The sequence below is a fragment of the Pipra filicauda genome, unplaced genomic scaffold (genome assembly GCF_003945595.2).
Source record: "Pipra filicauda isolate LSUMZ 115617 unplaced genomic scaffold, ASM394559v2 scaffold81_size6448238_pilon, whole genome shotgun sequence".
Classification (NCBI taxonomy): Eukaryota; Metazoa; Chordata; class Aves; order Passeriformes; family Pipridae; genus Pipra; species Pipra filicauda.
Window position 1 is genome coordinate 4,449,753 of NW_024104998.1, and position 71,700 is coordinate 4,521,452.

The 71,700-nt window shown below is 39.9% G+C and overlaps 2 protein-coding genes across 8 annotated transcripts; both read left to right on the forward strand.

Annotated features, from left to right (window-relative positions):
* Positions 1-7,844: 7,844 nt before the first annotated feature.
* On the forward strand, positions 7,845-25,059 carry LOC114002782 (transmembrane protein 68-like). 3 transcript variants are annotated; one of them, XM_039390446.1, is made up of 7 exons: positions 7,845-7,927; positions 13,875-14,205; positions 14,527-14,691; positions 17,410-17,603; positions 22,428-22,488; positions 22,889-23,028; positions 24,895-25,059. In XM_039390446.1, the coding sequence occupies exons 2-7, from the start codon at positions 13,878-13,880 to the stop codon at positions 24,997-24,999; spliced, it is 993 nt and encodes a 330-aa protein (XP_039246380.1). In that variant the 5' UTR covers positions 7,845-7,927; positions 13,875-13,877; the 3' UTR covers positions 25,000-25,059. The 3 variants fall into 3 exon arrangements, with proteins under 3 accessions (XP_039246380.1, XP_027604843.2, XP_039246379.1); XM_027749042.2 differs by lacking the exon at positions 7,845-7,927 and adding an exon at positions 8,509-8,590; XM_039390445.1 differs by lacking the exons at positions 7,845-7,927; positions 22,428-22,488 and adding an exon at positions 8,509-8,590.
* A 3,472-nt stretch (positions 25,060-28,531) lies between these two features.
* On the forward strand, positions 28,532-50,513 carry LOC114002775 (transmembrane protein 68-like). Of its 5 annotated transcripts, none has more exons than XM_039390418.1 (8): positions 28,535-28,669; positions 32,670-33,000; positions 35,356-35,520; positions 41,312-41,442; positions 41,809-41,871; positions 43,989-44,049; positions 45,842-45,981; positions 48,240-50,513. In XM_039390418.1, the coding sequence occupies exons 2-8, from the start codon at positions 32,673-32,675 to the stop codon at positions 48,342-48,344; spliced, it is 993 nt and encodes a 330-aa protein (XP_039246352.1). In that variant the 5' UTR covers positions 28,535-28,669; positions 32,670-32,672; the 3' UTR covers positions 48,345-50,513. The 5 variants fall into 5 exon arrangements, 3 of the variants coding, with proteins under 3 accessions (XP_039246352.1, XP_027604826.1, XP_039246353.1); XM_039390419.1 differs by lacking the exon at positions 28,535-28,669 and adding an exon at positions 28,917-29,021; XR_005566895.1 differs by lacking the exons at positions 45,842-45,981; positions 48,240-50,513 and adding an exon at positions 43,459-43,656 and having other exon boundaries at positions 28,532-28,669.
* The last annotated feature ends 21,187 nt before the right edge of the window (positions 50,514-71,700 follow it).

A 71,700-nucleotide genomic window follows, 5' to 3' on the forward strand; every position in this document is an offset into this window, starting at 1 on the left:
TATGAAAAGTAGTGAGGTTTTTCTCAAAAAACCCCCCTCAAACAGGCTCTAGGGTTTTCTGTCTGCTGTGTCTTAGTCAAGATTATAATTCATATAACTGTTTCTTAGTGATGAAGAAGAAAACATTTATAAAATTTTCATTTTAGGAAAAATACTTGAAGGTACATTTTCATAAATGTCCAAACCAAATAATGTCTTGTTAAGCACTTTTCTCTTAAATTCCTGAAGCATAAAGCATCCTAGGCAGATCCACTCAGCAAAACCCATGCTCCTGTAAGGTTTTATGACCTTTCAACCCTTCAGAAGGCTGCCCTCTTTGGTATGTACATCCTGCGTGGGCAAGCTGAAAGGGTGTATAAAGGGAGGCATGTCATCCACTCTTGACATTACACCTCATCTACTTCATTTTCATCTGTGCAAATTCTACCCACTCAGGCAATTGCTACATATACACCCACTCAATTGTTTGCAAGAGAAAGAATGTTATTACTACAGTATTTAACTGAAGTCATAACTAGAGCAAAGCTGCCTAACCTCTTGACAATCAGGACCTGAATTATATTCCAATATTTATTTTGGGATTTGATGGTGAATATGCCTTATAATGCTTAAAGTGGTGCACAATCAGTCAGGAGCAAAGGGACCATCAATTAGCCTGTTCTGAAGTGAAGACCTCAGTCCTGACTGTAGTCCAGCCACGGTATGAGCCTTACAACCCTAAGTAATGGAAAGTGTCTAATGAGATAAGGCCGTATTTTACTGTGTCTATAGGTAAGTGAGTTTAGAAAATAACCATATATTCAGGTGCACATAATAGTTAACAGCCACGTACTTTGCATACATATCTGTCAGTAACATCACTACAGGGCAAGTACACTAAACACACTTCAGTCCTGCTAAAAGATGTACACTTATGGCCATCACTAGTATTTTGACTACTCACACCACACTGGGCTTGGTTCACTCATCTTAGAATGATGCTGAGTTATCAGAGGAATTATGTATGCTTGCTTTTGCTGAGGTACCACGGGTGTTGCAACACAGGAAACAGTGTGCAACTACTGCAAACGTTTCTGAACCTCTGTTTGTATTTGGGATGAATTGTTTCTTCCTCCCTCTTCTCTGAACTTTATGACAGCAGGTTGTGACACGATTGTCATAGTCTAGAGGAAAATTTGAAGTATTTCTATCGAATGAACTATATATTGCTCTTGGTTACTTTACCAACTGCTTATTGAGCTTAAAGCCATTGACTTGAAGGCTAAAGAGTCCACTGCGACACTGGAGTGAATGGAGGGAAATCACCAGATATATTTCTGACCTGGATTTAGGCTGACCTTCTATGAAGCATAAAAAAATGTAGCGTGTCTGTGTTCAAAAAGAGTGCCACCAGTTAACATCTAAATGGCACAGGGGTTGAACCAGGTGATCGTTAAGGTCCCTTCCAACTCAAACAATTCTATGATTCTATGATCTGCAAAGACTGTCCTCTCTATACGCTGTATTTCTCTGAATATATAGGATTAATCAAACTACAGCTATAACTAAACAGAAAAACTCACCCTATTTCCCCTACCTCTAGGCACATAAAATAGCTCAAGGCTATCAGTGCAGTCAATGAAATTATATGGCAACTGCTGAATGCGAGGAGACTGGAGAAATGCAAGGGAGTAGTGAAGGTTTGTGGGAAGGAATGGGTGGGGGTTGTGAAACATCAGTAGAGTTTTACGGATGTGAAGAAACTGGGGAACAGGGTTTTTTTTCAAAGTAGCCATGGTATGTAAAAGAGCTGGGAATGGACAATGGCATTTCCAGAGAATGAGGCTGTGGAGATTCAATAGATTTTTGGGTCAACAAAGGGATGCTGGGAAGGGTGCATCTAACCAGAAAGGGAAGCTTTCTTTGGTGACACTATGATAAACTGGGCAAAGAAACTAGGAACCAAGGTGATGGAGACAAGGCAGAGTTTCTTCAAGTGAGATGGATTAATGTTGAGAATAGAAAAAGAGAGATGTGGAAAGGAGATAATCTCAGCCTAAGAACTAGTTTGGGAAAAATTGAGAGTAAGAATAATGCAGACTGAAATTAGATAAGAAAGAAAGGAAAAATTACATGAATGTCAGTAGAGTGGAGATATATTAGAAAAGAATGCAGAGGACACTTTCAAAATATTAAGGTACAGAGAAAAGAGAGATAACAATACCTGCTAGAGACAATGTTTCTTTATAAATTGGAAGAGACTCAAAAATTCCTGATGATTTGTTACATCTCTGCTATCAGGAAATGATCTGCTGAAAACCATCAATTAAGTATGCACGACAAAAAGGCAGGTTGAAAACTAGGCTGTAGCAAAGAGTTACCCTTCCATCAAGCGGCAAAATCCAGTTGCAGTGATTAGGAGTTTCCAGCGTTACGGGCTGACAACCACTGTCCCTGCCAGCAGTTAGATGCTGAATCTGGAGCCAGCTGGACTACATTGACACTGGCGGAAGAGAAAAATAAGATTGAGGATATGAAAAAGAAATGAGGAGACTTGACCAACAAAGTAGCCTCAGCTCTCATAATCTTGCATATGTCAGAGGGATGGCTTACGTAGAGGATTGGACCAAGGAGCTCTTCCTGGAGCTAGGAGTGCTGTTGCTCAGGTCAACATCTTCTGCTTCAGGGCAAATGAACTGAGTTTTTACGCCACTGGAAGTTAATGTCAAGTGACTTTTTGTCTTCCTCCAGGACAGCCACGATATTTGCAAGCACAGGCTAAGGTTGGACCCTCAGGCAGAGTCTGGCTTGACTTCTGATTTTACGTAGGCAAAAACAGAACAAGCTTTCATACTTAATGTCCAGATTGTCTTGCCTGAGCAATATAGCTCCTTACACCATCTACAGTCAGCAAATTCAATCCATCTAACAGCTTTCCCAGAATGTTATTCGGGAATGTTTCCTTCAGGATCTAAAGAAATAGCTCCTTTTCTTTATCTTCATCAGTGAAACATCTCTTCTAGAAAATAAAAAATAATTATTCTTTGTCTTGGATCCCACCTCTTCAGCTTCCAAGCCTGCCTGCAAACAATCCCACAGTTATGGTACTATCCTGATTCCCACATTGTAGCATCAATGATTGATATGTCTAGAATAACGATTTTGAAGAAGACAAAAAAAAAGATTTCAAGTTCAGCTTATTGAAATTTGAGACCTTCAACACAGTCATCTCTTCCCATCACTCTACAACATTACTGGCTAAAGTAGGATCCAGTCCTAAGGACCCACAAAGGCCAACATGCCACAAAGGCCATGCTCCAGGACAGGGTCAATTACTAATCCTGTTTAGGTCCTAGTATTCATGCCCAAGCAAGTATTAAAAAACAGGAAACAAGACTGAGGCACTTTTTTAAAAACAACACGAAGTAATCACTTTGTTTTAGTAAGAAACTTTACAGCCTCCAAACACAAATGGTCATTTTATGGTAAGCATAGAATCACAATCATTTAGGTTAGTAAAGATCTTTGTGATTGAGTCCAGTCATTAACCTAATGCTGCCAAATCCACCACTGAACCATGTCCTATGCACTGCATTTACATGTCTTTTAAATACCTCCGGGGATGGTGACTCCACCACTGCCCTGGGCAGCCTGTTCCAATGCTTGATAGGTTCCAAAACCTTTCAGTGAAGAAATTTTTCCTAATATTCAATCTAAATCTCCCCAGGCACAACTTGAGACATTTTCATCTCTCTCATTACTTGGGAGAAGAGGGATCACAAGATTCGAGGTGTGGCCTCATTGATGCTGAGTACAGGGGGACAATCCCTGCCCTAGGGCACACTGGCCACAATATTGCTGATACAGGTCAGGTGCCATTGGCCCTCTTGGCCACCTGGGCACACTGCTGGTTCCTGTTCAGCTGCTGTTGACCAGCACGCCCAGGTCCTTTTTCACCAGACAGCTTTCCAGCCACTCTGCCCCCAGCCTGTAGGGCTGTATGGGGTGGTTGTGACTCAGATACAGGACCAGACACTTGGCCTTATCGAACCTCATACTGTTTGTCTTGGACAATTGTTCAGACCCCTCTGTACAGCCTTCCTACCCTCCAGCATGTCAACACTCCCTCCCAGCTTAGTGTCATCTGCAAACTGACTGAGGGGGCACTTGATCCTTTCATCCAGGGTGTCGGTAAAGATATTAAAGAGGACTTGCCCCAATACCGAGCCCTGAGAACTGCCAAATTCTGTAACCCATTAATTTCAACTTCTATTTTTCTTGCTGGAAAATTTACTGTAATATAAAACATGCTAAAGTTATACTGCCATTAACTCATTTATTCTGTGCTTTGAATGACTTTTAACTGAGTTGGTTTTTTACTTTCTTGCTCCCAAAATTATTTAACAGCAACAGGTATATCTCATTTGAAATTTCATTTTGCTAGGTTAAAAAAGGCCACATGCCTCTGCCTTATTCTTTGGACTTTTTCTGTCTATGTTTCAATCTAAATTAAACTGTATAAACAAGGAGGAAATAGAATTAAATACAATATTTCAAAGAATATCTCAGTCATGCCTTCTCTGTTAGCTGTAACATGTCCCTAATCCTACCCAGAACTCCTGTAGAATAAACCCTAAGGTTATACTTACCCTTTCCAAACAGCTTCATGCTGTTGGCAGGACTGCCTGTCAGGACTAACAATTAGAAAAGGAAATGTGAGTTTACAATTTCTCCACTTCTTGAACTCCTATTTTCTTAACACATATTGGTCTGGAACACACATTGCAGTGCAGATTACAGTAGACTCCTAATTATTCTTGCTTTCTAAAATATAGGTGTTATATTTGCTGTTCTTCCATTACATGGCATTCTTAACTTCATGAAGCTACTAAAAATTCCTTACTCCTGGGCCTGGAATTACATCTGCTAGACATTGTTCTTGCATAGATTGAGAAAACTAACTGGTTCTATCCTTACCATGTCTGAACCTTGATTTTTTCATTCCTGTTTTGTAATTTCTCCTCCTTCATCTTTAGTATCAATCTGCCAGTTCTCCATCTAGTTACCTTAATTCAAAATTAGAGCAAAGTAGTTTTTCAGCCCTATTAATTTTTTATTTCTACTCACCTTGGTTGCTACTTTTATTTTTAAGTGAAGTTTAACATATGCTCCTGATTCACAAGATACAGTTTATTACACCAATCAGTTCTTTTTACTCCATTTCTCATAGAACCTTTATAGTCATGATAGTACACATTGTACACTAGGTATTGGTAGGTATTTTTGAATCTTCTTTCTAAAACTTTTGACCATTGTCTTGCCTAAAAATTCCAGACTGTTTGAAATTTTGCACCTCTGTAATATATTTTCCCACTCCCTGAGATTCAAATGCCTAAATTCTGATTTCATATAATGACGTGAATTTCTCAGAGTAGTTTTGTCTATCACTAGAAACCCCTCTTCATATCCAAATCTGCTGCTAGAGGCCCCTACTGGATTCCTAATGATACTCTGAAAAAGTCTAATACGGTTTTCTTCAAGATGACTTGCAAGAAAAAAAATTAGAAGTCAAAGCAAAGATAGCAAAGCAATTTTTTTATCATACCATGCTCTCAGTACTCTTTATTCCAATGCATTTTTTAATATCTGTATTATCATGGCTGTTATTTCATTCTAGTTCTGTTCTTCAGCAGCAGTTTTTGTTCTTGCATTTCTATCCAGACTCTTTGCACGACAGTACACCATCATGCAAATACAAGGAAATGTACACACATGCATATATACACATATATACACATACAATCCTAAACATCCACTGGTCAGATTATGTGACCAATACATCTGTTCTAGAATAAGCAGCAATCACAAGTATTGAGGCCATGTTGCTGAGAACACAGCTGCGCTGGGCAGGGCACGTCTCCAGGATGAAGGACCACCGCCTCCCTAAGATCCTGCTTTATGGTGAACTTGCCACCGGCTGCCGCAAGAGAGGAGCCCCGAAGAGAAGATACAAGGACTCCCTGAAACAACATGTCAGCCTTGGCCATATTGATCAACGTAACTGGTCTACTCTGGCCTCCAATTGGGAGGTCTGGAGACACGTTATCTTCAATGCTGCTGATGCTTTTGAGAAAGCACGCAGGATCACTCTTGAGGAGAAAAGACAACGCAGAAAGAATCGTGCCTTGCAGAATATACCACCTAAGGAGTCTTTCTGCTGTGCCTTTTGCAACCGGACACATCTATCTTGTATTGGCCTTTTTAGCCACCAACGTGCTTGCAACAAACGTGGGTAGAGCCCTCCCCAAATCTTCGTTCGCGAAGCCCAGCCATGATGACGATATATGCATGCAAACAAAAAAAAAATACTTTATTTCAGCTACATTTGGTGTTGCCCAAGTAAGTGTTATCTGCAACACTTTATCTGCACTGGTCATCTAAATGTACTTTTGCCACATAAAGACTTTATATCTGCATTCTACTGACCTCTCTACTAGCAAAACCGCTTCTCCAATGATTTGCTGCTTCATGCTAGACAGGAAACATCAAGTCTTTTCTTCCCTCACAAGAGAAGCTTTTATTGAACAAGTCTGTCTTGAGTCATAGTAGCCAGAAGCCAACAGGAAAGCATCTCTGGTGGATGGTTTTTTGCAGGCTTGTAACTACTTCCCTTGAACCACAGCTACAGCATAGTGCATGTGTGGGAAGAAATGTACCGCAGGCACGTGTTTTATTTCATGGGAGCCATGCAAGGGCTGCAACTGGGATGAATGTAGACGTTAAGAGGAGATGCTGAGACTAGAGCAGTGCTTGCTATCCTCTGAGTCTTCTGAAGAGCAGGTGGCAAGCTAATTGCTTGTGTCTGCTGAAGCAAGCCTCTCAAAAGTTCGGAGGAAGTCTTAATGCTGAAGAATCCTCTTTGGGAATAAATCCTAATGGACAGGCGTTGGAAATCTCCTTTACAGTATTACTGAATATTTTCAGTCAGTAGAACATTTTCAAGTTTGTGTGAATCTTTTGTAAAGCAGTGCCACACTGGAAACAGCAGCTGGTGGGCAGTTGTGCCTTTATTCAGGATTGTTTTCAGTCCTGAATCAATATGCTCCATCCTGGAAGAGACAATCACCACATTCTCTGCCAGAATACTTTTCATTCTTAGGGAGTTGACTCTAATCCTGTATACTTTCTTTCTCTGGGTGTTCACCTGGGAAACTACATTCTAGGTTCCATTCTTCTTCATTTGCAAGTCACCGTTATTCCTCAGTTTCTTGTTCTGTATCAAATCAAATCAATGAAATTCTATCAGTTGTCTTAAACAGGTTGGATTAATGATTTTCTGAACTTTAAAAGTGGTACCTATTGGTCTTATCAGTCTCAATAATACCTCTGTCACATAAGCCATAGGGTGAACAACAGTACAACATAAAGGTATTTTTTATGTTTCAGGTTTCCTCTGCTTAATTTAGCCACAATAGCATAGTCCATCTCTATATTACTTTAATTATACCTCAAGTCTGTGTGGCACACAGTTCTCCTAAACTTTCTGAAGAGATTCCTTCCTTTGCAAAACCATTCTCAAAACCATTATCTTTGCAAAAATATGTTCTCGACTCAGCAGTCAATGACACTCTGAAAGTTTTCTTAATCAACGTAGACATGAATTGGCTGGAAGCACGTCCCGGGGAGGCTTCTCTTTTCCAACCAGGGAACTGCACCGAAGGCTCCGCGTCTCCCCTGTCCTCCGGTGATGGGAAGCGGCGTCTCCACCCCGGTGCCCGCCCAAAGATTTTTACTGAAGAATTAAAAATGGAGATTTGAGCGCGCAGCCCACTGGTGCTGCCAGGCCCAGCCCCGCCTCCTCGTCCCTGACGCGGGGGTGGCAGCGCGTTTATCCCGGGACGGGGCCCCATCCGCGGGGTCTGGGGGACGGCGCGATCGCTCAGGGCAGGTGAGCGGGGCGGGGGGACGGGACGGGACGGGACGGGACGGAGGGCGGAGGGGGAGGTTTTGTCGCCCCGCGGGGAGCCGGCGACGGGGGAGGGTCCGGCAGCGTTGCAGCACCTCCGTGCTTCAGCCGCGATCCGCTTTCAGGGACCCTGAGCGCCTGAAATGGGAGAAACCGTCCGAGTCTTCCCAGTGTTGACGTTTGGAAACGTTAAATGACGTTTCCAGGTGGAGGAAAAGGCGCTTGCTGTATTTTACTTGTACCTGAGCAGTACGGGTACCAGCGCTGAACTCAGATCCTGCTCATACACCCGACCGTGTGCGCTCGCAGCTCGGAAAGCCAACCATATCCTGGCCTGCGTCACAAATGTGGCCAGCAGGCTAAGGGAGGTGATTCTGCCCCTGTAGTCCGCTCCAGGTGTGAGACATCACCTGGAGTACTGCATCCAGCTCTGGGGTCCTCAGCACAGTAAAGACATGGACCTGTTGGGTCTAGAGAAGGACCACAAAGATGATCAGAGGGCTGGAGCAGGTCTCCTGTGAAGACAGGCTGACAGAGTTAGGACTGTTCAGCCTGAGGAAGAGAAAAGTCCTGGGAGACCTCATGGCAGCGTTCCAGTATCTGAAGAGGGTCTACGAGAGAGCTGGAGATGGACTTTTTGTTTGGGTATGTAGTGACAAGGAGGAATGATTTAAACTGAAAGAGGGCAGGTTTAGGTTAGATATCTGGAAGAACTTTACTGTGAGAGTGCTGAGACACTGGACCAGGTTGCCCAGAGAAGTTGTGGATGCCCCATCCCTGGCAGTGTTTAAGGTCAGGCTGAATGGGGCGTTGAGCAACCTAGTGGAAGATGTCCCTGCCCATAGCTGGAACCAGCTGATCTTTAAGGTCCCTTGGAACCAGCTGATCTTTAAGGTCCCTTCCAACCCAAAACATTCTATGAGTCTATGATTTTATTATTCCAGCTTTTACCTGCCACATTTCTGGGAACTGAGCTGATCAAGTATGCTCGGTCAGGGTGGTGCCTAATTTCCACATGCTCAATCAAACCTGAGTGGGAATTCAGTTACCCGTATTTGCTGAGGCTGTAAATGGGAAACAATACTCCAGGTTAGGTATCCTCAGTGTGTGCAAAAGGTGGAATGACTGTGAAAAGCTGGGATACTGGGCACTGTAATTGCTTGTAGTTTCTTTCCTGAGGGGATAGACCCTTCATTTTTGGGGTAGGTGTACTGAAGATAGGGAAAGCTCTAGAAACATAGGAGTGTACAAGTAGGGTGGATTTATGGAGCCAAATAAAGTGGGTGCTGACAGGGTGAGATCAGCAAGAGAGTAATTTTCCGTGAAACTGCCACAAAACACCCAGGAAATGTAAAACTGGAATTTCATTTACATTGAAAGGTAAGATGCAGAACTGTAACTGTTCGATGACTGCCCTTGTGAAACAGAGCAGTTGAGTTCAATGAAAGAGTAGGAGCCTGCCACAAGAGAGCAGGTGTCAAAAATAATCTCTAGAAGAGTCTGCAGTTACTTTACACTGATCTTCCCACTATGCTTTGCTATACTATTGCCAGGAGCAAACTGGTGAGCATCAAGACCAAGATTATAATCCTTCAGTCATTGCTGAAAGCCAGATACAAGGTTTTAATTTTGTTGTAATAGGTCTCTTGTGACAGCTTTGTTCTTCCTTGGGATTATAGTGTTGGTAAGATTATCCTTATCAACAAATGATGCTTCATCAAGAGCTCAGGATCTGAACAACTTGTAGGAGACTTTGGTTGAAAGGGGAGCTGCCCTTTAAGTAGGGAGACAGTAGTTTAATTTCTCTCTGATATCATCTGTAATTTATGTTATAGATAAAGCTATTACTCTGGAATTCGATGTGCTTTATAGGTGGAGCCCAAACAAATACCTCATATGTCAACGCATGTGTTGTAGAGAACAATGAAATCACTCAGAACAGTAGCTCTAAGTCCATCACTAGATAAGATGAAAAAAATGTAGACAATTTAAAAAATGTTTGGGTTTTTTCCAATAAAAAAATACTATACCCACTTGTTAACCTTTTATAGGATATTCAGTATTGAAGAACATTGCAGCTGCTCCTGGCTCAGATTTGATAAAAGCATAAGAAAAATTTCTCTTTTAAATATTGACATTTGGGGCAATGAGTAACCAAACAAGTTATGAGTAAATATGTTGCAGTAACACTCTTGCATTGTCTCCTAGTGCACGATCAAGAAGGTTTTTAGTAGTAGCCTTGCAATAGGTACTCAAATGTAGTAAGTTCCTATATGGTGTTTGATAGAAAGAAAACTTCGAAACTGTGTTTGTGGTTTCAGCAAGGGACTGATGAGAGCCAGTAGAACATGGAAAAATAGAAGTCCTGTCCTGTTGTAGTCCTTTGATGTTACAGTGGCATTAAAGAGGAATGATGTGACTCACATCATATGGTCCAAAAACCAGGGTCCACGGTTCAGTGATCAAAGTTCATTCTTTCCTTATGAAACATTGGAGGTAGTGTACCACTGAACTGAGTGAGCAGGAACTGAACCATGGTTGAGCAAACAATTTCCAGAAAAAGCCATACCACTTCTAGTTTTTCCTCAATTTATCAATCATTTATTCTTTCTCCACTCTTGGATTCAACTGGAATGATGTTGAATTAGCTTGGATCCCACCCACCCAGACTAGCTGGCAGAAGATGAACTCACTCCATGTGTACCCAACTACTTGTGGGTGTCTTTGGTCCAATCTGTACTGTTAAAATCTGTTCTGTAGCTTTTTTAAAAGTATGATTTTGCACATTGAAGTATTTTATTTTCTTTCTAAAGCTTTTTTCAGTGTCTACATTGACCTTAAAATCAGAAATAAATAAGTTAAAGTCTTCATTTATACTGTAGTCTGTGAGCAAACAAGGTTAAAGGTAGTGATCTTCCAGCCAGCAAGTGATTTTCTGTTAGATAAAAATTGGGATGGAGGAAGAGGAATCAATGAGATGTTATATTGTTTACACTGATCAATGTAAACATCCTATTAATACTAGAAGAAAATTCAGAAAATGCTGAATAATGTAGGATGTAGACTCAGTTCTTATTTGGTGGAGATTCCGCCACTGATGGATACTTTTTCGTCATGTTAGTTGATGACATCATCCATTTCATATGTGCTCCATTTAAAAGAGCTGTTATTTTTTAATAAAAATTTCAAGCATCATCAGTAATATACTTGCATAATACCCGTAGGCCAACTTAAGTTTGGGCTGTTCCCATGACTGGTTTTGCTTGTGCCAGCATTTTCACAGGCATCCTGTTAGCAGGGAGCCAAGCTGATTTGTTGGAGACCAACCTGGGGGTGAGAACATACAGCAAGGGGCTGGTGGAAGGGGCTGGCAACTTTCAAGTAGCAGCTTATATGTGGCTTAAAGTGACTCTTTGAGAAGCCCCTGTAAAACTGTATGTGCATGACACCTGCACAAGCTATGAAACCTCTACTTCCTTCAAAGAATGGCGGTGAATTTGTTTACAAGGTCTGTTTCCCAAAAAATTGTAGGGTGGCATCAGTGCCCTTCATCACATACCAGCTTCTCAGTTATCTTGCCAGAAGTTTATCTGGCTGCTGAGTCTGCAATTACTTGTGTTTGAGGGTTTACGAATAATCTTAAATCTGTTCCAATCCTGTGGATTATCTCTAGTCTTTCAAGTTACTAGAAATGAATATCGGGGGCCAGAGGGAATTTCAGGTGGTTTTAAAATGAATGTTAGGTACAAGAAGGTACCTGGACTTGTTAATCTTTAAAGTGTTGGTAGATTGATTATATGATCTCTTGTTCACCAGTGATCCATATATCCAAATTAATCCCCATATCATATAGGGGTTATTACTGATGCACTTACTGTGGATATGGATATTTTATCTGTGATTTTAAGACAGTTTTGGTACTGGTTGTACTAATCTGTGTTCCAGATCTGAAGCCCCCATAATGATGCAAAATCTACTCACTTCCTTCACCCTCTGTTGCAGGCTGAATGAGTTATTCCAAGTACTGCTCAGTATTTTTGATTCAGTATCCTGAGATAGGCCATTAATGTGATCTTCTCCTGGGCTCTGTCAGCATAGCATGCTTTGCACGCATTGAGGATTTGTAGTCTGTGCTCTTATCAGCAACTTTAAGCAATTAAAAACTTACTATAGAGTAGCACCACACCACTAGCTTTATCCTTCTTGAACACTGTCTCAGCAGAGATTTTAATGTCTGAATTATGCAGACTGTTCATTTTTTAGTTTGATGTTATTGATAAAATCTCTTTTCAGTGACAGTTTCTAGATTTTCCTATATCTTAGTCAGGCATATAAAGGATATAAACACTCATCAGGATATAAACAATTCTGTATTAATTCTTGTGACTTTCTTTTGTTTACACCATGCTGAGCATCTTTTAATACAGCATGTACTTCCTTTGAGCTCCTAGTTTACTATCCTTCCAGCTTGTGCTCTACCTATGAAACTCTTTGTCTTACACCAAGAGATTCTCTTCTGATTCTCTCCCCCATCTCGCTGCAGGGGGAAGTGAACAAGCAGCTCTGTGGTGCTCAACTGCCTTCTGGGGTTAAACCACAATGGTCCTTTTTGGTGTCCAATATGGAGTTTGAAGGGTTTAAGATAAGGACAGATTCCATTGGAATGTGGAAGACCAAATTTATAGCTACTGCAGCTACTCAGTCCACAGGGCTTGTCATGGGGCTTGCTTGCCTTACTGAATGTTAGACTCTAGTGTTTGTTTGTGGCTGCCTTTTGCTTTTGCTATTTGCTGTACTCCTTCTCATCCGTAATTCTGAAGGGAGCTGTGCTTTACACCAGTCCACCCCTGTATTCTACCCAGGGCTTCAAAGAAGGAAAGCAAAAGTGGAGTGATTAGGTGCAGCAGGTTTGCTCATATAAGTGTGCAGCTGAAGACATAAAGTTAGAAAAGTCTAGGCTTGCTGTATTTTATGATCCTGGCACTGACTGTGGCAATTACGATTTGTTTCTTGTACGTACTTGTTCTGGTGTTGGAGCAGAAAACTTGTTAAACAAGTAGCGGCCTGATTGAGGCAAATAAAATCTGTATTCAGTTATGGATTACTGAACTGGATTGCAATGTTTAAGTCTCTGGCTAACGCTCAAAAATCTTAAAAGCAGCCAGGGGTGCTGAAGTGCTCTTGCATTCCAGGGTAACCACTACCTCTTGTTAGGCTGACAGGGTCCACTGTAGGAACAGACTAACTTGAGAGCTCCATGTGGCAAACATATCAGTAAGGCCATGGAGCCCTCTTGGCCCTTGCTAGGGCTGGAAGATTGGGAAAAAAGGGTGTATTGGAATTGTTGTATGGATGAGGGGTGAAGAGCTGCTTTTCCCAGTGCTCCCAGCAATACCAAATGGTGCCCCAGGCACTTACAGGCCTTGTGAAGGAGCCACGACTGCCCTGGTTTTGCTTGCTGGCCCTTCAGCTGCTCACTCTGCTGTTTGATCCCCTTACTGCCCAAAGGGGAGGGAGCAGAAGCCTAGGCTGGACCCTCTGCAGAGGATGGGCAGAGCCTACACCTCTGGCAGCAGTCCTGGCTAACACTGGTGAAAATACTTACCACTTACCCTCTTCTGAGATTCTAAAATGTAAGCTACACTTACACAGAGAAATAATCTGATCAGCCATGTTGTAGGGATCCTGAGGCTTCTTTGGACTCCAGCCCTTCTCCTTTTAGCCCCTATTATCTAGCTGTATAAAAAGGACCCATAAACACATATAGTAATCTCATAGCCAGCAGCTCTCTTAACGTGACAGAGACAAAATGTTTGAACCTGTGCTATGCCAAAATAGGCATCAGGTGTATCTACAGAAAGCTTTTTGCCTAAATTGAGAAACTTCCATGATTAGAAACTACAGCTGAGTTTTTTCCTTCTCCATGCAGGACATGATAGGTGGAAAAGAATCCTGCACTTCAGGACCAATACCAGTGACCGACCTCAGCTGCCTTGTCTACGGACTGGAAGAATGGACTGTTGTGGAGTTCCTGAAGCAATACCTTTTTCATTTGATCATTGCCTCACTCACAATTATTGCAATATTAGTTTTTTTTATAGTTCCTTTAACAATTGGCTTTTTCATTTACCTTTCTAATATTTCACTTTTAATATATCAGAGGAACAGTGAGTTAGAAGCAGATCCCTTGAGTGATGTTTGGGACAGAGCAAGGAAAACCATAGCAAGCTTTTGGGATATATATGCAAGAATATGGCATGGTAAGTATGACATGACTTGTCTGAAGCTTTGAATTACAGTAAGTAGTAAATACACAGTAGTTTTAATTTTAATTTTTTCTTCCAAATGGATGCAAATAAATTACATTTATTGTACTTTGTATGGCATCTAACCCAAAAGTTTCTGTCTCGAAGACTGATTGACCAAAAGTTCCATCCAGAACCTAATTATTTTAAATGCTACTGCAGAGACTTTCACAACTCTCTGGAAGTCATTTAACAAAGGACAGTAAATGGTTTTCTTTAAACTGCCAGATGATTTACAGATATCATTGTCAGTGTATTATTTTCCATTCCAAACAGGTTATGAGCTTCATGGTGTGGAAAACCTACCAGAAGGACCAGGCATTCTTGTGTATTACCATGGAGCTATTCCTGTAGACTACCTTTACTTTTTGTCAAGGTTGTTTCTCTGGAAGAAAAGACTTTGTCTGTCAGTAGCTGATCATTTTGTCTTTCGTTTACCAGGTAAAAACATGCTCCCTTATATTTAAGCATTCTGGATTCACCCAACCTGTTGCTAGTTTTGGTGAACTTGACATTTTAAACACTTTGCTACGCTTTAAAGAGAGCTTTCAAACTGAAAGACTGCTTTTAGACTTTTAAACAAGAAGTTGGTAGATGTAACAGGACAAACAGGTAGAATGTCCTGTCATTTCAGTGAAAACATTGGTAAACCCTCCAGAGCCAACAAATAGATTTAAATTCCTTTTGAGATGTAATGTCATGCCTCAGTAGAAAGTGCTGGATAAGACTCTATTATTGATCTAGTGCTGAGTGGTCAGCAGTGGGTTATGAGTGCAGAAGAGCTCAGGGAATGGTAGGATATCAGTTACCTACTTGCCCTCTACATTGCATAGGCATTGCAGTGGAGTATGACTTTGTTGAAGATTTTACTGTTGAAGAGAGCTCTGTAATACTGGCCACCACAATATATTCAACACACTGTACACTGAGAAAGAAAGAAAGAAAAATTCCATCATGAAAAGGAGAAGATACAGAGAAACAAAAAAATGTCAATTTTATAAAAACAAAGCATAAAGAAGAGCATCCCAAAGGAATATCAGGGAGATTATTTCAAGGAACCTTTATACTACTTATATTAAAAGCTATTATAATAATAAAGAGTAAAGGAAGCTATTTAGAAGTAGAAGGATACTCTTCAGAAAAGGAAGTTTTGTCCAAACACTGAAAACAAGTAGTATGAAGCAAGTTTGATGTGAAAACCATGTTAAGGTACCCCTAGAAAGATGACAAGAATTTTTTACAAGTGCATTTAGTAGGTACTAAGTGGTACTAAGCACATCAGAAGTATGAAGTTGTCAAGAGATGACTGGCTTTTTACAGTACCCACAAAAGAAGAGAAAGCTTAGCAAAATGTTGCAACAGAGACTCTTTTTAAGGGATAAATAAGAGGGCGCTGTTTCAAATTGAAGTGTCTGTAGCACAGATTTTTATTAAAAATGTATAGTACACCATTGTCAGGACTCAGTAATACACTTAGCTGTGCAATTTCTGGACTATTGGTGTCTGCATAACATATTGTTTGAATTATGTTCATGCTAGAGGAACAGAAGGTGCCAAATATGGTGTCAACCTATAAAAAGGCTACAAAAAGGCATTTGGTAAAAAAGACCACAAATAATTGAGATCAGACCTCTCCATTGCATTAATAGAAAATGTGGCTAAAAGTAATAGCCTGAGCATAATTTCTCCCTAACGTGCTCTACCATACTTACTTGCTTTTTGCAAAGAAATGTTACACTTAACGGATAGGTTCTTTAAGGAATGCTCATGAACATATGCTGAACCTCAGTTCAATTTATTTATAGGATTAATCACAGTTACAGGAGAATTCTTCTTGTGAATTAATAACATCTCAGAGTAGCTGCAAAGTAATAAAGTTACAAAAAAAGAACAATGATGATCAGAGGCCTGGCATGGCTTCCTTTGAAGAGACAGTACATAAGACAGAAGTCTTGAATGACTGAGGGATACAAAATTCTGTGTGATCTGGAAAAGGGGAATAAGAAGTGAAAAAATGTTTATATGATACATTATAATTCCTAAAAGTCAAAAAAGTTTTAAAGCCAAGCAAACGAAGTACCTCTTCACTTAATAAGGATACGGCGTTCCTGACTGTAGGATAAAACCAAAATATATATCTGAGTTCACAAAGGGCTTAAACAAAGTCAGCATCTGTCTTTGACAGAAAGATCTATCAAACGTGGTACCTTGAATGAGATTAAATAAAATTATAAGATTCAGCACTGTGTTTTCCATTGTCTTCCAAAGTTTCTGTTGCAGACCTTTGTCAAAGTTGTACTGCTAAGCACCAGTTCTGGCAGTCCATAGTTATTGCTTACGTTTATTTTAAAAAAATTTCTTTGCAAATTATGCTGTTCGAACAGTGAATTTGCAGATTGAGGAAATGCTTGTTTGTGGAAAGTTAGATGGGAATTCCAAACCAATATATTTAAAATGTGAATATAATATAAGAAAGCATAGAATGCTTCCATCTTTCTAAATCTGTCTTTTAGAGAAATCCCAATTACGGAAACAGAGGAAGGAGATTGACTGAAATGTTCATGTGGTGCTGAAATTGCCCCGCTGACTTCTGTCATTCATGCATCTTAAGTCTTACAGCAGTCCAAGTTGATCCACTTAGTTTGCAATTTAACCACAAAATACACAATTTAACAACTCGAAAACTAAATGTTTAAAATGTTAAACATCACATTTTCTTTTAAAATAAATAGATGCTTGTCAAGTATTTATTTTTGCAGTAAACTTTATTGTACTGATTTTTTCCCCTGTATTGAAGTATATAAAAAGAAGGAGAGAGGAATAGACACTTGTTTTCAGATTTCTAGCTATGATGCACAAGTTTTGCTTGCATAGCGGGTGTTTTGATAAGTATAGAAAATAGCATGTGGAAACATTAGTCTATTGAGATGCTCCTGATAAGATGGTTCATCTTCATAACATTTGAGCAAAAATATTTTCATGTCTTTGTCATTTTGCCAATATTTCCTCTGTAAGTGTCTTATGTCCTTCATAAAAATTTGTCTTAGTCTAAATATATATCTAATACATTTTCATTTAGCTGTAATCTGGTTCCTACATGCAAGCAGTGTTTGTGATATACTGTTATAATAATATGCATTTGCTACTTATTTATTGCAGGACTTAAATTATTATTGAGAGTGACAGGTGTTATACCAGGCACAAGGGAGAAGTGTCTCCTTGCACTCAAGAATGGATACTTGGTGTCCATCTCACCAGGTGGAGTTAGAGAAGCACTATTCAGTGATGAAAGTTACCAACTCATGTGGGGAAATAGAAAAGGTTTTGCTCAGGTTGCTCTAGATGCAAAAGTGGTGAGTATTATTATTATTATTATTACCACTAACAATCGCAGTTTATACCTTTTGCATAGGTGCTTCATTATAAAAGGCAGCTTAGGGGTATTTGTTGGAAAATCTTCCAGGCAAAAAACATGGTTCAGAAGTAAAGATTTCTTTACCTTTTCGCATCACTTTAGTCAAGCACATTAATCCATAAGGAGCAAGGATTTTGTGGAACCACTGAACTTTTTCTTGACTGTTGCAAAGCATCCATCTCTGCAGTTCCATGTCTACAGTTCCATCATGCAGGTATCCAGTGCCTCATCTTGGCTGTACTTCAGAAATCTTCATTGTGGTCCTTCTCCAGATTGTCCTAGGGTTTCATTCTTTTTTTCTCATCCTACTTACATCTTAATTGCTTCTATATACCCAGACATTTTCTTATGGCTCTTTAATGTATTATCTTTATCTTTCTTCTCATTTATTCTGGGAGGGTCTAGGATTTTGTCCTTTCCCTTACTTTTCTTCATGTTTGTGAAAGATAGCATCAACTAACCCAAGGTATGTCTACATCAATGTCTGAGTTTGACTCACGTGGGCACTTTTGAAGCAGTTTTTTCATCTCACTCACCATTCTGTCATTCACATTAAGGAACATTAAGGAACCTGAGCTGCATTTCATTTGGCTGAAAATAAACCAGGAGTGGGACCTAATACTCTCCAGTTGCAAATGAGCATTCAGTCAGTGGTACCAAAGAAGAATTAGTTCTACATAAAAACAGAACACTGAAATGTGTTCAGTGTTGATGTCAGGTCCTCAGCATCCTCTAGAGGTGTGCTTCTATTGGTTTGCACTCCACCAATATACACATGGCCAGTATTTCAGTTACAGTTTCCATATGGATGATAATCTTCAAATACAACCTTCTACCAGTAGCTCTGACTTCTTCCGTCTAAATCCACCTGTGAGCCTGTATCTCATAGGAAGTTATTTTATTTGGGTCGGCATACAGCTAAATGAGCAGCAACCCTGTCTTTTTCCTAACTGCCACTTCTCATCCCCATCACCACTAGATACAAGTTTTCTGCCTTAATTGAGACTTAACATACCTGGTGCTTTTTCTGTCTGACAATACTGGTGCAAATCCAGGTTTCATCTGTTCTGCCGTGAGCTTTCTGCTGCTTTCTCATGAATTGCACAACCATCAATTTTACTTCACATTCTTATGAATATCTCATCAATTTCAGTGCTCTTTGACCTTCCACTTAAACATTTCTGTCTATATAAGAGAAACTGTAAAGGGAGTTGAGTTCTTCCCATGAAATTTGAATTTCTTACCATTCCTTTCAGATTTTTGTGCAGTTATATCTCTTTCTCACCCCATCCGATCTGTTGCTTCTCAAGCTTTGTTTTGGTCTTTTGTGCTATAGCTCCTACTGCAAAGTACCTGGAGTTGCAAAATTCATGCTTCAGGTTAATATTTCTTCATAACTCTGAATTTTTGTGGGGATATAACTAAACACTAGAATTCACTTAGGGGCACTTACCCAGTGGATAAAGTAATTTTAGGCTGGGAGACCTATTTCTACATCAATGTATCGCTATGTGGCCTTTTAAAAAGTCATGTTTGATGTGATTCTGTTCCCTTTCCTGTCCTTTTTCTCAAAAGTGTGGGCTGGTAAATGTTCCATACTTTATATATTGTGCAGGCCCATACAGCACTGCTACTAGGTAAATACCAGAATGTGAATAGGATAAACTTAGTCCATTCATATGGACATTTTGAATTCCCTTATAGTATTCTTATGTATTAAGTGAATAATATACTCAAACAGTCAGAAAGAGGTGTCACTTTAACAACTTGAGTGATTTCTAGTGATTTTGCTTTCATATCTGATTTTCAAGCTACTTCAAATATTTGAACAATCTATTGCCAAATGTTTTCCCTTCACCTGCAACCTTTCAGTAATACAGTGTAATAGGTTGTTGGTTTTTTTAAATAAAAATTGAATTAAAAAACTCTGAGTGCCCTTACATAGACTGCCACCATGATCAAAACACATCACAAAAATCCTCGCTAGTAATCCTCTTAATTCTACCAGTTTTACATAACTTAGAAGCACATGGAAATAGCTGAACAGTAGCACCTAAAATTGTTAGCACCTTCTATTGACAAAATCTGTGGGTTTTTAAAAAAATTTTATTTAATGAATTGGGTATTCATTGAGGACAAGATTCTTTCAGTGTGAAATGATCCTGTGGTCATTTGCATAATGTTTGGTAATATATAGGACTGTTAGCAGGAGGGTAGAGAGAATTTTATCCTTCGACAACTACTATCCTGAGCTTACCTTTACAGTGCTGTGAACTCTTGTATTACTTATTATTGTACTCCTTCAGTCTGGGCTTTTTTTAATGATCAGAAGGTTTGAGTGGATCCCTGTGTGGTGGCCATCATTGTAATTAGCTTGCATCTTTGATATTTCTCTGGAAATCTGTGATTGGACACACCTTAGGTAACTAAACAGTTAAAAAAAAAAGTACTGTGCGTTTAACAGTAGAGGAGGCAATATTAAAGTAGCAACTGGATCCCATCTTTTGACAAATTTTAAAAAGGATTGTTTGTTTGTTCTTGCTGCATCCTTTTCAATACTGACCAGAATAGTCTTGTACGTTGACCAAAGACCAGGCATTGACTCATCTGACTATCAGAACTTGTTCTATAATGTAGCAATTCATATATATTTTGCTAATACTTGCTTGGATCCTGAATGAAGGCAAAATAGAATTATAAGGGCCTTTTCTGAATTTATTCTACATACAGTGTAGCCATCAACCAAAGAACCACACACACTTTATTCAAAATGACTACGTTGTGGTTAATAACCTGCCACAGATGACTTGAATGGGGATTTCAAAACCAACTTTATTATATGAATAGACATTCCCACTCTTCATACAATATTACGGAAGTTCAATAGTTCTTTCATTGAAAAAGTTGAAGAAAAGCAAACAATGAAGGTAGGTTCAGCCTCAGTCCTTGCCTAAAGGTTTCCACATTCAGTTTCCACTTCATCTTGTGCAATTACTCTGCTTAAGGAGTCAGAGAAGGAGAGTGTTACTATTTAATGTTATGACTCAAAGTGCCTCTGGGACATATATTTGTCTCCATCAAATTTATCTATGCCAGGGACCTGACCTTCAGAAATACCCTTACCTTCAGAAATACCTCTGCCTATGGCTTGGTTTGACAGGTTAATGGGGAGGGTTGATCGTTTCTGAAGATCCCTGAATTTTATCTGTGTCAAAAAATTGGTTCCATTCTATTTTGGTAAAAGATAAACAGAGACTATGGTTTATAAAATTCTCATGTATGTGCAAGGGGTTTGGACTGCTTGATCTCCAGAGGTCCATTCTAGCCCCAGCTATACTGTGATTCTGTGATTTTCAAGCTGACTGGTTGTGATCCAGCTCAATTCCAGCACGGCAAATATAAATCCGTGGGTTACTGCAGATCTGACTGTGCTGCTTTACAAATGTAAGATTTTATATGTGTACCTGTTTTTTCCAGCTTAGGGACTGAAGGTTGCTGCCTACTCTGTACCTCAATGGCTGATCATTGTATGAGAATAGCCTTTGTAGCTGCCAGATTTCTTTATAGCCTAAGATGTATTTCTAAAATTTAAAGTGTTTTGTCTGTATGACAGAGGGTTTCAAGCATTTTACGTGTTAGACATACAGTATTCAATCAATAGCTGAAGCCAACTGTGGTATTTTTAGTATCCAGTACTTACGTGTTTTTAAAAGATATTACTGGTTATTTTTAAGGGGTTATATCTAATAATTTGCCTTAATTTCTCATTCTGAAGGGTTTACCATAAAAACTTTATGTGTGTTTGATATTTTTGTTATCTGTCAGGGTTTTTTTTTTCCTTTTAGTGGTTTCCAACACTTTGAGTTACTTGTTAGGCTCTACTTAGGTGGTTTTCTTGCTCATTTTTCTCTTGTCCTATGGTTTTCTGTTCTCTGGTAATGATTCTTAACAGCATAAAAGTCTTCTTTCATTACCTTATGTACAAGTAATTCCAACAACAAGCTCAAAATATGTTTTAAAAAAAGGAAAGAGGACAATAGTGGCCAAAAAAATCATTGCATATATGGATACAATCACTGTCAGTTTGTCTACAAATTGTGAAATCTTACCTCAGGCTGTAAGACGTGACTGTTTCAAGTGCAGGTATCTCAAGTGTGTTTCTTTTTAGTCACAGTAAAGAAATGAACTTGTTCTGTAACTGCCTAAGTATCCACCTTCCAGCAGGTCCAGGTCAGTGAGGACATACAATTGCCTTATTTGTCTAAGGGATCTGCAGAAATATTTTCCAGTGAAATATTATCCAAACGTGACTGCTTCAGTGAGACCCTTCTTTGAGAAGCAGATGAGCCAACCATGAATGTCTAGTTGCTTTCTGCTAGACTTCACAAACTGAATACTCTCCTATTCACCACTTGTGATGAAACCTTTAGACAAGGAAACAGCAAAACTTCATTTATGTTCCAGTCATTGGTACTGCAATAAATATATAACATAAAAGTTATATAAACCCTAATACAATGTCAGTAATTTTCCTTACAGATAGTGGCTTTAAAACAGATATTTGTGGGAGCTAAGAAATAGAATTTTATTTCTATTCTTGAGTTTATTTTTTATATCAAGATTTATGGTTGCTACTTATCTGACTGATAATTATCTTCTGTATTCAAGTGATTTTCTTAGCTGCATTAACAGGCACTAAAACATAAATTCAAACCTGGTATAACATTTCCACTGTTTTGTTTTTTTTTTTGTGATCCCTTAGCCCATCATTCCAATGTATACTCAAAATGTCCGTGAAGGCTATAGGACATTTAAAGAAAGAAGTAAGAAGTTAAAAATATATTTTAAGTATTTGGAATGCTTTTTCCACTTTTCTCTCAGATTTCTCTCGCTTTTTTCTTAGATTTTGCTTTTCAGAGTTCTGCTTGCTTTGCATTTTCTAACACAGTTGCTATGGGTTAGAGGTATCTCAGATATGGAAATAGCTTGTGCATAACTGGTTTGTGCTGTGTGATTTGATCCTTTAATTCAGTCTTATTTCAGTGATCTATTAGGTCTATTGAGCTTTATTTTGGTGGACGGTTACCTCAATCCTGTAACAACTTCTTGACTGTCAGATAAAGTATGCATTTTTAATAAGTCTTCGACATTAATCAGATTTCAAGTTTGGATTGTGTTTTCTGTGGCTGTAATCTCACTTTTTCCTCCCTTAAACTATTTCAGGATTTTTTAGACAGTTATATGAAAGTACTCGATTGCCTTTTATTCCTCCATATGGAGGACTTCCAGTCAAATTTCGCACGTACATTGGGAAGCCAATCCCTTACGATCCAAATATAACTACAGAGGAATTAGTTGAAAAGGTAAGTTATTTCTCCTTGCAAAATTGAGCTATGTACTTTGCCTTCTCTCATATATGTACTTGAAGCTAGGTTTTTTCATGCTTCAATAAAGACAAATATACTTGTTAAAGCTATGGGCAGTTGAGGTCCGTGATTATTTAATGTAGGGATACCTACAAGTAAGTATTGACATAGTAATAGTTGATTGGGATGCCCTCATCCTTTCAGAATGTGTGAACTCTGTCTTCTTGGCATGTTAACTTTGTTTCTCCCATGCCTTTGGTAACTTTGATAACTCAAATTATGTAAACTATGTTTTAAGTGCAGTTTTCAGTAACCATGAAAATAAATTTCATAAATAACAAATAACTTTGAGCATCTTCTCTAAATAGCATAGGGCTCTAGAAACAAAGTTCCACAAGAGCTTCAGTCTCATTGTCAAAAGAAAAATGTTAAAAAAATGAATTGCATCCAAAATATAAAAATATTTTGAGTACCTATAGCTTGGTGAAATCAGTGGTTCCCAGGAGCATAAAGGCGTTTGTAGATCCAGAGTTTAGGCATTTTTCAAAATATTAAGCTAAACAGAAAACACAGTTTTTAAAATTTGCCATGGAAGGTGAAGAGAGGGCTTTATGCAAAAACATAAACAAATCTATGAGCTAGGAGCACATGGGTCAAAACACTTGTTATGAATCACTGATGAAAAAACACCTTGCTGCTCCCAAAAAGGTGCAAGAATGCCAGCTTTCCTTTCTTTTTTTTTCCATTTTTTTTTCTTTTCTTTTTCTTTTTTCCTTTTTTCAAGGGTCTGCTGCAGATTCTGGGCTTCACAAAAGTGAAACCAGAAAGACGGGTTCGGTCTGTTACAAGGGAACTGCCCCAGTAAGCTGTGGAGTTTGGTCTTAGCATATTTAGGAGGCTGGAAGCAATATGACTGCCCTTACTGTTATTTATATTCTGGTATTTTGGGGGAACAGTATTTTGTGTACCTGCAAAACTGAAATTGAAATTTCCCATGATGCTGATTTACTTCGTTAAAGTCAAGGTTTTGGCCACCCACTTTGACCACCACCCACTTCAGTAGGAGTACAGTTAGGTCTTCTGTGGCTTGTATTACTTAAAGAAAAAAGCAGGTTAATGGGCGTTTGAGGTGAGCAGTGCCTGGCTGACCTCTGTCGGATCCTGCCCTGGAAAGGAATTAGGACATGAACCTGTCAGGAAAGGTTCAGCTACTCTTTTCTTATATTCACAGTGATATTCTACCATGACTCTGGGGTAGATCAGTGGAGTAGATCAGTACCCTTATTTCAAGCTTAAATCTATAAAGAAAACCAAAAGGAGATAATTTCCTATTTCTTTTAGAAATACAGAATATTGTATGCATTCTCTTCCTGAACTTGCATTTGAATCTCATGTAGAGAATATTATGAATTCTCTTATTATATGCGTGCTGTATATGATCCAGTTACGGAGGAATTCATGTTGGGAAGGACAGACAGGGGTTCCCACTCCAAATTCCTAGTACCAGTAAGGTCAGCTATGGGATCAGATGAGGTTAGTCAGGCTTTGTCCAGCATTTTTGATGAAAACCTTCAGGGACGGAGATTGCACAAACCTAATGTTTGTATATGTTAAAGGCAACTTTGACTTAGTAATGCCCAGCTTTACTAAATCTCAATAATTTGAGCCTATCCAAACTGTTCCTTTCCTTTCCAAGAAAAGTGTCAGTAGGACAACTAGCTAATATAAAAGACATTTTTTTTCTTAGACTGGATCTTATGAGTGAATTTCCCAGTGCCTCTTGAACTTCTGAGAAGTCAGGGGTTATACTATTCTTCCATGCATAAGCAGGTCTGTAAAGGCAAATTTCTCTTCTCTTTTCAGACAAGGACTGCTGTCCAGGCTCTCATAAGAAAGCACCAAACACTTCCAGGCAACATATGGAAGGCTTTACTGGAGCGATTTGATAAACGTCGTAAAAGCGATTAGAATGCTTATGTTTATTTTGTTGTTTTTACAGCATACAGTAAAAAAAAATGTCCTACAGCACTGGTGACTAATAGTTGGTGTTCAACCAGTTTAATTTACAAGTTTCTACAGATTTGGCAGAAGAAAACAGTTAACCTCTCGAGAATATCCTGAACTCAGAAAGACTAAAGAAGATGACTTATGTCATCAGCTAAATTCCCCAAAAGGAAATCATGTAGCCAGGATTTTCCTGGTTCCTAAAACAAGTACATACTTACTCGGAGAGCCTTAGCAGTTTTGTCTAGATCTGTGGTTTTGTGTTTTGAGCAGATCACAGTCCAGTCTCAGAGAAGAACCTCAGAGTCAGTGTTGTCCCACCAGAGACCACTCCACAGTGGGCACCTTCCCTGTTGGACCCCATGCAAGACAGCATCAGAAGAGAAACTGTCTCACTTTAGCTGATGATCTGCTGCTTAGGCATTTTTCTAGAGACTACACAAAGAGACATAATCCCATTAGAACAGATAATAGACTCCTACAAACACATCAGAATAGTGATTCGCACCCTGGAAAGCAGGACTGCTACATCCAAGACTTTGCCCCCACAAAAGAAAGGTCTCTTTAAGAGAGGAAAAAAAAAGCTTTAGTTCAGTGTAGTGCTATGCAAGTACATGCAGAAAGTAGTTTCAAGTTTGATCTGGTACATGCATGCACTATTGCACAATACCATAGTTGTTTAGTGGATGAGGCTGCCCCCAGTCTGAAAATCCCTGGATGTAGCGAGTGCAGTATGGATGTGCTGTATTTTTCTCCCGGTGAACAGGGAATAGACTGTAGGGGTAGCTTACTTAGGCAATGCAGCCCTGAGGCTTATCATCGCTGGTGGTTTGCCTAAAAATGCAGTACTGCAACACTGCTGTTTCCATACGGATTTAACTGAAATATCTGTTTGGAAAGGTAGACGTAGGCAGTGTTGTCATCCTAATGCAATTTGTGGAAAACTGAAACTTGCTACAAAGCAGAATGTGTTTTTACAGGCTGTGGGATGTTGTTACTGGTGGGAGTGGGAGAACTTTGTGTAATCTATCCAATATGCCATTAAATGCAATCACGTCTGTTAACTTCAAACACCAAGAGAGGTAATTTTTGTGCCTCATTTTTCATTCTTGTGCTTTTAATACCTACATAATCTTTCCCCTCAACATCCTAAAAAGTTACATAGTATCTAAGGAACTGTATACACCATTTGCCCATTTTTCACTAGAAAACTAAATCTACTCTTTGGATTAGAATAAATTCTTCCCATGCTGCTTCTCCACAAATATTTTTTGCACATCTGGAGAAGGGAGCAGGATAGACAGGTGAGTTATTTCCCTGGAGCAAAAAGACAAGAATCCTGTCCTGAAAAAAATCTCAAATCTCTCCTAAGGTGTAGGTATTTTTATTTGAACACCTTAACTATAATTGCTGTATACAGGCAGAAGGATTTTTCTCCCAGCAGAGACTCGACATGCACAGGAAATGATAAACTGAAGCAAACCAAGATGCAGACTGATACACCTGGACAGGAACAGGAATTCAAACCATGAAGTTGTATTACACAACTAATTTCTGTTAGTTGTCTTCTGTCACAGTTGTCTGAAGGGTATTTTCTGGGATCTCAATACGATAGACAAAGTTATTATTGAGAAAGAGGAGTGATGTATATGTGATTTTTCTAATAAAAAATTTTAATCAATTTTTTCCAGAAACACTGTAATACTGCTCTAATAATAAGCAGCTACTATACTATTTTAGTGGATCCCTCTAAATTTTTACTATTTTTAGCACAACATTATAGAAATTAGAACTAGAAACTGATATTATAGAAACTAGGGCTTGCCATACAAATAGAATTGTAATTGCAAATCAAACCACTCCCCTGCTACCCTTATTTTTAGCCTCTCCATCAAACAACAAAAAAGAAATTAAAAACAGCAAATGCAAATGACCTGTGCCTGCCTCAAAATGAAATTAACATTTACGACTCTTTTTGGGTATAGTTTGCCCAGTGAACAATGCAGGGAAATCCTGTTTTCATAACTTTTTGCATATAAGGTCTATCCAGCTCAAACTACATGCTTTTCCATTGAGGAAAAATATCCTACTGGTAACACTGGAAAAATAATAAGATCATAGAATCATAGACTATCCTGAGTTGGAAGTGAACCACAGGCATCATCAAACCCCAACTCCTGGCCCTGCATGACAGCCCCAGGAGTCAGACCATGTGCCTGAGAGTGTTGTCCAAACACTTCTTGAACTCTGGCAGGCTTGGTGCTGTGACCAATTAATTGAGTGACAGTGCAAACAGACTTATACAAATGCACAGCTGAGCAGCCGCAGACGTTGAACAGGCAGATGATGTGAATGTAGAAGACAGCCAGTCGGAAAAGAACGGGAAGCACAGATCTGAAAGAGCTCACAACCAGTTCTGGCCAGTTCACCTCTGCTAAAGTTGAGGAAGCAGCCATGGTGGAGTTACATGTCGTCCCAGAAGGTAGGGAAGCTACATCAACCTCTGTGTTTGGAGCTGCACCTGGCGCCACTGGAACACTGCTTATTTCTTTGACTGATTTTTAGTTTTTCTTTATATATAAATCCAGGGATCACATCCAAGTCTGCTGGCCAGTCAGGAATACCTTAACAGCTCCGTGAATGCCACGTTCGAAGTGCAAGCTGTCCAGAACGCCGACTGCCTGCAGTGGGAAGGAGTGGGTAGTCCTCCAGCGGTGGGTATGAGTGGGTACTCCTGCAGCAGTGGTACCAGGTACGGCTGCTGTTGCTGCTGCTCTGGCAACACCGGTGGGGCTGGAGAAGCGGGCTTACACTCACCCCAGGCTGGCAGGTACTGGGAAGGGGTGGCTGGGAAGTGAGTGGTGCTGAAGGCAGCATGGTGAACGGGTGGGACCCAGTATTTTCCAGCGAGCACCACAGCCGAGCGGCTGAGGGAGCTGGGGTTGTTCAGCCTGGAGGAGTCTCAGGGCGGACCTTATGGCTCTACAGCTGCCTGAAAGGAGGTTGTAGCCGTGTAGGGGTCGGTCTCTTCTACCAGACAACCAGTGACAGGACGAGAGGACATAGTCATAAATGTGCCAGGAGATTACACATTGGAATGTGCTGTCCGGGGAGGTGGTGGAGTCACCATCCCTGGAGCTGTTTAAGGAAGGGCTGGACGTGGCACTTAGTGCCATGTTCTAGTTGACACGGTGGTGTTCAGTCGTGGGTTGACCTCGAAGATCTCGGAGTTGTTTTCCCGCCTAATGGATTCTGAGATCCCGGGATCCCGGGCGCCCCGCCCATGCCGCCCGCTCCGCCAGAGGGCGCCTCCCGCCCCGCCCGCTCGCGGAGAGCGCGCGCCCCCTGGCGGCGCCCGCGCCGCTTCCGCCGCGGCGGAAGCGTCGGGCGGTGCGCGCGGGACGCGGGTCCGGGCGGGTCCCGCGCCCCCGGCGGCGCGGAGTTCCCCGCTGCCCACGCTGCCCCCGCGCCCCCGCTCGCTGGGCGCCCTCCCGCCCTCGCCCCGCCGCCGGAGCCGCCCCGGTCCCGCCGCCCCGCGGGCACCCGGCCCCCGCGGGGGCGGCGGGCGGAGAAGTAAAACCGGGCTCCGGCAGGGACGCGGGGCCGGAGCCGGAGCCGCCTCCGCCAGGGGAAGGTGAGCGGGTGCTGCCGGGCGCGATGCGGGGGCCCAGCCCGGCTCGGCTCGGCTCGGCTCGGGCCTGGCCCCGCCGCCACCCCGCGGGTGTCTCCCGGAGGTCTTGGTCACCCCCAGGCTCAGGGCCTGGCTTTGATTCCCGTCGGGACGGGGGCTGCGGGAGCGGGGCGGCCGCGGGCGCTGCGCGGGGGCAGCCGGGCCGGGATCGCGTCCTTCGTGCCAGGAAAGGGGACTCGAGTCCCCCCACACGCCTGCAGAACCAACGTAGTCCCGCCGGCTCAGGAGCCAGGCCAGTTCTTGTGCCAAAACAAGGGCTAAACCACGCTGACTTCTAGGATCTCTCCAGTCGCAGGTGCCATTACCAGGATTATCAGGGTCTTCTTTTTTTTTTTTTTTTTTTTTTTTTGGTTGTTTTTTGTTTGTTTGTTTGTTGGGTTGGTTTGTTTGGGGTTTTTTGTGTATGTTTGTGGTGGCATTGCTGATTCTGGTGGCAATGCTCTCCGGAGCCGTGTATTTCTGTCGGCAGAGGCACGTCGTAGCTCCTGCTTTGCAGTGCCTTTCTTGTTTGGAGATACTGGAATGTCCTCCAGAGGCTTCCCTTAGACGTTTCGTGTACATGCTGGAATCGTGCTGTGCTCGGTTTACAGCAGTGTGCGTTGCTGTCCGTAATTGCTCCTTCTAGCGTGATCAGTAGGGTCTCAGTTAACCGGGATGTGCGGACTGCAGCTGAAGACCACTGTTGTAGTTTAGTTAAGGACTTTTCTGGGTTATTTGCCAGAAGTCAGTGGAAGGAATTGTTGTGTGTTAGCCTTGTTTCCACTTCACTATCAGCGTAAAGCCTTAAGAGTAAGCGTAAGTCAGTGTGTACTGTCATTAGTCAAATGAGAGACTGCATCCTTTTGAATGAGTAGAAATGTGTGAAGCTGCTGTATTAGGAAGTTAGAACTTTTAATATGTAGTTTGAACTGCACAACAGCAAGTGTGTCAGTGCTGTCAGTTAAAATATGAATGTGCTCATATTACAGGGAGATTCTGCCTGTAGCTTGGCTAAAGGTGGGACTTAGTAGTACTACACTTAGTTATACTGAACCCCGTTGTAGTTTTTAGTTTTAGTTTTAGTTTTTAGATTTTGATGGCAGATGTCAGAGAACCTCTGACAGGGAAGGCAGGGTGGTCTCTGGTTGGATGAGGTCCTTATCAGAGTGACATTGCTGGTGTGTCTAGAAGGCAGTGTGCTTTATCTTGTAGTTTTAACTGCTCTGTGCAGTCATAGGGCAGGTAGCTGTACAGTTGGAACAGACCAACGTGTTGTTACCAGTTAGTAGCATATAAGAACCATGTTGAACCTTTGTTCAGTGTGGAGCTCCTGTGCTTTTTTTGGTCATGATCTGCCTTCCCTTCTTCATTGCCATTGCAGCCACATTGCAAGGACCTTACTCCTGCTCTTAAGGAGTGGTTGTAGAGAGGGGGAAGTAGAATCTTTGCAGCAAAGGGACAGGAGGCAACAGGCACAGAGTGTAGTAAGGGAAATTCTAACTAGAATAAAGAGAAACATTTTCACCATGAAGGTATTCAAGCACTGGATTAGGGGCCCAGCTTCCAAAGAAGCTGTGGAATCTCTATCCATGGAGATAATACAAACTGGACTGGATATGGCACTGAGCAACATAATCAAACTCCTTAGAAGAGATTGGACAAGTGCTGTTCAATGAGCCTTTCCAGTGTGAATTATTCTATGATTCCCTTTAAGATGAGTAAACAACACTGTTCAGAGTAGAGCTGACTGTCCCTAAGAGAAGGCAGTACTTTAGATCTTGCCTCTGGCTGGTAGCACACAAGATGTCAGATTTTAATTTCTGTTCCAGGTTAGCACATAAATATGCAAGTAAACTTTTAAAACTGTGATGATTGCATTTGAGGTATTACATGGAATAGGCAAGAGGACACGTAATATTTTTGCAAGCCTGACATGTGTAGACAGGACTTTAAATTTACTTGATGGGGATTTTGGGTTTGGAGAAAGCCGTAAACAACTAAAAATATGACCAGTAGGAGAGTACAGTTTAAGTAATCTTTTAAGCTACATAATCACCTCTCAGTTTTGAAAAAATGTTTCTGTGCCATAACCCATGCTCCATATTGTTCTCTAGGTGGTAGGCGGAGCCACTGTAGAAGTCCAGGCATAACAATCTGATAAATATTGTGGTGTTGAATGCTACTCCTAAATCCTACTTGGTCTCACAAGTTGTGTTTCTTATACTTGCTGTGGGTGTTTGCTGCCTGACAGGTTCTGGAGTTCAGCTCTGGCAACAGGAATGAGAAGGAGCTTTCTCTTGCTCTCCCACATGCTCACTCTCTCCCTTCCTTTCCCGCTAATGCACACCCCCAAACACAAGTGCATGAAATCTGTGAAGTGCATGTCACTAATGCTATGTGCTTATACACTGCTGAAGATAAATCAGCTGCTGGTCACATTGTCATGCTGAGTAGCAAAGAACATGATGAGGAGCAAAATATTATAAGCCTGAATTAGTGGAACAGGCATGGATCGCTGAAGCAAAATCCTTGTAATGAGATCACCTTTCTTCTCATTAATAGGAGTTATCTTGAGCAATGTGGGTGGAGGCCGATTTCAAATCCAAAGGAAAAGGTACATCCTTGGTCTGTGAGAGAGTGAGGGAAAACTGAGATGGGGAAATAAGTGAGATGAGTTCTGGTATAGTCCGTGTTTCAATGTCTCGTAGCAAATGTCGAGTAAAACTGATCTGCTTCATAACTTTTGTTGTCATTGGGGTTCTGATAGTATTAACAAACTTTCTGAATTTCAGTCATTTGTTGCATGCAAAAACAGAGCGAGAGTAAAGGCATGATTGACATATGTCAGTCTAATATCAGAGCTCTGCAGTCATACATGTTGTAAGTCACATTCTAATAAAAAACCAAACCACAACAACCTTGAGCTTAGATTCTTTCAGAAATATTGTTCTTAATGTGTTTCTCCCTACAATCCTGTGTTATAGTTGCAACGTGTTTTTCTTCTTGAAAAACTTCTACTAGTCCTGACTAGCAGAATGTCAAGTCTTATCCTAGTCTAGAATAAAGTGGTGGTTAACTTTTGTTTCTCAAGATATTAAGCACTGTAGCTAAAATAGCCAAGCATTCAGGTTGTCTTGTATTTGTAAGGTGAAATGAATAGCAATTTTCCCCCTAAATCATACAAAGCTAAGAAAAGTCTTTCTCCAGAGTTATAGAAAGCCTGAAATACCAACCCAGAGAGGTCTAGTCCAGGAACTTCTTAGGAACTGGCACTGGAGAAGAGAAATTCTTATACATAGAGTAAAGCCAGAGCAGTTAAATCTTTTAGAGGACTTTTTTTTCCCCCCATGTCTTTCCTGCTGCCTCTCTGTTGTGCTCTGGGTCTTCCAGATACAGTTAAAAGTCTCTCCAAGCCTGAGAGTTTCTTATTTGAGACCATCTTCTTACTAAGTCATCGTATGGTTGTGGAAGTGTTCACTGGGGTTTCTTTTTTACAGCACTGGATTTGAGATTGTTCTGTTTCTTGTTGTAGTTAATGCTTGGGAGAAGGTTTCGTTTTACTATAACAATAAATTAGACTAATCAATACAGCTTTCTGAAAATCGAAAATACAGTATTAATTGGTGTTGGTAACAATATAAATGTTCTGAATCTGTGTAAGTTGAACAGTTTTCAATGAGATAAAATCTTAGCCTGAGATTAAGCTGTTGCACTGTCTTTCTAAATTAGAATTGTCAACATTTCAAGTACACAAAAGAAAAGGACTATAAAGTTCAAGTATATGTTTCTAGTAGGTGCTGCTGGGGTGTGGGGGGTAAGTGGTATGTGAATAAAATGCATATATGCATATATGAAATACATATATAAATAAATATGAAATACATATATAAATAAATAAAGACAGGTCTATCTTTTTAGAAGATTTATTCATCTACTTTTTTTTTTTTTTTTTAAACTTGAACAGGAAATGACAGGTGGAAATGAATCCTGTATTGCAGGACCGATACCTATGTCCTACTTAACTTGCCTGACTTACATTCTGCAAGAATGGACTGGCGTGGAGCATATTGGAGATTATCTGAGTTATGCATTCTACCTTGTATGGGTGCTTTTTCCACTTGCAGTAGTTTTTATACTTCCAGGAGTTATTGTTGCCCTCTTCTACATTTCCATTCTCCTTCTTCATATTTATAAAAGGAAGAATGAAATAAAGGAAGCTTATTCTCATGATGTTTGGATTGGTGGAAAAGAAATGTTGGCTACCCTATGGGACGGACACGGAAGAATATGGCATGGTAAGCAAGATCTGACTTTCATTAAAACCTGCTGAAGCTCTTATTCCTCATTTACCTTTCAAGATTATCATTATATACCTGATTGTTGCTGCTATTGCATGCTAGTTTTCTTTCTGTTTTATCAATGACTGCCAGTGGTGCTTGAGAGAAAAAAAAAAAGCCATTGAGTCTTTTTTTGTATTGTAAAATTTTTGCCTTATGCATTTATTCCTTTGCTGCTACAAATGAGATCTTTCTTCTGGTTAAATATATAGGCTATTTTTAATTGCCTTTTTTTTTTTCTATGTTTTATAACAACCCCTGGATTTTCTCATTTGAAGAAGACCTGAAATGTCCGTTATGTTAAAAATTAGATCAATTATCTGTATTATTTCATAATCAATATATGAAGACTGGAAGTTAAATGCCAGTTCCTTGATAGCTAGTATGTCAGCACATATTAGCATAATTTAATTGCGCTTAAACATTTTTTTACATAAAGTGCCAAGTGAGGGCTAAGAGGAATGCCAAGTGTCAATTCACTCACTAGTTGCTTCTTGAAATTAACTTTAGAGCCTGTTACAGGACTCTACTTTTTTATTTTCTTTCTGTCTTTATTTTGGACAGCTACTTTCTCTACTAGAATGTCAAAACTAAGGGCCCTGTTCCTTGTCCTTCTACTACTATTTCTTTATAAAGACAGACTTAATAAATGATTTGGCTTTTCTTTCTGAGGAAATCATAAGCCTCTTTCGGAGCTATTCAGTCTAGATGCAGCTGAAGGAGAAAGAGATGCTTAAGAGCAATTTACATAAAGAACAAATCCTTCTTGAAAATCATCTCTATTTGTTCTCTAGTCAAAGGGAAGCAGGTTTTCAAGGCATTGATAACCAGATGGTGCAGCAGCTGTATCAGATAGGCTTTGTAAGCCAAAGATGTAACTTTCAAATCTAGGAAAGTACACTACATCAAAATCAACAGCTACATCAAAGAGCTTAAAATGCTCACTTCACAATAAAAAGCTATTTACTTTTTTTCATAAGAAAATGATTTTTTTAAGGCCTTGGCTCTTTTAAACCTAGTAACTTTTTCTTTTTGTAAGGTTCAACTTTTTATTTGCACGGAAAAGATTCTTATCCAGTCCCTCAATGGCAGCTGTGACTTTTTTCTGCCCTGCCAGCTGTGTCCTTGTTATCTATACACTTCTCTTCCTAAAGAATGAAATGTTTTGCAATTATTTTTTCCCCACTTGATTAATCAATATATCACAGGAAGAGCTTTTAATCCTCAAATCTCACAGCATTATTAAAAAAAACAAATGAAAAAACAACCCCACAACCTAAAAGCCCAAAACCAATGCCCCAAATGGGTGCATGGTACCTGTAACTTTACGTTTATTATGGCAGTGCTGTATGTATGATTGGCTGGCATGGAGCACAGTTAGTGGTCACTTGGGGTGGTACAGATGATACACTTGCAATATGCTGCAGCTCCACATGTATACAAAGTAAAACAGAGGGAGAAGAGTCAAGAGTACCTTCAGAATTAAAAATAAATTAATGAATAGGAATTGCAAACCTAGTTAACTTTGTAAGTGACAGGGTTTGGTTGGTTTTTTTGTTGTTGTTTTTGGTTTTTTTTTGTTTATTTATTTTACAAAAACCATGAACAAGATACTGTAACAATACTACTGGATATTAACTGAATATGTTCTATACTGATGCATTTTGATATTTTGTATTAACATATTCTGCACTGTTAAGTAGAAATGTAAGTTCAGTAAGAAACTTATTGTGTTTATGTGTTTTTCAGCTAAGCATATAATGCCCCAACTAGCTTTTAGTGCTTAGTGATGGAAAACTGGAGCAGGTATAACTTGGATACAAATAGCAAAGATAAGCTTCATACCCTGGAGTAAAAGGAGACATGTAAATGGATGCTGTCATGTCAAATCTTCTTAAACAGTCACTGGTGGCAATGAACTTCAAAAGGTTAATAATAGCTTGAAATAGTTGTTTTACCACTTCAGCCCTTGTTGTGATTTCTCTTGAATGATTGATTCAGAGGACTTTGCAGCCTTGAAGACAGTGAACTGAAAAAATAAGGGAAAATGGTATAGTTCAAGACAGTGAGACTGGATGTTTTAATTTATTTTTTAGTTCTTTTTTTAAGTGTGGCACTTCTACCTTAAATTAAACTTTTAATTTCTATGGAGTAACTTGTATTTCCTGTATATGGTGCGAGTTGCCTCTTGACTAGTGCAAAGGTCACTTTGCTTGTACCACTTCTCAATACCTATAGGTTTCAGCTTGCTATGAGTTAGTTTCTTTAGGATAGATTTATATCAAACTTTGACATCTGTTACACTTTTAACAGGTTATGAGCTTCATGGTGTCAAAAATATTCCTGAAGGACCAGGGCTTGTTGTGTTTTATCATGGAGCTACTCCTGTTGATTATATCTATTTCATGGCTAGACTTCACGTGACAATGAAGAGACACTGCTGTGTAGTAGCTGATCATTTCGTCTTTAGATTACCAGGTAACATACTTTATTATAAACAAGCAGTTTTGGAACTCTTACTTTAATTTTTTAATGGTGTAAGTAATAAAAATTGTATCACAAGAACACAGCTTTTAGAACAGACATTCAGACAAATTTAGTGAAAGTGTTGAAGTAGAGCTGCCTCTCACATGTTCTTTACAACCAAGAATGAGTTTCCAAGACTAGCCCATGCAAGGATGGGTCATACTCCTCTCTGGGTAACATCTTCCAATGACTCTAGGGTGTTTAGAAATAAATAGGAGATCATAGGAGAAACAGTTGTCTCTCTATTAATCATTAGCAAAGACTTCAATAAGATGTTTCTTTTTTATTAATATAGTCAGAATCAGTGGTGTAACCTGATTAACAATTAAACTGTTTGGAATCAATGCCCTTAAAGTTAAAAATACTAGTCTGAAGAGACAATGTATTTTCTTATCCCACCCAGTTGAGTATGGTGAGCAGGGGAACCTGTCTCCAGGAAGACTGTTTTGAGTAGAATTTCAAAAAGAGGAAAGCTGTAGAAGTGTCCAACATGTTCACGGTGACACACGAGGTGAAGCATCAGGAAAATGAGAAATATCTTTAGGGCAATATTTTGACTGGACTACTGAAATACACTGCTGATGGGTGAAATTAATTATGTGAGGGGTTTGGTTTTTGTGTGTGTGAAATACAGTAGTACCCAGTTCTTTTCCCAAGTTCAGTTTGTGACTAAAAACTTGTCAATTCACAAAATTAATTACAAGGAGTGTTCTGTAGTGTATTCATGCTTTTAGTGGAAACGACTCAGAAAACTATTGTTTTGTCAATAGTTTTATTTCCTAGTCCACAAGATACTAGTATCTTCCTTCAGCCTTAGTCCCTGAAAACAACACTTTCATCCTGATCGCAGCGTGGCTTTGCCTCTACAACTCCTTTTGCCAACAGATTCAGATTTGTGAGTTAGTTATCCAGTCTTTTGTATACAGCTGACCAGTACAGCCTATTTCATAATGCAGACTTGGCTCCATGTTGTATCTATTAATACTTATGCACAGTTGTTTATCAGATGGTAGATTATGTTGATTTTCTCCATTTCTGCCTTGAAATAAGGTTCTAAGTGTGAGTCCCCCAAATATCATTTAGTAGCATTGCAAGACATCTGACTGAATGGCTGATCTCGAAGAACTGAGTTCAGCAGTACAACATCTACCTAACAGCTGGTTTCTACAGGCGTTCCTGAGGGATTGATGCTGGGATCACTGTTGCTTAGTGTTTTTATTGTACCCCTGGATGAAGGGTTGGAGGATGCACAGCAAATTCACCGATGATACCAAACTAGAGGAGCCGTCGATATACTGGGGGTTAGAGCTTGTGTTCAGAGAGACTTCACAGAAATGAACGGGCAGAAACCTCATGAAAGTCAGCAAAAGCAAATGTAAAGTTGTGCATTTGGGATAGAACAATTCCATGCAACAGTACCCTGGGTAAAAGGTGGCTCTGCAGGAAAGGACTTTGCCCTTTAGTGGACCACAAGTTGGGTGTGAGTCAGCAGCGTGTGTTTGCAGCAAAGAAGATGAACTGCACGCTGAGCTTTTTTTAGCATGACTGTAGCCACCAGGTTGAGCGAAGGTTTTTTCCCTTGGCTTGACACCTGTGCAAGCACATCTCCCAGTATGGTATCCAGTTTTGGACTCCCCAGTACAGGACACACTGACACACTGGAGTGTGTTCAGTGGATGATGGAGGGCTGGAGCACACAGTGTATGCAGAGAGGCTGAGAGAACTGGATTTGTTTGATCTGTACCAGATCAGGGTGGGGGAAGATATTGTTGCTGTCTTCAACAACCTAACGGGAGGGTGCAGAGAAGAGGGAGTCAGACTCTTCTGACAGGTGCACAGTGGTAGAATGAGAAGCAAGACAGACCAGTTGCAACACAGGAAATTTTGATTAGACATGTGGAAAGGTACTTTACCATTAGAGTGATCAGACACCTGAACAGATTGCTAAGACAAGTTGGGGAATCTGCATCCCTGGAGACTTTCAAAACTCTACTGGGTGAGGCCCTGAGCAGCCTGATCTAGTTGAACCCGCTTTGTGTGGGAGGTTGTACAAGATGACCTCCAGAGCTTCCTTCCAATCTACATAATTCTCTGTTTCTGTGAAGGAATTAAGGCTATTCAAGGAAGACAAACCCAAAGAGCCCAGAAAATGTCCTGAATTGTTTAAAAATCTGCACAGTAATCTATGACTGGCAAGGTAGATGCTGCTTCTCTTGTGAATCAAAGCAAAGAGATTGCATAATTTTGTCCTAGTATTAAGGCTGTCTAATCTTGATTAAATCTTCAAATTAAAGTGGACACCTTTTCAGAAGATCTTTTAACCAAAAGTTATTATGCTCAATGCAGGGGAAATGGGGGAGTGATTTGGGGGTTCTGTTAGACACACTTGGATTAGATAATTTAATGATTCTTCTTGTTTTATGATTATTAAATCTACTATGAATAGCTGTCAGGACTGGCTTGTCCCATGACTCTGAATCTCCGGTCCATACCAGTATACAGTTGCCAGGGCGCAGTCTCATGGCATCCTCTGCACGAGGCACTGCTGTCCTGAATTAACTGGAGTGCGTTTGTAAAATGTTGCTGTGCCTCTTAAGGGATTCATGAGCCTGCAGTGTGTCAAACATGCCTTTCCCTACTACTTAGTCTTGAAAGATATGGCTTGATAACTTATGAAAGGGTTTCTAACCTAATAGAAGACCTCCTATCTGGAGATTCCTGCTGAACATTACCTTCTGTGATTCTGTAATGTGTCTTTCTTTCACGTCGTTTCAAAAGGAAATTATTTGATTGTCTCAGTTTATTCTGTGTCGGCATTAAGTATGCTTTTGTTACTTGTATTTTGTGGGAGAAGGATATGAAATATGGTCATGTGGCTTCTTTTTTTACTTTTTCCTTTAATAACTTGAGGTTAGCCACAGGGAAAAAACCCAAAACAATATTCCAGGTTTCTGGTTCTTTTGGATTCTTAGCCATGTAATGCTCAGGAATACATTAATTTTTCTAAGGTTGAGCTAAGGGAAAGTCTTTTCCCCAAGAATACAGTGAGGGCTAAGATTTCACTTGTGTTCTTTTCCATCACCCTCCCCTAAAGTATGGGCTGTATTTGATTCCTAGAGTCATCTAGGAACCCCTGTTTAAAAGGTTGCCTTCTATTTTGGGGCAGCCCCTCTCCTGTAATGTCCCAGAGGAAAGGGGCTGTGGCTCCTCATCTGTTACTTTGCAACACCTTGTATATGTGTCTTGTGGACTAGATGCTCTGCAGACATAAACATGTGGTTACCTACAATTGTGGAAGGTTGGATTCAATGATCTAAATGATTCCTCTCTGTCTGTGATCCTAAAGGTCAACAACCATGGAAAAAAGATGACATACTTGCCATCTTGCTAAGAGGGGACTGAGAAGCCCTGATGTTACAGTCATTTGGGCTAAGTTAGAGAAAAGTGTATGGTGCACATATTGATAGCAGTGTTAAGGCATTACTGGGTACTCTCCTAAGGGTTTTCAAACATTGATGCAGACACAATATTGTGGAAAATAAAGGAAGAGTCTGTTGGGGCAAAGGGCAGAGTCCAAGTTAGACTGTGGAATAAAATTTCTGGCTATCCCAAAGAATTAGCATCCCTTCATGCTCTGGAAGGCTGAAAAATTGTGTTTAGATAATTTTGAGAGTTGTTTTGTTGTTTAAAATGGAAAAATAGATTCTTGGTCACTTACATGCAACAGCCAGGTACTACCCCAGTGTTTTTTCGGACTTCATGATGACCTTTGCCTTGGGCACAGGTAGCCTGGCTGTCCCTTCAGGGCCACTGCACTAATTTCTGTCTCTCTGCTGCTCTGAGGGAGACAGGTTCTTCTTCCTTGCTACTGGAGCAGAGACATTGATAGTGATGTATGTTCTGCTGCCTAGGTTATGAAGTACAGCTCAGAATATAAAGTTTATACTGAAAGCCAAGGGGGGAAATACATCTGAGAAATTTTGTGGAGACTTGAAACCTCCCCCCACAACTTTTCTGTAGTACAAATTTTTGCCTGTATTCTGTCTATATTCTGTTCTTTTTTTTTATTGATCCATGAACTAAACAGACTCGTGATATTCTTCTGTCACATGCACCTTTCCGCCCACCCCTTTCTCAGCATATCCAATGAAGAAAAGAAGGTTGGAGTCTCTTTTCCTGCTCAGCCAACCCTTCAACGGTTTTGTCTATCTCTTGAGCTCACTGATAGGAAGGACTTAGAGACAGGCAGCTTCTTACCACCAAGTACTTTCCAGAGAGCTTTAATTAGTTTGGGAATACAAAACATTGTAAAAACCAGCTGTTGAAGATCCCACAAACAAAACACCTGAAAGAAATGAATTTACTTTAGGATAACTGTATTTCAGGTGTCCTCTGTGCAAACGCTATACTAGATGAAGATTGCGAATGTCACCAGCAGTGTGCGAGACGGGCACAGCAAAATATGTGACAGGTGTAGTGCAGCTTGTGTTTGTTCTGTTGTCATGTTTGTGGACAGATCATGACTGTGTATAGAGATGAATCAGGGGTAATTATACTCACACCAACAACAAAGACTAGTTAGAGATCAGATTTTAGTTAAGAATAAACTAATGATATGTTGCCTCATGCTTTTCTTCTCAAGCCCTTAGTTTATGCGAGCTGTAAGGGAAGACAGATCTGTCTTCCTAACTGTATTTCTAACACTTCTTCAGCATGTGAGTGTATGTAACAAACGTGTGTTCGTAGTAACATCTTTTAATTTGTTATTGAGAGGCAAACTGGACTAGATCAGTTCTGTTTCCTTGTCTGTGACTGATAAGGTTGTTTGCCTCAGTGGGAAACTTCCAGAAAAAGAAATAATGTTTCCCATGCTGCTCAGACGTCCAAAGTTCCCATTTTGGTATGTAGTACTCAAAAATACTGTATGAATTTGAAATTTATTGAACCAGTTAACAGGACTGATTTCCTGCAAACAGAGTTTAATGCTAGTTATGTCCTTTAATCTTAGTCTAAATTCATCAGGTATGCTCCCATTTGATGCTTGTAAGCAAATTTTTGATGTTCTGCTGTTTCTTGGAGAGTGGGGTCAGTATGACGTTTCAAATTCAAGATGATAGGAGGAGTTTATGTAACCTTAGGTTAAAAAAATCAGTTATAATATTAACAGAAGATGAATATACCCAATTCAGGCTTGCCAGATCTTTGTATGAAAGGTACTCACAGGTACTCACAGACTAAGCCAGGGAGTCAAGTGCTGCAGTGATCTGTAATGCAGAGAATGACAAAGAAAATGAATCATTCTCCTTTTGCACAACTGGGCTTTGCCAAAGTTCACAAAACAAAAAAACCACAACGATTTGCTGGTATTGCTTCTCGTTGTATTTTATTTGGACTGTGCTACATTTGAACAGTAGAGCTTGGGCAAGGAGCCAGTGCCCTGGAGCCAACTTAACTCCTTTGAAGGAACACCTGAAAGATGTTGCAGTGCCAATTTTTTTCCGTTTAGTCCTGACAGTGAGGTATCACCTCACTGTACTATGACAAAAAGCCGCCGAAACCCTAAATCATCAACTTTGCAGACTAAAATCTATAAGCACAACTTAATGCTTCAGTCCCTCTTGGGGACTTGGGGCTACAGCTTGTTAGACAAATAAGTTTTAGCCATACTGTTCTGTGTTGGGAATCTGTACTCAATAGCAGTATGAATGAACATTTTCTGAATTAATATTGTCTTACCCTACAGGTTTTAAGATATTACTTGATGTACATGGAGTTATACCTGGACCAAGAGAAGCTTGTGTCAGTACTCTGAAGGAGGGCCACTTGTTAGCCATTGCCCCAGGTGGAGTTCGGGAAGCACTCTTTAGTGATGAGATGTACACTATTTTGTGGAGTGATCGGAAAGGCTTTGCTCAGGTGGCCATTGATGCAAAAGTGGTAAGTATGACAGGTCATGGAAGAGAAGCAGAGAATGCTAACTTACTGGTACTTTGTTCCAGGGAAAGCTGTTTTGATTATTGTATATTTGCTGTTACATTGACTGTCATGAGTATGGTCTACTTGCTCTCATAACTGCACTTCAGTACTCTGAATTAATATTGTCTTACCCTACAGGTTTTAAGATATTACTTGATGTACATGGAGTTATACCTGGACCAAGAGAAGCTTGTGTCAGTACTCTGAAGGAACTTGTTAGCCATTGCCCCAGGTGGAGTTCGGGAAGCACTCTTTAGTGATGAGATGTACACTATTTTGTGGAGTGATCGGAAAGGCTTTGCTCAGGTGGCCATTGATGCAAAAGTGGTAAGTATGACAGGTCATGGAAGAGAAGCAGAGAATGCTAACTTACTGGTACTTTGTTCCAGGGAAAGCTGTTTTGATTATGTATATTTGCTGTTACATTGACTGTCATGAGTATGGTCTACTTGCTCTCATAACTGCACTTCAGTACTCTTTTTGTTGCCTTTGATAGATAAGAAGGCTTTAGAGTCAGCTAAAAATAGTGTGTTGAGGAAATACAGAGTTTAAAAGAATGAGAGATGAAATACAGGATGATTTCTGTTACAAGGGTCTGCTGTTTTACACATAACTGGTCAGGATTGTGATGGCTTAACCCCTGACCAGAATGGTTGGGAAGCAACCCTACATCAACATTTCTGTTGCTCCTTTCACTGAAGTATGCTGTGACCCAGTAGAGTATAGACTTACTGGCACTATGCACTGTATTGGCATTTTATAGTAGTAAAATCCAGGGCATACAGCGGGAGCAGCAGGAGTTCACTGGTGCGAACTGTCCCTTCAGTCGTAATGTATAGCACTGTGCTTGGTCAACAGGCAGATACTTATTCATAGGGGACCAGCCGTGAAAGGCAGAACAGTGTGTGATATATTTGAATTGTAAGTATTTTAATAATAATTTCAGAGTCCCTCTCATTCTATATTTGTACTTGAAAGGTACATGCATATGTCTGTAGCTCTGCATATACCCAATTTAAAAGTAAGTCTCACACCAAAAGTTTTATGTTTAGGTACTGTCAAAGAGAGACTAGTTAAATTTGTGGATTTTATGCAGAAATAGAATACTTTTAAGACTCAAGTGTATGTCGCTTTTCTCACAAGGAAAATAACACTGCTTAAACAGGGTGTTTTCAAGAGGTTTAGATTTTACTAATGTATTGTAATAGCATGTGAAAGGTCATACCTGAGATTCAACTATGGCTGTACTCATTACATTTATTTTATTGAATGTGTTCGGTTCCTCTTATGCACTCAAAAGGGTGTTGTAGCTTCATCACCCCCCCCAAAAAAAAAACAACTGAGAGATGCAGTGAAAAAGGAATAGTGTCAGAGGCAGGCTGAAAGTGGAAAAAATATTTTTATTTAGATTAAAAATGAACTTTAAGTCACCTTGAATTGTAAGCAGAACTCCTCATGGAAAGAAAAATGTGTCTGAAACATCAGAAAAATGTGTCTAAAATCAGAACCTTCAACTCCTTGAAATTGTCTCATTTCAGCAGTTTGTTTACCAGAATTTTTGTCATATAAGCTAACTCGGTGCATACAAAAATCTCTACTTCTATGTCAAAAGTAAAATGTTCCAGGTTATGCAACTGCACTTCCTTTTATTCTCTGTAACTGCATCGTATTATTTACAGACTTTTTTTTTTCGCCCAAAAAACCCCCAATGTGATACCTTTCTGAAAAGTTTCATGTACTAGCTCATCTCCATGCTTGTTTTTAAAAAGTTTTTAAGAATCTGAGTGCATGAAGATCCCATGAAGAGTTCTGTATTTCTGATGATGCTATGTACAGTGGGTACATGCCATAAAATGATAGTGAAAAACTTCATATAGTAGTTGCCCCCCTCACGGTTCTTGTAAATCTTGACAGCTGTTTGCAGTAAACAAAAACAGCAATAAAAACTTGAAATATTCAACACCATTCCAAGTATTCATCAGCAGAAATAAATCATGGACATGTATGACACATCATGTGTGAAGCAATACCATCAGCGTAGCAGAGACGAATCAGACAAGTTTAGTGTCCTAATCCTGTGAATTCTTCCCTTTGAGCATAACTACAAATTAGGTAAGAGGTTTAAACACTTAAGTCACAACTGTGCAAACACTGCTAGATGGGGGAGGGACTCCTAAATGCTCCATAGGTTCTGAAATTCTGGACTGCTTTGAGAAAATGGACTTGGTGAAACAGTGACTCCTTGAAATCTTGTAGTATTCTCCAGTTTGAAACCTCATGGCAGAAAGTCACAGAAGAAATTAAGAATACTTGTTTTGCTCTCTATATGTCCTTGTCTGAGACAGTCTTCTTGGATTAATTTGCTTGTTGTGTTTAAGTGAGGTAGAAGATTTTCAGTTAGAGCTATCTTCATTAAATTCTTAATTATTTTTTTTCCCTCCTAGCCCATCATTCCTATGTTTACACAAAACGTTCGAGAAGGCTTTAGGACATTAGGAGGAATAAGTAAGATATTTTCTATTTTTTTTGTAGTTTCTTTTTGCGTGTGTTTAGCCTATCTCTGTAGAAATAATTCCCATATAAATTTCAGATTTAATGCAGCCTTGTTTCTTGAGGTTTGCTCTCTGTTAGAGTTCAGAGATGTTATTAGGATTTAATATCAGCAGTAGACGTGGTATTGGCTCATCTAAATTACTTTCCATGTAAGTGTTCCTTTACAGAAGCAGTAGAAGAAAGGAAAAAGGAGCCAGAAAAAGTCAGAAAGATTTACAGCGCTTTTTTCTCTGCTTATATCTGCTAGGCCAACCCTAGGTTTTCTCCTATCTGTTAAGAAGCAAAGCAAACAGGTTTGCAGCTGACACATAATTCCTTTAAATGTTCTCCTAAAGCTCTGTACTTACACCTTTACCTGTGGTTAAATTTTGAGTGATTTGGACTATTATTTAATCTGTAATTGCTTTACTATTCTGCACTAGACCTGTAGTTCCTTACAAAAACTTGCATTTGCCAGCTCTTTTTCCTCATCTCTGTGGGACTTCCGGACAGAAAGGAATAGATGGGTCTGTGTCTGAAGCATCCAGCTCTGGGATGATTAGATGTCCACATCTCTGCTCATTTTCTAGTGTTCAACTCCCTTTTTTTTTAAGCTCTTCAACTTAATATCTAGCAGAAGGGGCCTGAACTGTCTCTTCCACACCACGTGTTCTGCCTCAAGTATGGTATCATCACTTTCATTAGAGGATTACAGGAGCAACACAGTTCTGTTTCTCTCCCCTTCTGATTAAGAACTAAATATTGCATGGAGAAAGCCAAGGCATCACATGCAGATGCTCAGAATAATTCACACATTTGTCACGTACAAAAATAAACAGCAATTAATTGTTGCTGTGTTCAGGAGAATCATCCCAAAGAGAAGAAATTTAAGCCAAAATCATTCATGCTCCTTGCATACTACAGCAGAATTGTTAGAGGAATTAAACTCTCTTTATCACTGGAGGTGTTACTCCAGTTTTAGTAGTTTTTGAATAGTTGTTTTTATAGGTTGTGTACAGATAATTCCACGTCTTGATTGATAAGGATTTTCTTATGCCAACACATCAGTTAATGGAATGTCTTGTCTGCAATTGAGAAAGATAATATTAGCAAGCATTATTCAAAGAATGTCTTCTGGGTACATTTGGGATAAATGCTTAAAAGGTGGCATGTGGCAAAGATCATGTGTCCTCTTAGAGCTGATTGAAATACCTGTTTTTTCTCTCTTTTTATATTGTTTAACTGCAACCAGTGTGTGATCTGAAAGAGCAATTCAGTGTGTTAGTATGGCTGACCTTTAGGCAGATAAGGCTATTTCTGATTCTCTAGACCACTGTGGGACTGACCAGTGCAGTCTTCCAATACTAAAGCACTTAACTAACCTGTAAAATGAGCTGAACCTGTAACCTGGTTTGCATAGCATTCCTGTCCTCTCCAGACAGGCAGCTGTTGAATTTTTCTCTTCTTCCTTCTTGTTTCAGCTACTCTTTGGAGGAAAGATTCCACACCAAGTTAGGGTAGAAAACAAGTCTGATGTTAGCATTAATGCAGCTTTTGGAAAATGAAAGTCAAAGGTAGAACACCAATTGAGATGACACATTGTTTTAAAGAGTCTGGTTTGGGGGCTAGAGTACAATTTCAATGTTGAGACATATGGGGAAAAAAACTTTACAGAATAATCTCTCTCTCTCTCTCTCTCTCTAATCCATTCTCCCCGCTCCTACCTTTCTTTCTCCTGCTTTCCCCTAAAATTTTTTCACATTAGAAATATTTAGGTCACTATATGAACGTATTAGATTGCCATTAGTTCCCCTGTATGGTGGGTTTCCAGTCAAGCTACGTACATTTATCGGAGAACCCATTCCATATGAACCAAATATGACTGCTGAGGAACTAGCTGCAAAGGTAAGATATGATATAGATTTTTATTTTGTTTTAAATATTGAATGTTCTGATAGAAAAAACTGCAATAGATTTTTCAAGTGATTTCTGCCTAGGAGCCAGTTATAAAAATTGATGGAATCATTAGTTAGTTTTGGACTTGTTTAAGTCTGAATGGCCTTAAATACTATCTTTTTATTACTACAACTTGCAGCTGTTCTAGGTCTTCTAAAGCACCCTCTAGCTTTGAGCCCTTGCTTAAAGACTTTCAGTGGATAAGATCTGATAAACCAACTTCATCCCATTGGAATATCTTCATTGAGCCCTTGGAGACACTCCCTCCCAATTTGGTGTCATCAGCAAATTTGCTGATGATGGACTCAATAATGTTCTGATAGAAAAAACTGCAATAGATTTTTCAAGTGATTTCTGCCTAGGAGCCAGTTATAAAAATTGATGGAATCATTAGTTAGTTTTGGACTTGTTTAAGTCTGAATGGCCTTAAATACTATCTTTTTATTACTACAACTTGCAGCTGTTCTAGGTCTTCTAAAGTTTATTACACCCTCTATTTGCTTTGAGAAACAACTTGCTTTAAAGACTGAAGAAGTTCAGTCAGATAAGACAGCTCTGGGTTGATAAACAGAGAAGCACTTCATCCAGGAGGAAGTGTTCTGCATCTTAGTCTTTTCAGAAAGATACGGATGAAGCCTTTCAAACAGAGCAAATCTGTGTTCACAAGCTGTTGGAATTTCATACAGTAAAAAAAATAAGTGAAATAATTTCACTGCTTTGTTTAGTGTGTTTCTATTTCCTCTAGTTTCTCACCCAACAAATTAACTTTTAAATGTTCAGATTTAGGTGCTTTGTAGAAAGGATTGTCAGGTCCTCATGTTCATTCAGTTTATTAATAGATTTCACAGTGCAAGACATAAACCAGTTAAATGGTGGAGCAGTGAGATGGAGGGGACTGAAATAACCATTTTTGAAAGCTCCACAGATTGTCACTCAGAACATTCTGAAAACTTCACTTGAGAGAAGGAGACTTCTTGACTATGCAGGTGTCAGTTTAGTTGTCTCTCCTCGTCTGTTTACCCTCTGATTAGATCTCTGCAAAATGGCTTAAATGTTTATCTTAAATTGTTTATCTGCGTTATCTTAAGCCCTGGTTATGGAAAATTGGTTGTTTCTTTTGGGGATTCAGTCTGACAGGATGTCAGAATTGTTGGCTTTCAGGAGAGAATGTGTATTTCAATGGCTTTCAAACATGCATTGGCATCTTAATTTGTGCCAACCCTCACTTGCTTCTGACTTAAATGCAAATTCTTCTGGAAAAGGCCCCTAGAATGTGACTTCCCTAGAATCCTAATTAGAGTGATTTTAAAGTTGTATCTCATGTATCATGCTATGGCACAGTATGCATTTTTCAATTTTATATAGAAAAAAATTAAGCTCACTTTTTTTACCTAATACAAATTTTAGATCTTTGGAAACACTTAGGACCAGATCTATAAAGTCCTTCTCCAGGACTTAACAGCTGATCACGTACTTCATATGAACAGTGGGAGCTTCTACCAACAATCATCTGCCCTTGCTCACCATTGGTTTACAAAGTCAAATAATTCTCTGTTCTGCCTCTGGCCTTAAGAATTCTCTAGTCTGTGCTTCTTGAGGCAGAATAGGAAGGCTACAGTGTGTCCTCACCACAACTTCTGGATAGTGCCCTGCTTTGAATGTTCCCTATAGAGCTTTTATATAATAAGAATGGCTGCTGTGAACTCCTTGGCCCGGTTGGGTTTTGAGTGAAAGTGAAGGCTGCTGTCACATGCAGCTAAGTGACCTAAGCGTCATTTACAGGACTGGTTCCTTTTGGGGACTTGGATGCAGGGATCATTGCTTCGTACAAGTCAAATGTGCTAAGACACAATGGTGTTTCCAGTGCTGCTTCTGAGTGTGTGTAGAAGGAAAGTTCATGGACACTGGAAGAGTGTTACTGATGCAAACCTGGGTGTTTTACTCTGTTTGTCATTTTATTTTTGCGTATCACTAATAGAGTTTGTGAACTCAGCTACCAGAAAAAAAAAGCACTAGTTTGTTGGTCTGTTCCATGGCAGTGTAGCTGCAATCACATCTTGTGGGCTTAAATATGGAAAAATAGTATTTTGTACTTGCAGTAGTTCTGTGGCATTTGAAAGGATGAAGAAGAGCCTAGAAATTGTGCTAATGTGTGAGCTACATAAAGATGATGTAATCTGACCAAAACCTTTTCTCTTTCCCTACAGACAAAAGCAGCAATCCAAGCTCTAATAGAAAAACATCAGAAAATACCAGGAAATATATTTAGGGCTTTAATGGAACGATTTCAAACACATGAGAAAGATGATTAAGGTCTCCTGAACTTAAACTACTATAAACTACTCTTTAGATATAATATTCTTAAAGTCACATTTGCAAATTATTAATTCTTCTAATAATAGGTTTTAAATACTGTCCTAAAGATACTGCTGTATAATTTAAGGTAGAAATCACTTGCCCTTGCCCTTTCCCCTGTCAAGTATCAAGCTCAGGAACCCAAACTTCAAATCATTCATAACGGAGCAAAGTTTAATTTTTGATAAATGCATTCCTACCTTGAAAGTGTCTGGGTCATTGTTTTTTGGTTTGTTTTTTTGGAAAGCCTTTGTGTTCATGATCTGTCCTTTTTTTTTGGTGCATTGACATCTCTCCCACCCCCCTCACCCAGAGATGGAGTCTTACTGTTTTTTATCCTCATTACTGTAAGTAGGTTTTTCAGGCCAGATTAATGCTGTGCAACACGTAGGAAAACTCTCCGTAGGTTGTTACTCTAACACTAGTGAAATACAGTCAACCTTTGGCCTGCAGAACCTCTAGCAATGACTGCAAAACCTGTGCTGGAAAGTGTTTGGTTTTACTGGGTGAGCTCAGAAAGAATTTGGAGAAGTCAAAATTGATTAGAGAACTGCAGTGATCCAAGGAAGTCTGTTACAGAAACCACTCCGATGCAGTGAATGAGAACCCTGCAACACAGCTCCTGTTTCAAGCCAAGCCATATTGGGTATCTGCTGTTCACTAGAGACTTGTCCTGTATATTTCTCATTTAATCTACAAATTCTCTTCTGAAAGAATGAGCCAAGCATTTAAATGTCAAGAAGTGGAAATGGGAGTACTGTTTTGTAAGATGAGCTCACAAAGGTTTATTTTGAAGGGAAGAAAAAATGATTACAACACTCTTTAAAAATAGAAGTTCTTTTGAAAAACAGGATAGACATTCCCAAATAGCCTTTAGATCTAGTATGTGGGTAAAGTGTTAAACATACATATTCTTCAAACAGGTATTTACATAAGTTATTAAATCAGGGTTGAGGTGGAAGTTCTATATACTTTCCTTAAGTGAAAACAATTGAATCAACAGGAAGGAGTTGCAGGATTGGGCTATTGTGCATTTACAGCAAATTGTATTGTTATATTTTTTCTGAACTAAAACCTGTGCTTTTATTTCCAATTAGGAAATATCTGAAATATTTCTTCTGATTTCCAGCAAGTTTAATCTACAGTTCTTAAATTAACATTTGGGACAGTTTTGGTTTTGGGATGAGGACAAATTCCTTAAGGAAAGACAAAAGAGGTTTTTGCTGTATGACATCGTCTCCTTTCAATATTGTTGGGGCTTGACCTTTTCTTAAAAAACCTCCACGCATGCCCTCCAAAAAAACCCCAACACCCAAATTTTGAAGGAACAGTTGTATTCGATTTAGTATCCATTCCTCTCACCATTTCAGCACATACATTGCTTTATGCTCCTTTAAATGTTTAAATTAGTGACATTACATAAGTGCATGTGGATGATGCCCTACATTAGACACTTTTGCATAAAGTGATGTTTTACTATCAGTTATGGTTTACAGGAAGCAAAAAGCTTACTTATGATGTTATTTTATATCAAAAGCATTTTATGTGGAGTTAAATTAAGTTTTTTTTAAAGCTTTGGGAAGAATCATGTTATACAAAAGCAAATGCCCATTCTAAAGTTTTTTAAATGACTTTGGTTTCATTTGAAGGCAGAATTGTGTTCTTTTTTATTTATTGGTATGTGTTTAAAAAATATTAACACAGTATGTCATTAAAATGATAATGCCAAATTCCTGCATTGGAATATAAATTAAGTATGACCTTTTTTTTAACTGTCCAACTTGAAGAAAATGTGCATCAGTCTATATTGTGAACATCTCAAAGGCAGATGAACATATTTTGTGTTGAGGTTGCATATATATGTAAAAGAAAACTCAGTCTAAAAAGTTCTGTTAGACATGAACAGACATTTTTTATCAGAGATTTTGTAAAATTTATTTTACTAAATATGTGGGCTGTTTGCTGCAATTTTGTCCCTTTAAGTATTGAAAGATGAGTAAAAAAAATGAAGGGCAGTATTGGTACTCTTTTAAGTGTTCATATTTGTATAGGCCTTTCATATTTATTTCTATATATTAAAAATGTATAGCAGACACCTTTTGAATAAAATTGACAACTGGAATAGACTTTTGAAGTTCTGTGTTGTGTTTGAACTAAATGGAATGATACGTGGCCTGTCCTACTGAGTCTTCAGTGGCTTTGAGCAGCACGTCATACCCTTGAGAAGCCCTTCTTGCCTAATGTCTGCATAGGGGGGGAAGGATCAAAACCTCAGAAGGAATGAATTAAAGGAAAAATAATTCAGACAATGGTGGAATAAAGGACAAAAGTCACATAAACAATAGGGACTGAGTTTTAATAGTTGCAGTCAGTGCTGCAGGAGGCCTTAACAGGCACTGCAATAATACTTTTTTAAGGGTCCTGCAACAGAAAATAAGTCATAAATACTGACTACTAAGGTTTATTTGTACATATTTAGTGTGTGAATGCCTACTTTATTGCATTGAAAAAGGGGACAGACCTGGAATGACACTCTCACAAATAAGGTTATAGACCAGGCATCCTTTTAGCTGATTTGGTTTACTATGCATCAGGCAGAAGTATTCAAAGGAAATTTTAGCAGCTTGAGACTAAACCACTCATTGCCTGGTTAGCCTTTGGATATGCTGAAGACATCACATGTTTTTCTCCATGCGAGCATAAGCAGGGTGTGTATTTTTAGGTTGTTTGGAAGTAGACTGACTGCTGTACTGACAGGTATTCATGATTATCTCTCAGCAAGACCCAAATCTCCTACTGGTCAATTTACTGTCCTGTTGTGTAATAGCAGAGCTCAGTCTGAACATCTATTATTAGGATACTTTCACATGAAATTAATCTCTGCAAATGCAAGGTAGAGCAGTTAATCAGCATTGTCAACACAACTGTGTGGTTCATCCAGTATTGGGTTTGCTGTACAAGTGTACCATTATGTTGCTTCATCCTATTATTCTGTATAAAAAGATACAGCTATGATGACAGTGTGTTAGCTCTAGAGGGCTTAATCACTATTAAGCCCAGCATAGACACAAGAATGCTTTTTTTGGTGTTACTTTTGCATGAAAAAATTATGGTACCAAAAGTAAATGTGAAAGTGCATGGAATTGCTACATGAGTGTAGTAGCACTGAAAATACATGTTAAGTAAGATAATTCTGCAAAACATGTCTGCTAAAACTTAATGAGGCAATCCAATGACACTTTCTTAGATCTATTCCCTTCACTTTTTTTTTTTAACTCAGAATTAGGCAAAAGAAATGACAGTCAAGATTCTGAAGGTGATCAGAGGGCTGGAGCACCTCTCATTGAAGACAGACTGAGAGAGTTGGGGTTGTTCAACCTGAAGAAGAGAAGGCTCAGGAGAGAGTTTAGAGCAGCCTTCTAGTACCTAAAGGGATCCTGTAAAAGAGCTGAAGATGGGCTTTTGACAAGGGTATGTAGCAACAGGACAAGGGGCATTGGCTTTAAACTGAAAGAGGGCAGTTTAGATATTAGGAAGAAATTCTTTACTGGGAGGCTGGTAAGGCACTGGACCAGATTGCCCAGAGAAGTTGTGGATGCCCCATCCCTGGCAGCATTCGAGGCCAGGTGGATGGGGCTTTGAGCAACATGGTCTAGTGGAAAGTGTCCCTACCCATGGCAGGAGGGTTGGAACTGGATGATCTTGAAGGTCCCTTCCAACTCAAGTCACTCAGTGATTCTATGATACTTTTCTCCTCACTCATGGGTTATTTGCAGTATTAGCTTGTCTGCCTTTTTTTTTTCTTTTTTTTTTCTTTTTTCTTTTTTGAATAATTTTGTTTTGCACAGGTGGTTGCAGATTTATCACAACTTTGAATTTTGTTACAGCATACATCACATGCATACTGTATGTTACTTCATGAAACATTTTAAAATTATTATAATCATCCCTTCATGTCAGAAAATTGGTCAGAAAGATGTAATAAGCTTTGGAACTGTAAGGATAATTTTCTTAAAACCTGAAGTGTTTGCTAACACTTCTCACTTTTGCATCTGTGTGAAACATTACAAGAAGGTGAGATGCCATTTGGAATTAACATCAGGCTGCATATATAAAGCAGACCCCAAATTTTTTTCCCCGCTGTGGAGCTGAGTTGACTGTTGTAGAGCAGATCCTTTTCCACCAGGCCTTATGTTACAGCTATCATGAGAGAAAGCCCAGCATTCCCTGTTGTCCATACTAGTTAATGTAATGAGAGAATGCAGCACAATTCATCAAATCACTTTTGGCTCCTGTTTTCTAGCTAAAACCATGGCATGCACTGGGAACAAGAGATGCTGAAGTTCTAACAAAGTACAGATGGAAGTATCACATTATTCAGAGAAGATCTTAAAAGTTTAAAAAATAAAAGCCAAGAAACAGAACCATTTTTACCTAATTCTTTCTAATGGGAAACAGAATGTGCCAAGCATCAGGGAGGATAATTGTGTCATCTTTACAGGGAATTTGTGGCAGATGAATTGGGATGAGTCCCATTGCAGATGGGGCTGATCTTCATATATTCCAGAGGGGTTTGCTTTTCTACTTCTTCCAGTAGTGTTTTCTTATGGTCAGGTCTACACTTTGCTCAGAGCAACTTATTTTTCTTTCAGTTACTTCCTAAGTGGGAGAAGAAATGGAGACCCCAATAAACATTTGTTAGTTCTCTTTTTGATCTATTTGAAGTCTACCAAAGGTATATGGAAGCTTTTCTGAGTTCTTATTTCAACTGCTGTAATGGAGTTGCCAGCTCTACAGACACTTCTTTAAAGTGATTTCTCCTTACCATATATAAAGCACTCTCCTGACAGATCCACCAAAACTTTTGAAGTGTCCTGTCTATTCAGAAACGAATTAATTTTTTTATGCCCTTCATGAAGTGGATTAATTTTCTGAACTAATGGGCACAGCTGTTGCAGGCTTGCTTGTTTAATGTTTTTTACCATAGATTTCCACATTCCAGACGCACATTTTGGTAATATCTGGCTTTGTGAGAACAAGCTTCAGGGAAAAGACACTGCAACTTGACTCAATTCCTGAAGGTATTAATGAAAATATAAACCAAACTCCACAGCTTAAGTAAGCACGCACAAACCCCAAACTACTTTTGGAATTCTGATTCTGCACAATCTTGACTCATGTTTATGGAAACAAAATTTCCTGGCTCTGTTTTTCTCCTTGCAAAATCTGGTACCAGCGTAGAAGCGCAGCAGCTGTGATGGCATTTCCTGGACTTAAGTTGCCATCTGACTTGAGCAGTGGTGGGGGCAGTTATTTGGGAGGAGTAGGCTTAGGAGAAGACTTCAGCATCGCTCAGGGCCTGTCTGAAGCAAAGTATAACTCAGTAGCATCTAGTGGAAGATGTCTAGTAGTCAATGCTGTATTAGACTTGCTCATACAGGTAGCAGCACCTCCAGGCTTGCTGCTTCCCCTCGAAAACAAGCTTGTCATCATGCATGTTACCCAATTCCTCTCTCTGTCACTAGCCTTGGTCTGTAATCTTTCCTGCAGATTCCCCTGCTCCCCATGATGTTCAGGATTGTTCAGGACAAGCCTTGTATGACACTAAAGCTTCGCCTTTGCAAGGGGGCGAAACCAGCTCGAGTGCCTGCGAATCATGTCTCATGGGGGCAGCGTGTGGTGTGGTGCTATGGTGGGCTGCCTTTGCAGGGCAGTCAGAGGAAGGGGCAGCAGCCAGGCTGGTCCAGCCACCCCAGACAGTTTTAAGAGGTGCAGCTGGCCCAACCACCCTGTTTTCAGTGCCTTATGTGCCCTGGAATATCTTTTTCAGCCTGGGTTCTGGCTCAGGTGTGGCTGCACACACAGGAAGTTAGAGCTGAGGCAGTAATGTGGTTCTGGTCTTTATGCACATCCCACTACTTCCTTTAGGATCCCCACAGAGAGCAAACCTGATAAGGGAAGGCTGCTGTTCTAATGAGTGAGGGAGCTTTATATGAAGAACCTCTGGTATTTTTCTGTCATTGTACAGTATACAAAAACACCATTTCTAGAAGTCAATAAGCTTTCTGCATAGCAGCTGTAATACATGAACCAACAGACAGTCTTATATGTGTAATTTATCCACCCTTCTGTGCAGCAACGGGATCACACATAGGTCTGAAGTTGTGCTGAACACACTACTTTCAAGCTGTTTTGGTTACTCCGTGCCCAGTACTTCATTTGCAAAGGTTTCCTTATGAGCCAGTGGGTATCCAGCTTGACAAGCATTTAAAATTGGAGGATGGCTTTTTTTGCTGTCTGCAGCAAGGTGAGTCAGGAGAGCCTGGCATGTGGGCAGCTATGCACCCACGAGTGCCCGAAAACACACTTCAAGAAAAGATGAGAGTAGAGAGCTGACTTAAAAAGGCAGCCAGAAAAATCTCAGCCACTGGAATGCATCAATCTGTCTTTAGTTTCTTAACTCATAATATCTTACCATTAACAGCTACAGGATGAGATACTGTCTGACTTAATTTACACAGCAGCGTAGGTAAGTGTACCTGTGTGTGTATGGGTGATGCCCTGTTTCTTTGGTAGAAACAAGAGCATGAAACCTACTTCGGCTGCTGTTGCAAGGCAAATAGGAGACCATTATTATTCAATCCACCTGAGCTTTTCAAATGTCAAGATAATATCGCTCATGCTTGCTTTGTCATTATTATGCTTAATCATTTTTATTAGCTGGTGAACCAAGCAATTTTGGTAGATGTGCTGATTTCTAGCAGATCGTCCCTTGAAATCATGCAGCAAAACACAGATAGCAAGCAAGTAATTATTTCCACAGCCCAAGCTCCTAATTTTAATGCAGGTCTCTGTAATTGTAGGAACTAAGTCTATGGGAAGTTTTCATCAACGAGGAATTTGTCCACCTCTGAGGAGTTGGGCCCCATTTCCAGTGTCGACAGCATCTGTGTTAGCAGCATGCTCACACTGGGGCAAATAAAGCCAGAAACACTCAGGTTCCAGAATAATGTTTCCGTATTTGTTATATTATGTATATATATCGGGATATTCCTAAGCTCCAGAGAAAAAACACAAAGGACTTACAGGTTTCACAATGAGGGAAACTGATATATTTAAATATGAAAGGGCAATTTCACCTGTAGAAGGGGGACATCCCAAAAAAGACTGAACTTTTCATATCGGGGTTCTCCTTCCGAAGGAGCTTGATTGCTTTGGCACGCTCTCCTGTTTTGACAGTCCCTGCTCCTTTCCAGGCAATGTGCCAGGCAAGAGACAGCAGTGGAGACAGGCAGTCAAAGGAAAACACACGAGTCTGTAATATCGGCTCTTTTGGGACAGCATGAGGACCTACTTCCATCAAATTTAATCAGATTTAATACTCAACTGCTGTTGAGCAGATACTATTTTGCAACTGGAGAGAGGAAAAGATATTTGGCTGAACACAGGTAGGCTGTGTTGGGAGAAGGTGGTGGTGATTCAGCCCAATATAAATGTGCCACTGCTGGGGTGGGGCAAAGACAATTTTAAGAGGTGCAGCAAGTGCTGGCAGCTGCATCAATAAATGAATAAGTCAAATGAAGAAAACATCGCTGGCTCCAGGTAATTCGTATGCCCATGACCCAAATTTCCCTTCCTGGCATCCCATAATGCTCTGTACTTGTGCTGGATTTACCATACGTATCAGCAGAAAAGCTGAAGGTTTATTTCTCCCAAGAATCCATTTGTCTAACAGCAGCACATCTATAATGGAAACAATTGATCCTATACAGATTGCTGGACTGTTTTTTTCCCCCTCTTCATTACATGCATTTTGGTCCTTTTTTTGGTGAGCAGTGCTGCCCCATTACAACCATCCTCATAAAAAATCACCAATTTTAGCTGCCACTAGCACATACATTACTTAGCAAGGCAGATTGTCTGAAGTTAGAAAAACTGTCAAAAAGCTAGACGTATGAGAAGTAGCTGAGGTCACTTGTTTTGTTAAGTGTAGAGGAGACTGAGGCGAGACCTCATTGCAGTGTACAACTTCCTTGAAGGGAAGAGGAGGGGCAGGCACTGATCTCTTCTCTGTGGTGACCAGTGGCAGAACCCAAGGAATGGCTTGAAATTGTGTCAGGGGAGGTTTAGGTCAGATATTAGAAACAAGTTGTTCACCCAGTGGGTGGTTGGACATTGGAACAGGCTGCCCAGGGAAGTGGTCACAGCACCAAGCCTGACAGAGTTCAAGAAGCATTTGGACAGTGCTCTCAGGCACATGATGACTCTTGGTGCTATCCTGTGCAGGGCCAAGAGTTGGACTTGATGACCCTTGTGGGTCTCTTCCAACTCAGGATGTTCTATGATAGCTCAGCATGGCTTAGATAGTGCAGTTATTCCCCTCTGTAAGATGAAAGTTTTTTTATATGCGTGATCCCTAAAGATGTCTGCCCTGGCCAGCCTGAAAGTAGCCCTCCCTGTCTGACCACCTTGTGGAGTTAGGTCTGCTCAGTTCACAGTTACAAATGCCATAATTTCCATAGCATGGAAAACCCCCAAAATTGCATCTCCTTTGCTGATATCTGAGGGCAAGTGAAGGAACTATCTTTGAACAGGGAAGCTTGCAGTGTGAAAAGTTGTGCTAACATTTTGGCTTCCGTTTTTTCATTTTTTTCCCCCAAGCATTTTGGCTGTAAGTTTGCAGTCAGTGTTTCTGATATCAGGAATAATAAGGGCATGGGGAATTTAAAAGCACTGCTGCCTTGGCGCAAGTGGAAAACCACAATGCTGAAGCAGAGGTTATTCCTTTGAACACTAGCTGAGCACCTCTGAGCATTCACACCAAATACTGCACTCGCGTCCTGACAGCTTGCAGGATGAGCTCAGATTGGTGCCATGTACCCACTTAGACAGCAGCAATGCAAGCTGGCACACAGGGAGCCAGTTATTCGTGCAGCCTGATGTAGACTGAAAAGGCCAGTATGAAAAAGTTGTCTTTGCAGCCTCTGCTTAAAAAAACAGACGTGTGGGACCTGGAAAATGCCAGAACACGGAGCACTGCCCTGCCACAGATAAAAGCTCAGCTCTGGCAAGGCAGCAGACAACGGTGCCCAGCTCCATTACTCACCCTTCCTGACTCCATTACTCACCTGTCTGACTGGCTGTATCTGCTTGCTGGCTCTGCCTACTCCTGCTGCGTGATTTGATCTGTATACCTATGCCTAGACACCTAGGTGCAGAGTCTTTGTATATTTGTCCCAGGCAGTTAAAAGATAAATAACAGGGAATCCTGAGCCTAGAATCTTCTCTGCTTTCTTTCCCCTACACTAGCTGCCTTTATAAGAGGCAGAGCATCTCCCTTGGGATCTGTCTTCAGGTATAAATTCGAATGGCATCCTCTTTAATACTTCTTTTGAATTGAGATAGTAGATAATGCAGAGCAAATTACTGCTTCTGATAACTCAGGTTTCAGAGAAATGTCAGATAAAGTCTTCAAGGCAAATTGTAATGAACACAAGACTTTTATGTTCTTCCAAGATTTTTTTTCTTTAAGGCTGCCCTATTTTTTCTTCCTCTTCCTTTAGGAAATGTAAGAGCTATGATCTCAGAAGATGTTGCACATGTGCACACAAGAAAAACTACTCCAAAGGATAAAAGTGCAACCAAACAGTTCTCTTCCTATTTTAATTCTGCTTCAGGCAGAAATAAAAAGAAAGTATATTATCTCTCTGCACAGTCAGAAGCATCCTGTAGCATAGGCTGCTGGTGAAAATGAATTATCTATGCAAAAAAAGTTAATTAAAGAAAACGTTTTAGAAGATCTATATTCAAAACAATGTTGAAAAAAGTTAAATTCAAAACTGAGGTTTCTCATATCCTACTTGCATGCACTACTAGGGGAATGGCACACCTGATTGGAACACAGTACAGTGATGTGTCAGTCACTACTGAGGGAAGAGTTGTGCCATGCTGGATCAGATCATTAGCCATATCACCATCTAAACCAAGGCACACACTGGTGAGGACTACAAAGTCCTGCCAGACAACTTGCCCTTGTGCAATTCCATAGGGCTGCATGGTAGGTGAGACAAATCCAGACAAAGCAGGAATGCCCCTGTGCCCTGCAAGAGGCACAATATTCTTTAAAATGGGCAGAAGCCAGAGGTGACATCATGTAGGTGGCTGGGTGACAGGATCAGACAGAAGCAGAAATGATCCTTTTCCATTCCCTGCTCCCCAGCCCACCATCGTGGTGTGTCAGAGATCCAACTGGGAACTGAGAATGTATACTGTGGACCACACTTTTTGGATCCCCAAATTTCCAAGAACATTTCTCATTTAATTGCATATTTTCTGGAGATGTCTGGTTCTAGCAATTCATACAGGGAAATCAAAGATGGAAGTTTCACCCTGCAATTCTTTCTGCAACAAAGCCTCACAGAGGTGCTCTACAGGCAAGGTAAAATAATTTTATATGCTACATAATACACCACTTTAATGAAATCCTGTCCCATTAGGGTGTTGAAGAAGCTGTTATCACTGAATCTCATGTTTTATCAGCACAGTGTAACAGTTTGGGATAAGGTGATGTGACTAAATGTGAAAAACTGGTAACTATATAAATAGAATGAAGTTGGATAATTATAACTTTCAAGATCAGATGGATCAAGTACAAAAGCTAAAGCCCATCTAAAGGATGAATTTGATTCCTTATTAGTTACAAGTCACACCTAGTAGTTAATGCCACTTTAAAGAAAGATATAACCATGAAGGATAATTATTCTTAATAGCCAGTGATGTCCTGCCTGCTTTCTGCTGGGGCAGAGAGGGGAGAGCTGTAACCCCTGTGTGAGCACCAGTGTTTCTCACAGGAGGCAAAACAGCTCATGTCTGCCTTTAAATCATACAATGGAACAGGCTTCAACCTCATTTTTCCTTTACAAGCATGGAGTACACTGCACTGTGTATCTTACTCACATGGGTAAGATATTTGGAGGTGCTCATTAAAGGAGATCGAGTTGACAGGGTGGTGTTGGGTCATGGCTTGGACCCGATGATCTCAGAGGTCTTTTCCAATGTGGTTGATTCTGTGATTAAGACATGCCATATGCTTTATGCTATAGCAGAGTTTAAGCACATGGCAATTATTTGCGTTCCTTGGAAATGGTGAATGCTCTAGGACACTATGGCCCAGCTAAGGCAGGATCTCCTTATTTTGGGTTGGTTTTTTTTTTTAGATTTTAAAATATGGGATAGGCGAAGCCACACACAGAAGTCAAAGAAATTGCAAGTCAGCACAGCAGATCTTGGGGTGAAATTGTAAGCAGAAGATGGCACAGGGTACCTAACAAAACACTGACCTGCCAGAGAAGTGGAGCAATGGGTTAATTTTCCTGATTTTATCAGGAAATTGTTAGAACATTCCTCAGGACATCAGGCCTCAGACAAAATGCCACACATCTGTAATGTAAACACAAAGCTCCTTTCACAACTGCTGCACCAACACAGTCAGCTGGTATCAAAGTCGGCATGAAAAGGTGACAGCATTTGAAATGTAGTCTCAAACATAACAGATGGCAAGCTGAGCCCAAAGCAAAAACAAATTCCTAAAGGAAGTCACAAAAACAAATATCAGAGACAAACGTGCATTTAAAATAAATGAAGAAACACACATAAAAAGAAAATGCCTTAAAGCGAGAATCTTGGAAGAGTTACAAAATCATCAGACTGGAGAAAAAGATCAGTAGGGACAAATGTGAAATATGGAAGGGCTGAGTTGTGTAATGCTGCTTACTCAGTCTGAAGGAGACTCCAGATGTTCCCTCTACTCTCATGTAACTACGAATTGTGAAATAGCTGGTGAGGCTAAGCTGAGGCTGGTCACAGTGCCTCTTGTCTCAGAGAAGAGAAACTACATTCATTTCACTCCAGTGGTGGATCCACTGGCATGGCAGAAGATTGTACAAAGCTAACAGAGGAATAAAGTAGGGCTAATGCTGGTGACAACATAGAGGAACTACTAGAACTGGCTACTGCTAGAGCTCTATTAGTCACAGATGTTAAAAATGAAGTTAGGTTCGTATTGAAATGATCTGTGGAGTTTAATGAATTGATAAAATTCCAAATTTGGACTCCTACATTCTCTAGAGACACAGGAAATTTCAAATTAATACAAGATTAATGTGCTTAAAACAATGAGATAGTTTGGTGATGAACTGCAGCAAACCATAATATCATTCATAATCCATTAGCTCAATTCCAATTATTTATAATGGTAATGGTCTTATCCTTCCATGTTTTGGGACATTATCAGTGAGCTTGCTTTCCATAAACTGGTCAACTTGCTTAATAATGTAAGTCCTATGAGTGCATGTAGCAGTCACAAAGCACTGGAAAACAGCATGTATATCTTGGGTGTGATCATGGCAGTGCAGCTTGTGCTCACAGCACTTAACAAGAACCTGATTAAAAATAAATGACCTGGTTACTGAAAGACATAGTGAGTATCACTTTGCCCTCTTTTTTTTTTTTTTTTTTTTTTTTTGTGTAGGCTCTTGTGAATGAGAAATCCTTCCATTTTGGAAAAAGCCTACTGCTGAAGAGCAGGCTTGAAGCCCACGACATGCATGGCCCAGTGTGCTAGGTGGCAGCAAAGGCAGGGAAAGCCAGCTTTGTGCTCCACATCCTCCAGAGCTACACTTTTGTCAGCAAACTGAGCTGCCTTCCCATTGAAAAGAAACACAGATGAGCGCATGAGAATAACATTAAACCATGCATTGTTGTGTGGGCAACATACTTGTTTTGTACTTTAGACCTTGCTTAGCCCAAAAACGTGCCAAAGCGTAGGTCTCCAACTCATCTTCACATTAAATTTACCTGCGGTTCTGTACTTGACCCTGGGTCTGAAATATGCCCAAAGCAACAATACTATACATCAGTACTTACTTTTCTGCTTTCCATCTTTGTTTATTAAATCAGTGAACAAGTGCAATGAATTCCTGTGCAACATTAGGGAGACAAAAATAACTTATCTCTAATCTACTGTCCCAAGTTTCTGATTGCTGTAGTAGGAAGAGACTGCTCCTTCCCATGCACACAGATCTCTAGGTGCACTATTAGCAGTATTAAGCCAAGCCTCTTACTGGCTCCCAGGCTAAGTAAAGTAGGAGAAAACCCCTGCTTGAATAATTTTGCCAGGACATTTGGGACTTTTATTTTTTTTTTTTACTGGAACTGTAGACATTTCTGTATTCTTTTAAGAGACAATAAGTGCTCTGAATAAGCACTTTTCAAACCACTTGCAAAACTTTTCTCTCCTTCTATTGTTTAAAATCTAATTAAACTGTCTACTACCTTTGTTCAGCCTAAAAAGAAATTGCTCTGCTTCTTTCATGTAGGTTTTCATTAAAAGTCCCCTGAAGAAAGCTTTTTTCCCCAGAGGTAAATAATTTGCATAAAACCATGTCAAATAAATCCCTTTTACCCCAAGCTAACTAGACCCTGCTGTAGCAGCTGCCCACTCAGTTAATGTGTCCCATGCAGCCTGTATTTGTGGAGAGGAGTAGGAAGCCATGTGAAAGGTTAGAAAAGTATTTAAAAGTGTGTTTCTATTACTTGCCCACTGGTTTTGGAGCCTTTGGTGACGAGTCACAGGTTTACAGGGATTGAGGATTTAGGGCTCATGTGAAATAAGCCAGTAGTGCCGCTGGGTTGCTGCTCCCTCCATTGTGCTTTCCCAAGTTAAAATAACAAAATACTTGAAGGTGGGACAACACCTTCAAACCCTTAGTCAAACAATAAGAGATACATGAGAAACAAAACCTCCGAGAATCTATCAGTCACATATCATCCCTGCTTCCAAATTCACTTTCACAAGATATATACATACATTTCTTCTTCTCTTTGAACTCATGACAATTATTTCATTGTTTTGTGGATTGTTTCCCTCTCATCTCCCTTTCTTGATCACCTGAGGGAGGCCAAGAAGCAGCATCTAAGAAGGAGTGGGAACATGGCAATGGGACAGAAAGGCCAAGGGATCTAGGTGCTGGCCTTTATTGCACAAACTTTGGCTGTGGCTTGAGGTGGCATTGCACACACAAATGTGGCAATGAAGTCTAAGAGGGCTATTAAGCATATTGTAGATGCTGCCAAAGACAGCAACAACTTGTGTAATAGTTTAATGTTTTAAGCAGTTGCCCAGGAGGCAACAGTAGAAGCATCTGCATCTTCCCTGAAGTTTTTCCCAATGATTGGGGTCAGGACAAGACTGGGGTGAGGCTCAGGTCTCCCTTCCCCACTATTCGATACTTATCACTGAATGGCAATGCTTTCAGGAGTCTGAAGGGGGGATAAAACCTATCCTCTGTGACCAAAGCCCTTCTCAGGTGCTAGAGAAGTCCTGGGTTTCTGCACTCCCCCAATAGCCCTGAGATCAGAGCCCAGAAATTCCTCTTTCTCGTGTCAGGGTCAAGCTCCTCTTGCATTTCCCTTTCTTGGCATTGTGGACTGGCTGGGGGAGCAGCTGGGGAGTGTGGCCCTGTGTTGGAGAGCACTTTGGCTCTAAGTGGCCAAGGAGTGGGGAGGACTTGCTGACCTGTCCCCTGGGCAGGGACAGCTATTTTGAAGGTCTCCCTTCAAAGACAGCAGTCAGAACTTCAGCCACAGTGGCCAGAGCACTCTTTTCTGCTGCTCTGGGAGAGATGGCTGTCAGGATATCTCATGGTTTCCTGGGAGTCTTTGCTGGGACAACACCCGTAACGTTGTCCAAGTCCCGGGTCAAGTTTTCTCCCACTCCCAGAGGTAACCTGGGAGCCACTTGCATCACTCTCATGCTCAGAGATGGGAGTTCTTGTGATAATACTGCCTAGAAGCATAGAATAATTACCAGTGGAAATGATCTCTGGCAATCATCTGTCCCAAACTGTTGTCCAAGCTCAGCCAGCTTTTGCCTTGTTTGCTAATTTCAGAAGCTCAAAAGTTAGCATCCTTTTTCTGACCCACCAGGATAAAAGAGTTTTAAAAAGGATTCAAGAGACATGGTAAAATGACCACAGTGTACTTTATTTAATGATTTTGGTACCTTGTGTTGCAATAAAATAAAAAAAATCTACAAAATCCAAATATATAAAATTTTCAAGTTTCTCTTTTAAGTTTTACAAGAAAAATCAAGTTGTAACCGAGGAAATTTGTTAGTATGAAGCACTACTTTCAACTTCATTTCATCACAAATTGCAACTTACTTGACAGACCAAAAGAACTATGGTACTGCAGTACATCAAATACTTCACACACTGTGTTCTTTACTATAGCACATGTAACCTCTGCCACAGAGGGCAGTGGTCTCTAGCCAATAAAGACACTCTTCACAATCTGAACTCTAAAGGAATGTTTGTATACATGGATTCAGAATATATATATTTACAGGAAAATTTTTCTTTCTGTTTTTAATAACTCTTTTGATTCTTCATTTCAAATAAAATACCAAATACATTTTTACAATGTTTACAAGTCAAAGCACAAGTTCTGCAATGATTATCATTCACCTTTAGTCACTGTGCTTGTACTGGGGGGATATCTACACTGTTCCATAAATACGAATGTGGTCTTCCATCACTTTATTTCTGCAATGGTGGCTAAGGAGTATAAGCACAGTAACAATTATTTTAGCACAATCAGTGTATAATGCAACAGTTTACAACAGAGAACTGAGAAACTATTGGTCCATTCTGTTCAATTTACTGTTTATCTGCCAACTGTTACCTTAGTCTTTGTCACATAAATTGTGTACAAGAGAAGAGTTAAATAACACAACTTGACTAGGAAAGAGCACACATTTTTAAGGCAAATTAATAAGCAGCTTATGGTGTTTTTTGTTAAACTATACCCCAACAGAACCTAAAAATAAAATGTATGTTCTGCAACTGTTTCAATAATTGTCTTCTTAAACTGATCTTCTCTATAAATTGATCAACATGGCTTTGAACCTGGTTATTCAAAATTGAAAGAATTCCTCCCCCCAAATCCCCAAATATAGAAAGTGCATGATTTCATATGTGCCAAAAGAAAATAAAAGGCAGCTGAGGTAGTTAGATGTAAAATGTATTCATGAAAAATAACTGAAAAACTAAACCCAGGACAATTACAGTAAAAGCCCACTCATTTAGAATTAATTTGATATCATGCAACAACTAAAAGCAGGAAACTTTATGATTTCTGAAAAGGAAAGTAATAATAACATTGGAATAAACAGAATATACTATTGAAATTTGAATTTCAAGTATTTGAGTGTATTTGCATGTGCAATTTTTTACAGGCTTTATATAGTATTAGGAAGTCATTTACTTTTTATCAGGCATCACATGAGGTCTGGTTGACCGCTGGAACTGAAGCTTCTGGAAGGCAGAAATATACTGTGAGTGCCTGAAGATGTGCCACCATGTGTGCCCAGAAGCACCACCATCTCAGCCTGGGCGAACTTCTATGCACCCATCCTCTACTGAGGTCACCTGAGAGTCACAGGGCCAGGGATCCTGTGCCTATGCCTCCCGGGACTGACTGAATAAATATCCTAGGAGCCTGCCTGGGATGTACCCACATGTCTGGATCAATGTGGGATGTGCCCATGTGGTGGGGATCCCCCACGTGATGTTCCTGCAGAGCTGGTGTGTACACACCCAGTGGCCCCACACACTCAGCAGTCCCCAAAGAGAGGACCAGCCTCCACCTTGGACCACAGAGTTACAGCTCTTCTTAGGCCTTCCTGCCTGTGCCCAGCACCATTGCATTTCAGCTCTCACAGGGACCTTTTCTCATCTGGAGAGAGGGACAGAGTTCCCCCTCCTGCAGACAGGACAGTCTCCAAGAAAGTGTTACCTTGAGTCCACTCAGGATGAATAGGGATTTGGGCTGGCATCATGGTCACAGGGCTCAAGCTAACAGCCCCTGGCACAGAGACAGACCCATCTTTCCCTTCCATTCCTGCCTGGGAAGAGAAGCAGGTAGCTTTCTCTAGCAAAATGCCCAACTGGAGTGTGCGGGTGCATGAAAAGTCTTCAAACTCTGGGAATGAATTTCACAAAAAAAAAGCCTACTTGTAGGAGATAGATGAATCTGGAGATGTGTTCCTGTTTTCAGTAGCAACAACCTAATAACATCCCATTACTAAACATGCAATATGTTGGCTCTTCTGAGTCCTACTGTTAGATCCCTCTGCTAATGATCACAAAATGGGAAAATGTAATTTGGTATCATGAATTCTGCACTAGTAACCTGGCTTGAAAAGCATCACAGCAGGGAGCATCACAAACTGAAATAGTTTGGGTATTTGTTGGTGGTTTTCCTTACTTTTTTTAGTTGGCCTGTAAAAGAGTAGGGTTTGTACTTCTGAATTGTGTACATATGCCATTTTTCATTTTTATTTTCTATTTTTAACAAGGAAATCCTGAAGCCTTTCTTTTTTCTTTTTCTTTTCTTTTCTTTTCCTTTTAATATTATCTTTCTAATGCCCTTGTATTTTAATAATGACTTTTAAAAGTGCTGTGTGGTTTTGACCAACTTCATCTCTGGCAGCCACTGATGTTCACAGACTGCTGAACCTACATGCTATGGCAGCAGAGCTGCTAACAGCCAATTACATTTGCATGTCCTGCACATCACAGCCTTTTAATTTTTCCTGACAGAAATAAATGGAAAACTAGAAGACTGAACTGTGAGATTCCTTGATGTGGCATGATATTGCAGCTTTCCCCAAAATGTTTGTCAGGAGTTTCAGCTCAATTGCTCTGATTTTTTTAGTGTGACAAGGAGTGAGGCTGAGAGAATCTCAGTTTCTCAGAGAAGTCAAGACTTTATAGCTTTATGTAAACCTAAGCAGAAAAAGATGCTCTGATTTTGAAGGGGGTAGAAATATTTTTCAGGCCTGATTTCATGAAACACAAAGATGCTAAAAGGCACACTTTTGAAATGGATGCAAAAATCTTTTTTTCTGCATGTGAAACAACAGTGAAGGCAATCCTTTATTTTCCCCTATGCATATTAGTTTGCAGAGGATAAAACCCTAAAAACTGCTTCTTTGAGGACTTTATTGCACCAGCTAATCAACCTGTTTTCTTAGCACTAACCTCTACAACCTGGGCATCCAGCTCAATATTTCAGTGTGTTGCCACTGTGCATACCTGACATATGTAGTCATCCTCTTCACTGTGTCATAAACCTATTTGCCACCCTTCCTTTCCAAATACAAATAATATCTCCAAGTCTCATTACATGCAGTCAACATCTGCCCCAACAAGAAACAGTCCCTCTTCTAATCATCAATTCAGCTGTGTCAGTGGTAGCCATTGGAGAAACTGGAAGAGAAGAGGATCTACCTGCACCTGCCTGATCCCTTGTGGCATTGAGCTGCCTCTGTCCTCTTCCTGTGCAACTAAAGAATGAGATAAGATTTGCCAGGATCCAGATGCTAGATCCATTTTCAGGGGTTTCAGTGGTGAAGCGCAACAGGCAAGTATCATGGAGGGCCAGGTTGGCAGTCTGTAGGGGAAAACAGGAGGATTTTTGCCTGAGCTTAGGATAAAATTTCACCTCTCCAACTTGCCCATTAGGCTTTATAGAAAGATGTATATTCATTTGAAATTGAAATGTATAGCTCAAAGGATAGTTTTTATTTCATAGAAAATATTAAAATACAATTAATATATTCATAAGCTGTCTGAAAGTTTAAAAAGACATTTTAATTTATCCTGGAATCCAGCCAGGTATCTTAGCCTCATCCAGAGATTGGAAGACCTAGAAATGCTTTAGTATTATTTCCAGCAGAATATTTTTTTAATACAAAGCCTGATATTGCTTCCTCAAACATTTTCAATGACTTATCCTTATCTGTATTGGGTGCATAATGGCTGACAGTTTCACTTGACAGTAAAGTTCAAGTGCACTGTAAAGTACTTACTAAAGAGATTCCTTAAAAAATAAATTTTACTTAGAGCAGCGTTGTGAAATTTAAAAGTGAAATGCCCATGTGCTTTCTCCTGCAGTTTACTGGACCCCATTAAAGTTAAAAGAAAGTAATCCATTTGCTATGGTGGACCTTCAGGGAAGACCTTTATGATGATAAACTGCCCATAATCAAAGCAAATCCCAGTATAATAAACGCTCCTGTCCAGAGTGCTGGTGTAAGTATGACTTATTGACCCATGCACCAGGCAGAATTTCTCCATCAGTCCTTTAAGACTGTCTTTTGGTTTGTTTGTTTGCTTAGCTGTAGATTGTTGAAGAAGGTTTTGTAAGCACAGCTGTTGTCAAGTCAGTCATCTTTCAGGATCATTTGCCCCATGTGAAATTGCTTTGGATGGCTCACCTGTTTTATTAATAGCCTAGAAACACTTTTGCACACATTTCCCCAAACAAAATCAAATCCACCAGGTCAGCTTGAAACAAACTTTGAGTTCTGTATATTGAGAGATGGAGGGTGGAAGAACACACAAATTAGTTAGCCTTATCTGAGTATGCATTTTACTGTAATGACTGGAGAATATGCCTTTTTAATTTCTACTGAGTTAATTAATATTGTCTGTAGGAATCCATTTAAAATGTCCAAATTGAATTAACTGACATGCTCCTTGCACATTGCAAGTTTCAAGAGAACAATGTATATTGAGGAAGAACAATTAAAAGTTGGTTTTATTTTATTTTTTCTTTCCCTTTTTTTTTTTTTAATACAAGAAGATTACAGAGAGCTGCAGAAAGTCTCAAAGCACAACTGCACTCTGGAAAATTACTACAAAATCAATATGGTAAAGAACCGTGTTTATTGCATCCCAGAGGGTACCATTTCCAATGCACTCAGCTTACAGTGAGAAGATGAATCTCCCGTTTGCTAATGCCACGGGTCAAATCCAGAAGTCAAACTGGTTTTTGCATGGCTCTGCAGCATGAGGAATAACAATTGTTAAGTTAACATTTGATTAAAGAGGCAGGTGAGCAAGCATGGGAAGACAAGCAGAGCCAGCTGCCACTCTTGAGACAAACTTATACATGGAATGGTACCTGCAGGAAAATACGGCGATGTTCATTTGTTAGAATAAACATTAGCTTGTTAATAATGCACAACTCAGAGAATAGAGAGCAAAATATCTGTCCCCTCAAGCGGAACAAATTACACACGGGACAGTTTCTGCCCTTGAGAATCAATGGGAATTGATTTAAAGGAACAGCAGTCCTGTTAAAGGAGAACAGCAGTGGGATGGCAGATCTTTGCATGCTAATCCAACACGATCCCCATTAGTGGCTGTTCTGTGGGCCAGAAATTATCTCAGAAACAAAAGATATTGAATTCTAGGTTGCTATGGGCATATAACAAGGCTTTGGAATGATGAAGTAAGATCAGTTGAGCATCAAAATATGACAGCTGTCTTTAAAAAAATTCATGCTGTCCACTTCAGAAAATTGCTTCAGTATTTGCAGTTTTAACTTGGTTTTCCCTCTCTAACCATATAGGTTATCCCATAGCCAGGTGTTATACAAAAGAATTTTTGAGTTTTGTACTATGATATGAGAAAAGAAAGTTTTTTAGATAACCTGAGCAGTCTTCTCTCATTGGTGCATTTTGCCCATGAGATTCAAGCACAAGAGGAAAATGGAAGGAAACACAAGGAAAAACATCATAACAGTATCTAACAAACTTTGCCAACTTTTTTGAGTGAATCTTTGAAGAAAAAAGACCTTTCATGATATGCTACACTTACAGACCATGCATGAGGCTATGGATAACTCCATCGGCTTTTCTACTGAAATCAGGAAATCTACTGAAATCAGAAATCTACTGTTCCTGCTTCTAAACAAGCAAGAGTTGGTGATAACATCTAATATAGTTGAAAGTCCTTCAGCAGTAATTTCCATGATGAGCTGAGTGACAGAATATCTGAGCATGAACAAATGCTGTGAGGGCTCACCTACTCTATAGATTCACAGCTGTTCCCTAAATATAAGGCTTCTACCAGAAGCCTTATCTGTCAGAATCTACTGATCTCATCTTTGTTTTTTCCTGCTCTACACCTTTACACCTTGCCATGTATATGCCCCTCAGCGGTGCATGAAGAAGTTGATGCGAGGACAGTTAGCACTAAAGGAATATGCACCTGCAAATCCACTATTTGCTTATGGATGTATTACATGAGAAACTGAGACCATGAGAAAATGCACAAGCACTTGAACAACATCAAGCCTATAATACTTCATATACAGAAAAGCCCATCTTCTGAGCCTATTTTAAACCTTATGTTTTTTGTGGAAGCCATCTGAGATTAATCCTCCGTAAAATAGATAATAAAATTCTCTGACCTACAATCTGTTATAAAGATCTATGATTTCTAAATTTAACAATCACTGCCATACAAAATCCTTGTCTCCCAGGCCTTAGTTTCAGACACCTTTGTATCTTATTGCTAGTAAACATCTCCTGCCAATAGCAACAATTTCTTTCATTGTCTCCCTGTGTGTTCCAGTTAGTTTGTAGAATTTTCCCAGACAATATCTTTCCCAGAGGAGAGAGTAATTGCGCTATAAGTAGTATTTTGGCATCAAGGTTTGTTAGTTTGAGTTTTGGTTTTTTGGTTGTTTTGTTCCCCTTCCCCCCCCCCCCCCAGTTGAAACACTCTTGCTCCTCCCTTTATCCACTGAAACAGCAGGGGCAGCTTCCACAGTGTTTCACAAACATCTCTTAATCGTGACTGAGGAATCACCCTTTTGCTTTTGTGTCTTTGATCTCTGGCCTCCCTGCGAAGGTCAACAGTTGAGATGCTCCCAGAATGAAACATATGTACGGATTACTCATTGTCCTACACACACATGCACCCTGTGCAGCCTGACTGGAGGGGGCTGTGACAGCACCTGCTTGAAAACTCTGTACCAGGAGGGGCCCAAACCAGAGCTCTTGCTGAGTCCCATGTTGCTGGGTTCCTCCAAGTACTAGAGTTAGGTTAAATATAAAACCTAGTTATTCCTAGTTGTTTTTATAAATTGCAAGTGTACTAATATACATCCTTTCTGATGATGAAAGGGTTTAAATGCTTTGCTGGTCACAAGCCTTTCATTATTGAGAGATCATGTTTGTTATAGGCAACGTTGTATTTTTTTTCCCTTCTGCTTCATGTCAAAGCAGCTAAAATCCAGCTGTGTGTTAAAAGTCATGAATACAATATTTTCTTCACTCATTCACCCAGTACTTAGTGCTGTTACTAAATGTGGTTATGTGTTTTGTTACAGATAAACTGTTCCACAACCAGCAAATTAATCTCAAAAATAAAATTGTACTGCTGTTTGGTAGAATGACTTTTTGGTTGATAAGATGAATAGATGGCCAGTTCCCCATTGATGGTAACTAGACCTGTCTCAATCCCAGTAATCCTCTTTTAAATACAACTCCTTGCACGTACAAAACAAATGAAATGGATAAATGTTTCATAAGATGAACGATGAAAGCTTAGCTTAGCTAGGATGAATTTACTAATATTGCATTTCTTCTAGATCTCTCTTTCCAGTGTGGGCACCTTGCTGAACATAGCTAACAGTGGCTTTTTTTTTTTTTCTCCCAAACTGATTAATGTTTGCTCACCGGACCTTGATTACTGTATTACAAGTCACAAATTTGCAAGATTAAAAATGTCCGTTGAATTAATTAGCTGCAAATCAACCTAGGCTCAGCTCGACAAGTTCCAAGCTGTTCCAATAAAATAAAAAAGGAGGAATCGATAGCAGCCACAAATACACAACAATATGCTGGCACTTTGTGACTATAAATAGTGGCAGCTGCCCTCTCTGCTGACAAAGGAAGGTTTTTCATTGTCTATACAGTGCTGTCTAAAGGCTAAATCCTGCCCAGATTGGTGTGGCAATCTCACCAATAGATAAAGTGTTCTCAGTGAAATATTCCCTGTGGGCCAGCCTGGTAACCCAGGAGGAACTGGAGCTTCACTTTCAGCCAGAGGGAATGCCACAGTGCCAGTGCCAGGAGTAATCACAGCACTTGTGGATGTTGGCTGACAGGAAGGCTATGCTAGTCCCAAAATGGAAATGCAGGGAACAATGTTGAAAGTCATTGGTGACTATTTTTGAACTTTCTCTCTGTAGTTACTACCATTGTCTGACCCAGTCACAACAATTTTAGATCTATCTGTCCATAAATCAGATCCTGTTGGAAAGTTACTGGATTTTTCAAACAATGTCATTAATGCTGAATGGTGACTCTGGTCAGGAACTCTAGACATATGGAAGTAAACGCCTTCACTGGTGAGTAGTCTCTTCCTCAGCTTCATAAAATTTAAAATTAATTCT

Excerpts from the sequence above, each read along its gene's own strand:
- LOC114002782 (XM_027749042.2), top strand. The coding sequence starts at position 8,528 with ATGGCAGCGTTCCAGTATCTGAAGAGGGTCTACGAGAGAGCTGGAGAT. Across the intron at positions 8,591-13,874 it reads GAGATGGACTTTTTGTTTGG|GACATGATAGGTGGAAAAGA; the intron begins GTATGTAGTGAC and ends TTCTCCATGCAG. Across the intron at positions 14,206-14,526 it reads ATATGCAAGAATATGGCATG|GTTATGAGCTTCATGGTGTG; the intron begins GTAAGTATGACA and ends CATTCCAAACAG.
- LOC114002775 (XM_027749025.2), top strand. The coding sequence starts at position 32,673 with ATGACAGGTGGAAATGAATCCTGTATTGCAGGACCGATACCTATGTCC. Across the intron at positions 41,506-43,988 it reads TGGCCATTGATGCAAAAGTG|CCCATCATTCCTATGTTTAC; the intron begins GTAAGTATGACA and ends TTTCCCTCCTAG. Across the intron at positions 44,050-45,841 it reads TAGGACATTAGGAGGAATAA|AAATATTTAGGTCACTATAT; the intron begins GTAAGATATTTT and ends TTTTCACATTAG.